The sequence below is a fragment of the Sorghum bicolor genome, chromosome 9 (assembly GCF_000003195.3).
Source record: "Sorghum bicolor cultivar BTx623 chromosome 9, Sorghum_bicolor_NCBIv3, whole genome shotgun sequence".
Classification (NCBI taxonomy): Eukaryota; Viridiplantae; Streptophyta; class Magnoliopsida; order Poales; family Poaceae; genus Sorghum; species Sorghum bicolor.
In genome coordinates, this window is record NC_012878.2 from 52,219,506 (window position 1) to 52,289,420 (window position 69,915).

General features: G+C 47.6%; 6 protein-coding genes across 8 annotated transcripts in view; 2 read left to right on the top strand and 4 right to left on the bottom strand.

Moving 5' to 3' along the window:
* On the bottom strand, positions 7,960–9,288 carry LOC110430474. The gene is made up of 2 exons (XM_021448177.1): positions 8,358–9,288; positions 7,960–8,250 (listed from the first exon to the last, which is right to left on the bottom strand). Exons 1-2 carry the CDS (start codon positions 9,286–9,288, stop codon positions 8,204–8,206), a joined length of 978 nt encoding a protein of 325 aa, XP_021303852.1. The 3' UTR covers positions 7,960–8,203.
* On the bottom strand, positions 10,561–13,703 carry LOC8061782 (protein IQ-DOMAIN 1). Its single transcript, XM_021448283.1, has 6 exons — positions 13,578–13,703; positions 13,212–13,335; positions 12,722–13,117; positions 12,410–12,625; positions 12,035–12,154; positions 10,561–11,934 (listed from the first exon to the last, which is right to left on the bottom strand). The coding sequence occupies exons 2-6, from the start codon at positions 13,299–13,301 to the stop codon at positions 10,801–10,803; spliced, it is 1,956 nt and encodes a 651-aa protein (XP_021303958.1). The 5' UTR covers positions 13,302–13,335; positions 13,578–13,703; the 3' UTR covers positions 10,561–10,800.
* Positions 20,561–26,280, top strand: LOC8061783. The gene is made up of 4 exons (XM_021447237.1): positions 20,561–20,799; positions 20,911–21,370; positions 21,473–23,635; positions 24,265–26,280. Exons 2-4 carry the CDS (start codon positions 20,959–20,961, stop codon positions 25,797–25,799), a joined length of 4,110 nt encoding a protein of 1,369 aa, XP_021302912.1. The 5' UTR covers positions 20,561–20,799; positions 20,911–20,958; the 3' UTR covers positions 25,800–26,280.
* On the bottom strand, positions 34,478–37,812 carry LOC110430024 (nuclear transcription factor Y subunit B). Its single transcript, XM_021446873.1, has 8 exons — positions 37,632–37,812; positions 37,276–37,525; positions 36,989–37,118; positions 36,292–36,297; positions 35,555–35,647; positions 35,431–35,481; positions 34,945–35,013; positions 34,478–34,864 (listed from the first exon to the last, which is right to left on the bottom strand). The coding sequence occupies exons 2-7, from the start codon at positions 37,509–37,511 to the stop codon at positions 34,987–34,989; spliced, it is 543 nt and encodes a 180-aa protein (XP_021302548.1). The 5' UTR covers positions 37,512–37,525; positions 37,632–37,812; the 3' UTR covers positions 34,478–34,864; positions 34,945–34,986.
* LOC8072557 (E3 ubiquitin-protein ligase UPL4) lies at positions 41,914–50,610 on the bottom strand. The gene is made up of 17 exons (XM_021447422.1): positions 49,668–50,610; positions 49,473–49,583; positions 49,277–49,393; positions 49,033–49,191; positions 48,798–48,956; positions 47,800–47,955; positions 47,592–47,713; positions 46,318–47,425; positions 45,376–45,442; positions 44,094–45,289; positions 43,774–44,004; positions 43,584–43,688; positions 43,388–43,468; positions 43,239–43,307; positions 43,017–43,145; positions 42,858–42,941; positions 41,914–42,433 (listed from the first exon to the last, which is right to left on the bottom strand). The coding sequence occupies exons 1-17, from the start codon at positions 50,325–50,327 to the stop codon at positions 42,368–42,370; spliced, it is 4,620 nt and encodes a 1,539-aa protein (XP_021303097.1). The 5' UTR covers positions 50,328–50,610; the 3' UTR covers positions 41,914–42,367.
* Positions 69,136–69,915, top strand: part of LOC8061784 (probable DNA helicase MCM8) — a 9,757-nt gene continuing 8,977 nt past the window's right edge. For 2 of the 3 annotated variants that reach the window (XM_021447614.1, XM_021447616.1), the window contains exon 1: positions 69,137–69,501. In XM_021447614.1, coding sequence (XP_021303289.1) covers positions 69,295–69,501 — 207 coding nt within the window. In that variant the 5' untranslated portion in view covers positions 69,137–69,294. Of the gene's footprint in view, positions 69,502–69,915 lie in introns of all 3 variants that reach the window. The other variant, XM_021447615.1, reaches the window with a different exon arrangement.

Here is a 69,915-nt window from a genome sequence, read left to right on the forward strand (position 1 = left end):
GTTTTTTCGACGCTTGGGGAGGGGTCGTCCCTCTGGTAGCCCCCGAGGGGGTGCGGACCATGATGGGTCATGGTCGGCATCCCCTTTTAACGTCGAGACTATAATTCGTAACTATTTTTGGTACAGAAAGAAACTGCTCGAGGGGGAGACTTTATTTATTCATGCGTTCATTTACAAAGTCTTCGTATAAAAAGTAAGATCGTAAATCTAGGACTTCTAGGGGTAGAATCGACGTAGCTGTTCGATGTTCCATGCGTTGGTGAAGACTGCCCCCTTTTCGTCCGCCAATTTGTACGTTCCTGGCTTAAGGACCTCGGCCACCACATACGGGCCTTCCCAAGGTGGGGTTAGCTTGTGGCGTCCTTGGTTGCTTTGCCGGCGTCGTAGGACAAGGTCGCCTACGTTGAGGTCCCTCTTGCGCACGTGTTTGTCGTGGTAGCGTCGGAGTCTCTGCTGATATCTAGCAGAGTTGAGGAGGGCCATGTCTCGAGCCTCCTCGAGTTGGTCGACCGCGTTTTCTCGAGCTTCTTTGTTCGATTGCTCATTGTAAGCCTTGAGTCGAGGTGACCCATACTCGAGGTCTGTGGGGAGGACAGCCTCAGAGCCGTAGACCATGAAGAACGGGGTGTATTTGGTGGCCCTGCTCGGCGTTGTCCTTAGGCTCCATAGGACCGAGGAAAGCTCCTCGATCCATCTCTTGCCGAATTTCTTCAATCGATTGTAGATCCTTGGCTTGAGTCCTTGCAAAATCATGCCGTTGGCACGCTCGACCTGGCCGTTAGTTCGAGGGTGGGCTACTGCGGACCAGTTCACACGGATGTGATGCTGATCGCAGAAATCCAAGAACTTTCTGCCGGTGAACTGGGTGCCGTTGTCGGTGATGATGACATTGGGGATCCCAAATCGGTGGATGATGTCGGAGAAGAAAAGGACGGCCTGCTCGGAGCGGATGTTAGTGATGGGTCGAGCCTCGATCCATTTGGAGAACTTGTCAATAGCCACCAGCAAATGGGTATACCCTCCTTTCGCCTTTTGTAGAGGTCCTACTAAATCGAGCCCCCACACCGCAAACGGCCAGGTGATGGGGATCATCTGAAGAGCGTGGGCGGGCTGGTGCGTCTGTTTGGCGTAGAATTGGCATCCATGACACGAGCGTACGAGCTCGATGGCATCCGCCACGGCCGTTGGCCAGTAAAAGCCTTGTCGAAAAGCGTTTCCTACAAGGGTCCGTGGGGCGGCGTGGTGGCCACAAGCCCCCGAGTGCAGGTCGTCGAGGAGTTTTCGGCCTTCCTCTATGGTGATGCAACGCTGCAAGATCCCCGTCGGGCTCCGTCGATATAGCTCGTTGTCTTCACCATAGATCACATATGATTTGGCCCGTCGAGCGATACGACGAGCTTCTGTCCTGTCTTCTGGCAATTCACCGCGGATAAGGCAGTCGAGGAACGGTGTGCGCCAATCAAATGGTCGACCCGGTCGTCGTTCTATTTCCATCACCTCTTCCTCCATCAAGAGCGCATCGACAGCATTGGTTGGTTGGGCGATGGCGGTATCGACGCCGGCCCCCGTGCTTAGGTCGACGGATGGCTCGTGTAGATCCTTCGAGAATACATCAGGCGGCACTGTGCCTCTGGTAGATGCAATCTTGGCGAGTTCGTCGGCCGCCTCGTTGTAGCGTCGAGCGACATGGACGAGCTCGAGGCCGTGGAATTTGTCTTCGAGTCGACGTACCTCCTTGCAGTATGCTTCCATTTTTGGGTCATGGCAGCTCGAGGCTTTCATTACTTGGTCGATGACGAGTTGGGAGTCGCCTCGGACGTCGAGGCGTCGGACTCCTAACTCGATAGCGATCTTGAGACCGTTGACGAGAGCCTCATATTCTGCGACATTGTTAGATGCGGCGAAATGAATCCTGATTACGTACCTCATGTGGACGCCCAAGGGTGAGATGAACAGTAGGCCGGCCCCGGCCCCAGTTTTCATGAGTGACCCGTCGAAATACATTGTCCACAGCTCCGCCTGGACCTGAGTCGGGGGAAGCTGGGAGTCCGTCCATTCTGCGACGAAGTCTACCAGGGCTTGTGATTTGATGGCCTTTCGAGGCGCGTAAGTGAGAGTCTCGCTCATGAGCTCGACCGACCACTTCGCTATCCTTCCCGTGGCCTCCTTGCTCTGGATTATTTCGCCCAAAGGGAAAGAAGAGACCACCGTGATAGGATGACCAAGGAAATAATGCTGTAATTTACGGCGGGCAAGGATTACGGCGTAGATCAGCTTCTGGATTTGGGGGTAACGCGCCTTGGTCTCCGAAAGTACCTCGCTGACGAAATAGACCGGCCTTTGGACTGGTAGCGCGTGACCCTCCTCTTGTCTTTCGACCACCACCGCCGCGCTGACGACCTGGGTCGTCGACGCGACGTAGAGGAGCAGCGGTTCCGCCGGTTGAGGCGGAACCAGGACTGGTGCCGAAGTCAGCGTCTTTTTCAGCTTTTCAAGTGCTTCCTCGGCCTCGGGGGTCCAAGAAAAACGCTCGACCTTCTTCAGGAGTCGATATAATGGTAATGCCTTTTCTCCTAGTCTCGAGATGAAACGGCTCAGAGCCGCCAGGCACCCCGTGACTCTCTGGACACCCTTGATGTCTCGGATTGGCCCCATTTTCGTGATGGCCGAGACTTTCTCGGGGTTGGCCTCGATACCGCGCTGTGAAACGATGTATCCTAAGAGCATGCCTCGAGGCACGCCAAAAACGCACTTCTCGGGATTAAGCTTGATCCGGTTGGTGCGTAAGCAGCTGAAAGCAACCTCGAGGTCCTGGATCAGGTCTCCTCGTTGCTTTGACTTGACGACAATGTCGTCGACGTAGGCTTCGACCGTCGAACCTATATGTTCGCCAAATACGTGGAGCATGCAACGTTGATACGTGGCTCCCGCGTTTCGAAGCCCAAATGGCATGGTCACGTAGCAAAACATCCCGAAAGGCGTGATAAAAGAGGTCGCGAGCTGGTCGGACTCTTTCATTTTTATTTGGTGATAACCAGAATAAGCATCAAGGAAAGAAAGGGTTTCACATCCCGCGGTAGAATCGACAATCTGATCGATGCGTGGTAATGGAAAAGGGACTTTCGGACATGCTTTATTCAAACTAGTATAATCAACACACATCCTCATTTTTCCATTCTTTTTCTTAACTAATACAGGGTTTGCTAACCATTCGGGATGATGAACCTCCTTGATGAATCCGGCCGTCAAAAGCTTGTGGACTTCCTCGCCAATGATCTTGCGCTTTTCCTCGTCGAATCGGCGCAACCGCTGCTTCACTGGCTTGGAACCGGCTCGAATCTCCAAGGAGTGCTCGGCGACTTCCCTTGGTATGCCCGGCATATCCGAGGGACTCCATGCGAACATATCAGCATTCGCACGGAGAAAGTCGACGAGCACGGCTTCCTATTTGGGGTCGAGGTCGGTACTGATCGTCAGCACCTTGCCGTCAGAGTTGTTGGGGTCGAGCGGGATCTTCTTAGTTCCTTCCGCCGCCTCGAAGCTACCCGCATGACGTTTAGGTTCTGGAGCCTCAGCGGCCATGGCTTCGAGCTTTGCAACGAGCTCGGTGGAGCTCTCGACCGCCTCCCCGTACTCGACGCACTCGACGTCGCACTCGTACGCGTGCTCGAAGGAGGAGCTGACGGTGATGACGCCTTTGGGACCAGGCATCTTGAGCTTCAAGTATGTGTAGTTGGGTATAGCCATGAATTTGGCGTAGCCCGGGCGCCCGATGATGGCGTGGTACGTGCCTCGGAACCCGACCACCTCAAAGGTGAGGGTTTCTTTCCTGAAGTTGGCCGCCGTGCCGAAGCAGACCGGTAGGTCGATTCGACCTACCGGCAGTGCCTTTTTCCCTGGTACGACGCCATGGAAACCGCCGGCGCTTGGCTGAAGGCGTCCTCTGTCGATGCCGAGGAGGTCGAGGGTTTCGAGGTAGGTGATGTTGAGGCTGCTGCCACCATCCATCAGCACTTTCGAGAGTCGGGTGTTGATGATGATGGGGTCGACGACGAGCGGGTAGACGCCTGGGGCAACCACCTTGTCAGGGTGATCTTCTCGGTCGAAGGTGATGGGAGTGCTTGACCAGCTGAGGTACTGGGGCACCGCCATCCTTGCCGCGAAGACTTCGCGACGCTCCCTCTTGCGCTGCCTCGTGGTCAACTGAGTCGAAGGCCCGCCATAGATCATGTAGCAGTCGTGGACGGCGGGGAAACCGTCGTCCTCTTTGTTGTCCTCCTTGCCGCCTGCCTTCTCCTTCTTGGAGTCATCACGCGCATCTTTTTTGAGCCCCTGACCGTCGAAATGCTTTCTCAGCATGCGACAATCCTTGAGTTTGTGGTTAGCGCCCCCCTTATGGTAAGGGCACGGCTCCTCCAGCATCTTGTCGAAGATGCCTCCTTCCGGAGGGCCTCGCGGCTTCTTCCGATCCACCGTGGCGACGAGGTCGTCCTCCGAATCTCCCTGGTGGAATTGCCGTACTTTCTGCTTCTTTTTATTTTTCTTGAGGCCTCGACCGGAAGTTCTTTCTTCTTCGACGGGCTGCTTGCCTTTTCTTCCTTCTGAGCTGAAGAAAGCGCCGACTGCCTCCTCCCCTGCCGCGTAGTTTGCTACTACGTCCATCAGCTCGTCGACGGTCTGAGGTCGATTGCGGCCTAATTCCCGCACCAAGTCCCGACTGGTGGTACCCGAGACGAACGCCAAGATGACGTCGTGGTCAGGAATGTGAGGCAACTCAGTGCGCTGCTTCGAGAAGCGTCGAGCGTACTCCCGTAGAGTCTCTCCTGACTTCTGCTTGCATTTGCTGAGGTCCCACGAGTTCCCTGGCCGTATATAGGTCCCCTTGAAATTACCCTCGAAGACTCTGACCAGGTCGACCCAGTTGTGAATCTGATTGGCTGGGAGCTCCTCGAGCCATCGACGGGCGGTGTCGGAGAGGAAAAGGGGTAGCTGTCTGATGATGGCTCGATCATCCCCCCGAGCGCCACCCAGCTGACAAGCCAACCTGAAGTCGGCCAGCCAGAGTTCTGGCTTGGTTTCTCCATTGTACTTCGCGATGCTGGTTGGGGGTCGGAACGGACTAGGCAGTGGCGTGCTGCGAATCGCTCTGCTGAACACCCGCGGGCCTGGTGGCTCGGGGGCCACTCTGTCCTCGTCGCTGTCGTACCTCCCACCGCGATGCGCGCTATAACCACGTTCTTCCGCGTCTCCGTGCCGTCGGCGTCTACTTTCTTTGACGTCGTGTCGCGCGTCGTATTGACGTTGATTGTCGGCAGGGAGGATGAGAGCGGTCTTTCTGCCTCGAGGGGGAGGTTGTTGCTGGACAGACACCTCCTCTTCAATTAGAGGCTGTTCGTTGCGTTTCTCTGTGGCAGCCCCTCGTCGTCGAGATGCTGAACTTTCGGCTTGTTGAACCGCTGCCACCTGGAGCAACGTCTGAACTTCGTCTCGAATTCGTCGGGCCTGGGAATTCGATGGTTCTGGCATGTTACGCAGCAGCATCGTCGCTGCCACTACATTCTGGCCTGCTCGAGGGAAACGGCTGACAGGTTGCTCCGCCTCTGCGTCGCCGATGATCTGTCGATGTACCTCTCGAGCGCGTCTGCGGACACTTCCGCCCGGCGGGTAGGGCAGGTCTTGTTCGAGGATTTGCTCGAGCAGGACGAGGCGCTCGCGGTCTTCGTCGAGCTTCATCTTGAGCTCCCGCAGCTGCGCGAGCTGCGCGGTTCTATCTTCCTGAGGAAGAGGATCGAACCTTCCGCCGTTCCCAGGCGTCCTGGGGTCTTCTTGCGCCGCGGGGGCTTGTCCACCCGCAACGACGTCCCGTATCTCGTCAGTGGTTTCTGCTACTCCGTCGAGGTGGTAGCATTCCCTTGTAGGGTCGTAGCTGTCTGTCTCGGAGTCGGAGTCTGGTTCGGCAGTGTGGGAACGTTCGCGTCCTTCCTCCGACCATCGTTGCTCGAGGGAGGTAATCGAGTATCGCCCGGGGCCTAGGCGGCGGAGGCCTCGTACTTGGGAAAGGTCCGGCCGTTCGGATGTCGGCCGCCGCTCTTCGAAACTACGTGGGATGACCATTGGTCTTTCCACGTATGTCTGAGCGTTTGGGCATATCGTCTTGGCGAGCGATGCCGCGGCGTTGTCCAATCCGAACGGCAGTGCCGTCCTTGGAGAGAGCAACCCGCGTGGGGGTAGCCTAGCTGCGGTGGGAGAGGGCGCGTGAGACGCGTCTCCCCCCGTCGTCACGTGGTGCTGAGTCGTCGTGCTTGTTGCTCGGTCACACGGTGTCGCTGCCTTGTGGCCCGCATCCTGCCTTGCGCGAGTTGTTGGTCGCGCTGAAGCAGAGGGGCCGCGGTGGTGCTGCCCGCGCCTCTTCTTAGGCGGGGAGGCGTGGTGGTGAGGGCGTCTTGGAGCCTTCAACCGTGCTGGCGTAACGCGGACTCCTCCTGGTCCTTTGACTGAGAGCAAGATCATGTCGTAGCCGGAGCCCGTAGACATGAACTCGAGACTCCCAAACCAAATCACCGTGGAGTGCGGAAGCGGCGAGGCAGGAGTAGCCATCCGGAAAGTGGTGGGAAATTGGTGAAAAACACGCAGGGCCCCTACCTGGCGCGCCAACTGTCGGTGTTTTTCCCCCGGGGGGTCACACCAACGAGTAAATTTGTATGCGTGCTCCCCTTTCCGGATGGTGATGCAAGAAAACACAGAGATTTATCCTGGTTCGGGCAAGAGAAGGCCCTACGTCCAGCGGGGGGAGAGAGTTTGTATTATCTTGCACCTAAGTGCTTGTACAGGGGCGAATACAAGCGTGGAATGAAATGTGCCGCTCTACTACGTGTGTGTGTGTTTGTGTTGTGATGTTCCCCTCTTCTATTCCTGAGTCCCTCCTTTTATAGCTCCAAGGAGAGTCACAGGGTACACGCATAGATGTTAGAGTAGGGATCGATAGCCGCATGGAGCGCTGACCTACTCGAGGCTTCCGTACGGCATGGCCTCGAGCCGTCCCATCTTGATAGCTCGGTGATGATTGCGCGTGCTCCTGTGTTCTGCCCTGCCAGCCGCCTTGCGTTGGTTCTGTGGTCGCATGCTTGTACGGTATGGTGGCGGATCCGGCGGAGCAGCTGTGGTGTTGTCAGTCGACGCCCGACTTGTCCCTGGGAAGGGACCTTGTTCGGTCGAGGGTCGGGCGCCGCGTAATATGCTGATATCCGGAGCGCTGACTTTGGGTGTCTCGAGGGGGTCCCGATCAGACGTTCCATCCTCGTTTCCTGCGTCCTGACACACCCTGGGTCGTTCGGTGGGAAGGCTGCAAAAAGAACGATGGGACAGAAGCTTGTTCCCTATCACACCTTCCGTGACCCGGGTGTTAGGTGGGAAACGTCAGATGCATTTAATGCTCCCGCCCGCGTGCGCGCGTCAGGCGGCGGACAGTGTCCTGACGCTCGACGTCTCTCGGTTCGCTCGAGCTCGCTTCCGTCTTCGACGGTAATCGTCGCTCGAGCCCTGACCGATTCGCTCGACGCTATTTCCGTCTTCGAGGCTGCGACCGTCGATGGCGGCGCGTACGTAAGATTAAAGCGTCGAATTGAGGGTCCCAACCTTCGTACGGGCAATCTCATAATGCGCATCGCTGAGGGTACCCCTTACTGATACCCTCGACACCATGCTTCGCTTAGCGCCTTTCTTTATGTTCTTTACTAACTTGCCTTTAATGCAATCAACGCATTGCTCTAACTCTGAGAGTTCTAATGGTGGGAGGATTGATTCTTTGACTAAGCGTTCTATTCTCCCCCTCGAAATATGGCCTAAACGACAGTGCCATAATTTCGATGAGGAATCAATTCTCTTTCTTTTCTTGCTAGCATCTGCGGGTGTTGCATTCTCAGCATTATTACATTCAGCATTCACATTCTCAGACAAAGATAATAAATAAAGTTTGTCTTGTCGGAAGGCAAGACCCACACATTTATTATTTAACTGTAGCTTACAATCATTCTTGCTGAAATGGCAATCAAAACCATAGTCTGACAAACATGAAACTGAAATTAAATTTCTAGCTAAAGAGGGAACATAAAGAACATCATGCAACTCAAGGGTGAAACCACTAGCTAAATCTAGAGATAAATTTCCTATAGCTTGAACTTCAGCTTCAACACCAGTGGCCACCTTAATCTGTCTTTCTCCTCTTTGAAGGGTTCTCCCTCCACTGAATCCCTGCAAAGAGTTTGCAACATGAACAGTTGCACCTGAGTCAATCCACCATGTGGATCTAGCATAACTTAGATATAAGGATTCATCAACAAAAGTTATAATGTCCTCACCTTTCACTAGGCAATGTTTCATGAACTTAGGGCAGTCATGCTTCCAATGCCCTGTCTCATTACACCATCTACAGCGATCCGGGTCCTCCTGCCTGTGCTGGTTGTCTTGCTTTGGGTGTGCTTTAGGCTGTGAAGTGCTTCCTCCCTTGTTCTGGGAGGTGGAGGCATCTGGAGCTTTCTTGTTGTAGAATGGCTTCTTGTTCTTTCCTTTCACAAAGTTCACAGAACCACCATTTGCATTCTTGAGCCTTTCTTCCTCTTGCACACACATAGCAATCACCTTCTCTAAATCCCACTCCTCTGGCTGTGTGTTGTAGTTAACAACAAATGTCTCATACTCTTTAGGAAGTGAGTTTAGAGCTAGGTGAATGAGGAAACCATCAGCGAGGGGCATCTTTAGCTTCTCTAACTTGGCTGCCATGGTGCTCATGCTCAGAATGTGCTCTCTCACACTCCCCCCTGTGAACCTCATGTTAGTGAGTTTCTGGATCAGGGTGGAAGCATGAGCTTTGGTTGAACCAGTGAACTGATTCTTCACTTTCTCAAGATATTCTTTTGCTGTGTCACATTCTGGGATTGCACCTCTTAGGCCCTCTGTGATGGTTTTCTTGATGACAATCTTGCACTTGCGGTTTGACTTTTCCCACTTGTACTTCTCAAGATCATACTTTGCTCTGATGGGAGCAAAGTCTCGCTTCCGATTTGCAAAAGCTTCATCGGTCTCATTCTGAGCCCTTTCGGGCTCCTCTGGCTCAGTGGGCTTTGGCTCTTGAAGAGCCAAATCTATCTCAGCAAGTGCTAGAGCAGCATCAAGTTCCTCGCGCCACAGAACATAGTTCTGTCCCGTCAGCTTTGGGATTGCACTGATGAAGTGCATCGCATTGAGTGCTTGGTCGTCGTTGGCGGCGGATGCAGATCCAGTGGGATCCATGACGAGGGCGTTCAGGCGATGACGGAGTAGATCCCGTCGTCCTTCGGGCCTCCACCTGCACTGGCCGACGACGGCGGGGTAGGAGTGGAAGGGTGACGGCGCGGTGGTGCTTCCCGACGCCACTGCGCACTGTCGATCGGCAACCTAGGGTTGTAAGCAGGGTTTGGCGGCGCACGACGAACTTCGTTACGTGTGCCTGTAGCCCCCTACTCCTATTTATATGTGGCGCAGCGCGTCGGGGGCCCACCAACCATAGATCGGTTGGGCGCCCCCGATCAGGGCGCGATCCAGAGGGAGAAGGCCTCAGCCGTTGGGCTGGGCCTGAGATCAACCTAACAGCATGAAGCATTAAATATAGACGAAAACAAAAACTAATTACGCAGTTTACCTGTAAATCGTGAGACGAATCTTTTGATCCTAGTTAGTCTATGATTAGATAATATTTGCCACAAACAAACGAAAATGCTACAGTAGCGAAATCCAAAAAATTTTCCAAACTAAACAAGGCCTGAGACGCCTGCAGCTCGCGATGCGAAGTGAGATACGCGCGCGTAAAGATGCGCGCGCGGAGGGGTGGAATACCAAGTTGTTAAAAATAGCAACCTCATTTAGCAAACTGTTGGAGATAAAATTTTATTGTTTTACCAAATTTTTAAAGATGACAACCTTATTTGACAAACTGTTGGAGATGCTCTAATAAAAATAAGTTTTCATAATCAAAACTATATCAACAACTAAGTGGTAGTAATATTTATATTTATTAACAAAAGATAAGTATATTTATTATTTGTTTTGTAGAAAAGGACATAAAATGGAAAAAACAAAAGACATGGGCAAAAAAAATTGGCCGCATATCTTTTTGTATGCATGCTCATAATACCATTCCCATACATATATGAGCATGTGACAACAATAGCATGCCACGGGGAACACGTTCGTCAAGGAAAGTAGACATGTCAAAATCAAAACTCATTCCTATCTGTAGGCCAAGCCAACCTACGACAACCATCTGCAATATATATATAGTAAATGTATATAGTAAATAAAAGGATAAAGATGAGAGTCTTACTTCAAAAGATGAAAAGAATATCGAAGAAAAACGAAATGAGAGTCGGACAAAAAACTTTCTATGTTTAATATTTAGAGGTAAACTGAGTTGGATATAAAAAAATCTTCAATTTTTGTTTTATCCTTTTCCATTGAGATCTATTGCATATTCAACTTTTAAATAATATTCTGACTTCTAAATAATATTTTTACAAAACATTTGAGGAGCAAATTTTCCTTTTTGCTAAAAAAAGCAGAGTTTATCCATCCACACTCATGATTCCCATGCATGTGACCATAGTAATCTGATTCACACAGCTTTCATTGTCGTCCTAAAACATATACACACACGAAAAAACAACACCTGACTCATAACTAGTCAAAAACACACACAAAACAAAGTGCGGCACGCTTGGTTAATTTGTTCCATCTTTGTTCCATCTCCCTCTTCGACTATAGCTTCACTCAAGATAGCGACATCCTGGGACTGGAAAGCTGCGAGTACCGCCTTACCCTCTCCAGCGCCACCTTGCTCGGCGACGAGGCACTTGGCTTGTCCGCGAACACCTGAGGCAAACGCTTCTTGGCCGAAGACGGCGAGGGAGGCACTTGTAGAGGCGCTGGACCGCTCTCGGGAGCGTCAAACATGTCAGAAGTGGCCATTGCCGCCGACGGGCTCGGGCATCTGACCTTCTTGGCCCTCACGGACTTTGTTGGATGCATGTAGCTTGGGGTCACCGGCGAGCCCTCGTCGTCTCCCATGGTCGACGCTGCCGCGATGGTGCTTCCCAGGCTCAACCTTCCCGGAAGCTCCGCCCGCAGGCTCGTCGTGCGCCGCAGCGGGGCGTCCTTGTTGGCGCCCAGGCGCGGGCTGCTGCTCATCCCGCGGTCCTGGCTGCTCCGCGGGCGGCGCTCGAGTTGCATGGTCGCCACGCCACTTGAAGGGTGGAGCGGGTTGCTGCCTCCGCTGGCGGCCCTAGGGCTCGTCGGCACGGCGCGGCGTGGGCTGTTCACCGAGAGTTCCTGGCTGCTCCGCGGGCGACGCTCGAATTGCATGGTCGTCGCGCCACTTGACGTGTGGAGCGGGCTGCTGCCTCCGCTGGCGGCCCTGGGGCTCGCCGGCACGGCGCGACGCGGGCTGTTTACCGAGAGTTCCTGGCTGCTTCGTGGCCGGCGATCTGGCTGCAGACTCTTGGTGTGCTGGAGGCCGCTCGTAGCATGGAGTGGGCCGCTCCTCGGGCTCGCGAGCTTGGACGGCCTCCCTGAGATCAACGGCGACGACCGTGGCGGGGGCGTCGACGGGGACGATAGCAACAACGACGATGACCAGTTCGGTGGGCGCAAGGACTTGCCCTTTGGCGTAGTAGTGGTCATGGCCGGTATCTGGACCGAGACGGCCACTCGAGGCAGCCGACTGCTGGCACTCTTTGATGCGACACGACCAGTGTCTGACAATGTTGTTGTCTGGTTCTCCCATGGCCTCGCAGCCGCCATCCAGCGCTCCGTCCAGCTCCAGCCCCAGTTTGGATTGCCAGGGTCCATGAACATCGGAGCAGGCGCATGCACAGCTCGCGCAGAAGAGGTATTTCTGTTCCTCCACTTCACGGAGATCAAAGCAGAGACGAACTTTGAGAGATAGAACAAGAAACACAACAACGAACGGAAAAACACTTGCTATCGTGTGATCATTGATCAGTACCTGTTGAGAAAATGCGTATGACAAGGCCCTTTGCCGCCTTGTAGCGGCTTCCTGCTTCATCTTCAGCACTGCTTCCATCTGCTCCTTGGACTGCAGGCTATGGTCCCAGCCGTCACCAGTCTGTCAACAAATTTAGATTCAAAAATCAAAAGATTGCTAGATACATATTGCATGTCTTTATAAGTTAATTACTATATAACAGACTTCTGCAATCCAAAGTTTTCTTTTTTATCTTACTTCTTAGTGCTAGATCACTAGCAATTTGTGAAAAATAATGTAACATGGACGTCAAAGTTCACAATTTCGTTGTAAAAAACATTAAAACAATGAACTTGAATGATTGCACCAAATCATGAATGCATTGTTGCACCTCACCTTTGTTTTGTCCGGGCTCTGTTTAACCTTGGGCTGACTCTTGAGAGCCTTCTTGTCCTCCTCAGTCTTCAGCCTCCTTGAGTATATCTGAGTCTGAATCCTTGTCATCATCTGCATGCAGTATAATGCTTCCTGGGTTTGGCGCTTAACAGCGAACCCCTTGTCAACCAACGACATCAACCTAGCCATTGCTCTTTCTTGGGGTGGTTTCCTTGCCTGTAAGCAAACGTGTTTTAGGTTAATTACTGTCGGTCCACCAGATGATAGTTACAGACAATAAATAATGGGAAGAGAAACAAATGATAGATATACCAAATGGCCCCTACAAGCAGCCTGAATTCTGGTGGCGGCAATGTCCTCCTTTGAACGGGCACACCACTTCGTTGGTGATATGACGGTGGGGCAGGCGATCGCTACGACTGCCATGGTCGTGGAGGTGGAGTGGACCTTTGAAGCTGGTGACACCACCTCCGTCTGGTGCATGATGCACTCGCCTTCTTCCTCACATCTTGAGTCCATGAATTGCACCTCCGTCGTGGTCTCCTCGAAATGTTGCTTATTATTAGGCGCCGGGGACTGTGGCAATTGATGAGGCTGATGAGCCTCCACATCTAGCGCCGGCGCCGCAGAGGTGGAAGCACCAGACGGGTTTGATTTGCCGAATTGCCATATCTTCTTGAAGCTCGGTTTGTCTCTCAGCTTCGCAGCCTTCGTTCTCATGTTGAAATTCTAGTTCTTGAGATTGTTGGGCCCAATAAATTTTGACGGAGAGAAGGGGAAAAACAATGCATATTGTTGTTACCTTGGCATCTGTGTGCGTCTCCACAGGATCAGGTTCAGAAATGCTCAAGATTCTCTGCACGGTGTCAAACCACCTTGCTTTTCTCCCCATTTCTATAGTTCTTAGTTGTTAGTTAGCACCGCCACTTCGTAATGAAACATGAAGAGAAAAGGACGGAGGTTCACCATGAATTAATAAGTGTCAAAATAGAATGCACTTGCGACGACAGAGTTGCAAAAACGTTAGAAACATTGTAGCATTCACATGACACGGATGGAGCCAAAGGTGCATGCATGTTGGTATGGGATCAAACATTTCTCTTGCGCATCGATGAATAGAGGAACTGAAATTCCATAGCTATTCATTCAAAGCGCTCTACTTACTCACCTATTCTGTCTTGTCGTCGTAATGGGCACGGCCGATGCTCTCCACGACGGCCGCTTCCCGCCTGTTGCCTGTTGGGGCCTTGCTACCAACCACCTGGTTGGTGCCGATAGTCGTCCCTACATTTGCCCCAATACGCCATGATAATTGTGTATATTCTTTTTTTAGAGACAAAGCTAGGAGTTTTTTAACCATATATAGAAGAAACGAGACTGTGAAACACGAGGGATTGAGAAGCCAAATATAGCGGCCTTTGTTTAATAAGAGAATATCATCCAAACTTAGCTAAATCATGAGCATCTACATACACCTCCCATCTTTCATGCTGTATCTCTAGTTTTTTCAAATTGGTATCTCCATTCCTCTGTTTCGCTGATCACCATTGAGAAACTGAATGCACTGCATTCTTTCAAACTCTTCACAACTTCCAAGCACTTGGAGGTCGTTGACAACTAATTTGGGTAAGTTTGGAGAAACCGGCTCTGACTCTGCCTAAGGTTTGCCAAATCGGTTAAGCCAATTTTGGTAGAATCCGAAAGGAAATTAGGATTGTTGCAGATTTTGTATTTTGTAAATGTTTTATAACCAGATAATACTACTCGACCCTTATAATGTGGAGAGGGACGATTGATTTGAGGTATTACCCGTCGATCAAAAATCAATACATCTACCTTTTATGCAACTCAAATTCTAATTCTTTCAATCCCCATATCCTACTATTCTGTGCTTTTCTCAACGAGATTCGTGGACATTCTAGGTACCCTTGTTGATCCTAGAACAACCCTAGTTGCATCTTCCTAGGAGGCAGTGGTGGAGCTTGACAGGAAAACAAGAGGGGACCATTATCACTAATTTCTTACTTAATATGCATATCTATTAATTTTAATCACCAAATTAATAGCTACTTAATTGAGTTTTCAATTAGCAAGGAGGGGCCATGCCCCCCTTTGGACTGTACGTAGCTTCGCCAGTGCTAAGAGGTGTCTAGGTTTTCGGGGGCATCTCTCTAGCTGTTTTCTAGAACCAATCATGCAAACTTTCGTAGGTCCATTGTCAGTACTGTATTTTGTGATCCGAGCTCTCAAGCTCTTTTGGTGTGGTACCTTTATTGCGTCTAGAGAATAAATCAAGCAAACCATCTTTTGCAATGTCTTAGTCAAAGGATGATGTGATTAATCCGTTAGTTCAAAGAATACCATCAAGCCCACGATGAATGAGTAGCTCATTACGAATTTCCTCACTAAGATCGAGAAGAAGAGGAAGATTAGAGATCTTGCATGCTAGTTGTAAAGCTTGCATGCTACATGATTTATCATCATGGAGTTATGTTGAAGCTCAGGGATTTTGACTTCGTCTATGCTTCCAATGTATTTACATCCAAGGTAAGAAAAACAATGTAAGCTCTTCTAATCCTGCTATAATAGATTGATATGCATAGATGTTCATTGATTATAGAAAAAAATCTATGGAAGTCAAAAAGTTTGGTGGCAATTGCTAGTCAACCCATTCAATTATTATAAGGGCTAATAGGGATATGCATCAACAAGGTAGCTCAAATTGTCTAATTCAGTTGTCGAAGCCAAAACGACTAATTTAGGGTTAGTCACTTCCACACTATATATTGTCACCGTTCTACCTCTTTTGGTTTCTCCAAGCCAAATCAATGAATTAGATAATTTTATACCATCATTCACTACTATGGCATATGGTTCTGGAGTGCGGTCCTACAACCGATAAACAATTCAATCATTACTTAAAATTTTCTTCAAACAATACAATGGCTACTCCTCCTAAACCTCTACAAAGTATAGTGCCAAAAATAACACAGTCTAGTACTTCTTACAACAGACTAGTAATTGGTCAAGTGGGACGAATACTTTCCTAAGTATATGGAAGATATGACTAAGTACGTCTAGGATAGTCTAGGTGTAGAGATCAATCCGGGGAAATATTCTTACCAACAACTATACCCACTTTGCCTTAAAAAACAACCATACCCACTTTACTTTGATACAATTGCATGATAGAGAGTTTCAAATTTTGTCAAATTTAATAGGGTGATAATAAGGCTACCATGGAACATATTAGTGTACTCCCTCTGTCTTGTAATATAGAGTATTGTAAAATTTTTAACACAAATTAAAATAGAGCATCAAAGATATATGTATCCCCATTTTATTTCTAATCAGACGCTATCATCTATATTATTAATAGTGATTGGTCGATAAATAAAAAATATTTAATGTAAAAGTAAGTTTTTCTCCAAAATGTATTATATTTAAAGACAATTTTTGAATGATAGAATGCACTATTTAGATGGAGGGAGTATATCTTACGCGGTTGGGGAAAGCTAGTTCTATAAAGCATTCAAAGTGCACTTATTTTTTTATCTCTCTTTACATGAATGGAAACAGGGTTGACCTCGTGTAGTAATCAAAATAGAAAAATTCTACATAACCTCCCAAAGTTTCTAGAGTGGACTACTTCATCCTCCGAACTATAAAACCAGTTATTCTACCCCTTGAACATTCAAAACCAGTTAAATAACCTCCTCTAGTGGTTTTGGAGGGTAGTTTTATCTTTATCTTTTTTATTTATTTCCACTGATTTTTTAAAAAATCATAATAAATCAAAAAAAATGATAAAATGAAAATTCAATTTTGTTGGACTTCTGATGAGTAGATCTACACAGTGAATATATAGTATGGTATACTTTATTACAAAGTTTTCGTTGTAGCTTTACATCTATGTTTTTGTAATTAATTCGAATAATTCATATATGTAGTTCCTATGGTTCATTTATGGTAAATTTTTATGGTGGGTCCATTATTGTATGCTTGAACTATGGTAAAAGTTTTGTATTCATTGGATCACGTATAACTTAGTTATAGATTGTTCAACTCCACGTATGTAGATCTATGCAGTAAACAAAAAATATTATAAATTTTAGTATTTTTTGCTGGAGATGCTTGCCTATGCTTTTTAGTGTAAAATTGATCGGTTGAAAATTGATAAATGCGTAGTAATTCATAGAAAAATCTAAAAAGTACAAAATAAATTTTGTTCAGCTCCACATATGTAGATCCATCCAGTAAACAAAAAATATCACAAATTTTAGTACATTTTTTGCTGGAGATGCTTACCTATGTTTTTAGTGTAAAGTTGAAATTGTAGTTATCTTACTCTAATTATTATGAAAATTTTATGGTAGCCTATTTAATGTGATGCTTGATTTTTGTGGTAAATGTTTTAGCACCATTCCTGCATATATTATTGATTTACTAATTTATCAACTTTATGCTTGAAGATGCTTCCACTACCTTTTGCACGATGTGTTGTTATGTCATATGAACACTTCATAAGTCCATGTGTCATAATCTACATACATTTAACTGATATATATCATATTTTATAGGAATACTAATCTAAATAAAAAAAATTAAAACTAGCAACAAACTTCTCATGTTTTAATATAATACTAAGGTATAGTAAGAGATAATATTAGAGTAAGATAAGGTTTGACTAATTTATTTTTATTATTAAATAAATATATCTCCGAGCTACATATTATTGTAAATATTAACTATTTAACCATAGATGTCATGGTTATAAAATAAATTATGGGCTTTAAATTTTATAAAAAGGATATATATAAATAGATATGTAACATTATGCCATTACTTTCTATGACCATTTGATGTTTTTCTCCCGTTGCAACGCACAGGTATATTAGCTAGTTATTATTTAACCATGAACTAACTAAGTTCAAAAGATTCGTCTTATAAATTATAGATAAATTATGAAATTAGCTACTTTTTATCTATATTTAATGCTCCATGCATGTTCCGCAAGATTTAATGTGATGAAAAATTGTAACATCCCAAAAATTCACATTCAAAAAAAATCACTCGCATTAAAAAAATTATTTTCAAAATATATTTCAAAAACTATAAATCATTTGAGCTCTATAGTATCTCCATCTAATTTCTTTTCCATCCATTCTAATTATCCATCTTTAAATATAACCTGCACCGCATGGCATGAGCATCATATGTCCGCTACTTATCCCTCTTGCTCGCTCGCTCTGCCCGATACCCGGCAACGGCGCGTGCGCCGACCCCACCACCATCAGCGCCGCAGCGCACTCACGCCCGGCCCCCTCGCCGAGCGCACTCGCTCGCGCGCGCACCGCGGCATGCAGGCCCCACCTCTTGCCTTTTCCCGCGTCTCTTTTGCTGTACAAAAAGATAGCAAGTCGTAACGTACAACTAGGCACCATTTATATTTTTCGCGCACAAATAATAGCAAGTACCAGCAAGCTTACATGCGAGAAAACATAGCAGTGCACCTACACGAATATATATCTCATGCATGCATGCAGGACATGCCACCGACCATTTGCATGCACCTGCATGCAAGGACACAGTGATTAGGCACCGTCCATTTGCATGCAACGTGCATGCAAATGGGACATCGTCCTTTGCATGAAATTAGGCACCGACCATGCGCTACAGTAGCATTTTTAATGGCACGCAGCTGAGCGCTTTGGCCTATAAAAAGCCAGCCTCGGGTGCTCACTCTCACCACCCGAGAAACACGTTCACTCACTCGCTCACTCGCTCTCACTTCGCGTATACCGACGGCCATACGCACAAGCCGAGCTCGACTGTCGTCGCAAGACGAGGTGAGCAGCTCATGAGCATCTCCTTGCTCTTCTCTATCTTTCTGTAGTATTTTTCTGTATTTTTCCTTGTATTTGTCTGTACCGATTCACTGCCAAAAACTCCACGAATAGAACCATGACATACAGAAGAGCTCTAAGGACCCCTGCTAATTTCTCTCTAACCATGCATGTGTAGGCCATAAGCATTAACTCCAAGTAGTACATGCATGCATGCAACATGCACTACCAGCCAAAATTCATCTCGTGAAGCATGTATTTCTTAATTATCGTTAGCCTTTTTCGCATGATTAAAGTCCGGCCATTTTACAAATGCCACATGCTAACTCTGATTTCAATAATTCTTTTTCCTAAATTTATCTAAAATCATGATCTACCTCCCATATTAATTTCATGATTTTTGGAGCTCATTTGAATTTATATGATTATTTATCTGTGCCTGTTGTCTGTGTCGTTCGTCGCGTATTTTAGTTGACGGAGTGAACGAACCGGAGAACGAGAACGTTGGAGACGAGTACCGCGAGTTTGACGCCGAGGACCCGGACTGTCAGCAGGAGTTTGCCGAGGACGCCGACGGAGGCAAGTCCAACCGATCCCCTTTGATGCATATTGATCCTATTTTTAAACACAATCCATAGAAGCCGTTTTAAATATTGCATGTACGATATATGTACGAAGTATTTTCGCTGCTTAGTTAAAACCTGTTGAATAGCCATCCTTGAATTGATATTACCCGATAATTGTCTTGTTCGAACTTAGGAACAAATAATATGCTATGACAGAAATATTATTATTTAGTATGCTTAGGACTTGTTACTCATCCTGGATACTCATCGCTATATTTTTTTCAAATATAATGATTTTAAAGGTAAAAGGTGTGAGTGGTGAAAATAAATTGTGGGTATTATGAAAGGGTTAATGAACAAGTTATAGATGTGATTACTATAGAGATGGGGCGGATGGGATCTCTTTTGGGGATGCCCTGGTGTTGTGGCTTATACCTTGCGGGGTTAAGCGTGAAGATATCCGCCTTGTCTCGATTAAGGACTGACTTGATGATTCATCTTGCCTAACTCATTTATCGTACAACCACTCGCCTTGCATGGGAAAGGCTTAGTCTAAATCCCTCTAGTTAGTATGGCAATCACCTGGAGGCAGGTGTGCAACGGGACACTACGTGATGTATGTGAAATTGTGAAAATGTATGAAAAGAGCTTTGTGAATTATTGTGGTATCATGAGATGTGGCCTTAGTGTTCTCGTGGTGAGCGCCATTACTTAGCTATGGAGGGTATTGACTTTGATGGATCTGTGCTTGCACGACGGTGTAAGTTATGGTATCCTACTTGTGGAAAAAGTGTACAACCTCTGCAGAGTGTAAATCTATCTGGATAGCCGTGTCCGCGGTCTCGGACGGGTTATGGTTTGGTTTCAACAACTAGATGGGTTGGGATGAGTGAAAATATGAGAGTGAGTGTGATTTTGGAAATAAATGGTTGACTGCCATTATGTTGTGGGAACAAGGGTTCAACAACACTTAAAATTGTGACCAAACCCTCATTTTTAGAAATACTATCATATGTGGAAAAAGAGTTCTTTTACAACAGTATTTGTGAAATGAAACCTTGCATGTGTAAAAAGATAGCTTTATGCAAATAAAACTAAGCATCATCCTTGATTTATCCATATGCATATATACTGTTATTCCCTTCCGTAGGGTAAGGTTGGATTTGCTGAGTACTTTGTACTCACCCTTGCTTTATTAAACAGAAGAATATCCGAACTTCGATCCGGAAGTGGCGTTCGAGTAAGGTCGTGTCTGCACCCAACTAAGCCTGTGGCATTGGGACTCGTCAGATGTTCGATGGCGATATCGTTTGTTTCTGGGTCCTTTGGACCTGTGTTGTATTTTGGTGTCTTATTATTATAGCGTGCCTTCCTTGCCCACGCTTTCCAAGACTACTGCGCTGAAACTTATCTGATGTAATAAATGTGTTACTAGCCTCCTGGAACTAGTATTGTATCACATTTGAGTTCCTAGTTTACCAGGGGCGCTTCAAAAATTTTGAATTTTTTTTGGATTTCATGTGTAACTAAACAAGACCTAATTATAGCGATAAAGTACTTCTCTACATACCTGCCGATTTATTACGAGACGAAGAAAATATGCACAATGAAGCATTACGGAAAACGATGGTGACGACTCACGAGCGTCAAAACAAGGCAATCTCTCTACAGTGAGGATGGGAAAATAACAGAAAGTTCAGATCAGATCACAGCTCCCAAACACGTACTCCTACTCTTACCCGCTTCCGAGCTCGGACCTAGGAGCGCCGATACACGACACGGAAGCCGAGCACGCACCAGTATACTCTTCCCCTTCCTGACCTCCTCCCAGCTCGGCCCCGGCTCCGCATCTCTCTCTCTCTCGCCCTGCCGTGTGCCGTCTCCGGAGCTGCTCTCACCTCCCCACGCGCGCGCCCTCGACCCCGACTCCGACTCCGTCCCCGCCTCCGCCCCCCCACCCGCTCGGCGCTTTGCGCAGGTAAATTCCGTGCTCCCCCGCGCTGATCCGCTCCTAGGGTTTCGGCGCCACGCCGGATCGAGGAGAATTCCGAGGTCCTCCTTCGCTGACTTCTTGCCCCCGCTGTTCCAGTCCTTCCAGATCCCCTTGTCCGGGGAGTGGCGCTGAGGCCTCGCACCGATGAGCTCGGGGGCCGTCGCGGCCTCGGATCCTGGGGGTGGCGAGGCGAAGCTGGTGGCGGGCGCTGACGTCACGATGTCGGAAGCTGAGGGCGAGGTGCCTGCTTTCGCCGCCGATGTGAAAGTGGAGGGGAAGGCTCCGTTGGCGATGGATGTGGCTCATGAAGGGGGAGATGTGGCGGTGACCGACCCGCTCTACGCGACCGAGTCGGCTGGTATGGTTGGTGCCGAAGGGCCCGCAGAGGAGCACATGGAGGGCGTGGAGGCGGTGAACGGAGAGGACAATGGCGAGGAGGGGACGCTAGAAGCGGGAGCTGGTGGTCTGCTGACTGAGACAGAGAGGAAGCCTGTTCTGGAGGTAGATGTGGCTGCTGCTGCTGCTGATTCTGCCACTCCTGAACATAATGAAGCCGGTAAGGAGACTGCTCAGAGCCCTGTGCTTGTAGGTGTGCTCCCTATTGATGACACTGATTTAACTAAACATCTTGAATTGTATTCGCCTAATTCCATTTCAGAATCCAGCGAGCTTGAAGAAAATCATGTAAATGCGGAGCCTGTGAGAAAGAATAATGAAAGCGATAATGGCTTAGCACATTCTGATACGGAAATACAGAACAATGTGCCTGGTGACATAGAGGGAAGCTCCAAGGAACATGAAGGTGATGGAGCACCTGCAGTTGACCAGCCGGATAATGCATCTGAAATGCTGCCACAAACAACAGAGCAGCTTCCTGAAAGTGGAAATGGACCGGACAGCAACTTAGAGGCTGCTAACCTGGGGAATGTTCATCAGGGTGCTAGATACTGCTTGCCTCCTCTTGATAAAGGCGGGTTTCAAGTTACTGATCTTGTCTGGGGTAAAGTGAAAAGTCATCCTTGGTGGCCTGGTGAAATTTTTGATCCATCAGATGCATCTGAGTTGGCGCTGAAGCATCAGAAAAAGGGCAGCCACTTGGTAGCTTATTTTGGTGACAATACTTTTGCATGGTGCGATGAATCCCAGTTGAAGCCTTTCGTAACAAACTATTCACAGATGGAGAAACAGAGCACTTCAGATGCCTTTGTTGGGTCAGTTAATAATGCACTTGAAGAACTCTCGAGGCGGATATTGTCAGGTATGAGCTGCTCTTGTTTGCCAGAAGAGCTTGCTGATAATGGCATGTCCTACACTGTTGATAATGCTGGGCTCAAGGATGGAGTTACTTGCTCTGCAGTTAATCGGCCCGAGATCTTAAACTGTTTCAGTCCACAAAACCTTCTTCATTATATTAAGGAGTTAGCTCTATTTCCTGGCCAAGGAGGTGATCTGTTGGAGTTAGTGATAGCGTGTTCTCAACTTACTTCTTTCTATCGATCTAAGGGATGTCCTGAACTTGCATCATTTCAAACTGGCGATGCGTGGGTTGAGGATGGTGATGGTCTGGATGGTACAGACACTTTATCCACCCAGAATGTAATGGTCGAGGAGCCTGTGGTTAATGAAGTGCGTCCTACTCAAGAGAAGCCTAAAAGGGGCAGGGGGAGACCTCGGAAACAAAAACCTGGTGATGGACAGGTGGTGATGGAGAAAAGAAGCACATCTAATCAGGTCAATGTTACTAGCTACGTTGAGAAACAAGTGGGTCTGGAGTTTGATGACTATGACACCTTACAGAACAAGAAGAAAAGAAACTTCGACTCATTTGAAGATTCAGAGAAGTCATCAGCTCCGACTGGTGGTAGTTCTTTCAAGATTGGTGAGTGTATTCGGCGAGCCGCAAGCCAGCTGACAGGATCTTCATCCATTATGAAGGCTCAGAATGAACCATCAGCCTATAAGTATGCTGCTGAAGGAGAGAATGGGGAATTTGATATCTCTAGTGATGACGCTGGTGATGAACTTACTGTGGAGAAACGAGCGAAAAGGAGACGCATGCACAGAAATCACACTGCAGATCCCAAGGAATTACTATCACAGCTATGCATGGTTGCAACAGAGCCAATGAATGGTTATAGTTTCTCACCTATGATAATCAGTTACTTCAATGATTACAGAAACTATATTGTTTCTACAACTACTGAAGCTAACATTGTTGATAAAGGTACATCTAGGAGAGGGAGGAAGAGAAAAGAAGTTTTAGCTTCTCCTGAGGTAGAGACAACGGACCATATGCAGGACTCGTACTGGTCCGGATTGAGCTTGCATAATCACCCAATTAATGACCTCAGAAAAGAGAGTCCCAATACAAGGCCAAGACGTAGGCGGAGATCCTCAAGACATGCATATGAACCTTTGTCGGAGCTTGGGGATCCGGTTCCTAAAAAACAGATACAAGTTATGGAAAGATCTATCATCCATGTTGATGAGAAGATGGTTGATGAGTTGAAGCCCACTGCACTTGTTTTGAGCTTTGGCAGATCAGCTGCTCTTCCTTCAGAGCTGGATCTTGTTAAGATGTTTAGTCGCTATGGGCCACTGAAAGAAGGGGAGACAGAAGTACACAAGGAAACAAAAACTGTTAAAGTTGTCTTCAAAAAACGTGCCGATGCTGAAAGGGCTTTTAGTGTTGCTGGCAAGTATGGCACTTTTGGACCTTCGCTTCGAAGTTACCGTCTTGTCAATATGCCATTTTCTCTAGAGACACCATCAGGAAATAATCCTGTGAAACACCCTGAAGACTGTGGCATGGAGATTCCAGGTAAACATTCTTTCAATTTACATGCCTATACATAGTACTTCTTCTGTTTCAAAACATGAGTCATTATATTAGTTGTTTATTAGGATTTTAAAAGTCAAACATCATAATTTCTTTACCAATGTTACTCAAATTATATGCATGTTAGGACATAAAAGTTGTATCAACGGATTCACATTCCATATGGTTCAACACAAGTTGGTTTGCAGCAATTGATGGTATATAATAAGAGTACTTGATAGTGAAAGACTAAAAGTATACTTCTAGTTGTTTTTTTAATCCTAATACGCCTTAGAAAAAGAAACGGGGACAGTATTTGACAAAGGCCTTGTTCAGTTGGCAATTTTTTTTGGTTTCGGGTACTGTAGCATTTTCGTTTGTATTTGATAAATATTGTCCAATCATGAACTAACTAGGCTTAAAAGATTTATCTCACAAATTACAGGCAAAATGTGTAATTAGTTTTTGTTTTTGTCTATATTTAATGCTTCATGCATGTGCCCGATTTGATGTGACGGGGAATCTTGAAAAATTTTGGGTACTTTTTGGAAAGTAAACAAGGCCAAAGTTACTCTGCAGCTTCCATAAAATTAAATGCTTAATTCTGCCATGTGATCATGCCTTTTCTCTAGGTTCGACTAAGTCCGAAGTTCGTAAGGATTCCATGGAAGTTGACCTGGTGCAGAAAACAGATAAAGTAGAAGTTGCAGGAGAGCTGTCGTCTGAAGAAGTTGAGACTGTGAGGCAAACATCTCAAGTGGAAGCTGCAGACAGTGCATTTGTCAGTCAAGTTGACAGTCTTGAGAAAGCTGGAAATATTGACGCTGAGCTAATTGACCATGCTAATCAAATTGGGAAAGGTACAGAAGCTGCATCTGTGCCTGAAGTGTCATCTCAGCAAGTTGGTAATGTTGAGGAAGCTTACACTCAAAAGGAAGTGTCAATCAGTGATCTACCCACAGAGACAGAAACCTTACATTCTGATGCTATAATAAAAGAGTTGCCTCAGAATGATGCTCCAGATAATATGCAAACAGATGCAGTCGAAGCTCCAAAACAGAGTCACATTTCAGGAGACAATACCGTATTTGAGGCAGACACTGAAGCACCAAGTACTGCACAAGATCATACTGAGGATGATACTGGGAATGAAGTTCTAGAAGAGCACATGGTATCTCCAGAGTTATTACAAAGTCAAACCTCTGGTGAGAAACTAGTGGGAAAGACAGCAACTGAACAAAAAGTGGGACCTGAGGACCCAGAGTCACAATCTGAAAATTTTGCTGCTGAACCTGAACCTTTCGTACAAGGTGCAGTTGAGCAAGTAGAAGTGGAAGTGGAATCCAAAACTACTGTTGAAGTATCAGGCGAACAAGGCTGTAGTATTGAGCAGACTGTTCAAGTGGAAGCTGTAATTGAAGCATCAGGTGGACAACTTGAGGTGGAAAGACAAATTTCAGAAGATGAATCTATGGCTGATGCAACTACTGAGCACTCTACGGTCATGGTTGATGAAACTGTGGAGGCAGAAGTAGTACCAGTCCAGGAGCATACAGAGAATGCTGCTGCTGCTGCTGTAGGAGTAGTTGAGGAGACTGCTGAAGGCGAAACTAAGGAGGAAGCGCCAGAAGAGAAGGGGAAAATAGAGAATGAAGATTATGCTGACAAATTAGCTGAGGCGACCAGGGCAGGCGAAGTTACAGTTGAGACACCAGATGAGAAAACAGAAAATAAAGCAGATGTTGACACACTAGCTGGGGAGACCAAAGAAGTTGAAATTACAGTAGGGGCACCAGATGAGAAAATAGAAAATGAAGCTATTGGGGAGACAATCGAAGGTCAAACTACAGCTGGAGCACCAGTTGAAGAAGCCATAACAGCTGAGGAAATGGTAGAGGATGTTAAGGTGCTAGATGATAAACCTGCAGCAGCTGAGAAACCTGTAGAGGATGTTAAGGTGCTAGATGATAAACCTGCAGCAGCTGAGAAACCTGTAGAGAATGCCACAGTTGTGACACATGAGAATTCAACAGTTGAGAAGACTCTGCAGGATGCCATTGCGCCAGCAGATACAAATACCACACTAGGGGAGGCCCCAACGGTGGAGAAGACTATAGAGGATACCTCGGTCGAGGCACCAGATGCACAAGCAGGTGCAAGTGAGTAAACCAGCTTAACAAACCTTGCGTTCCTGTCAGTTTCTGTTGATATCGACATAGTCTGGTCAACTGATTCTCTTGTCTAGATGATGCAGTCTGTATAGAAAAACGGAAATCACTTTAGCATCATAAGGTTATTAGGTATTAGTAACCAGGGCATCTACATCTCTATCCCTTTTTTCCTATATAAACTTCATCTAGTTGTATTGGACGCGCACGTGATGGTTTGTCATAAACACAATTTCCTCCTACGTCAGTTCAGTGCTCAGGCGATCAGTGACTGAGTGAAGGCCTTAAATATATCAGATAGAGGGAAAGCATGTTCATTCCTACGTTTAACGGTTAGGCTTGGGAGTCTTTGGGCTACGTACTGGGGTCAGATGATTCTTGTACCATTTGTCATTTGTAACGTGTTCTGGAATCCTTTATAATATCACGTAGAATATTTTAGACAGTTCTTTTTGCTCACTGATCTTCGAAGTTTGATAACTATTTATTAGCAGTATTTTTGGGGTGTATGCATGTTTCATTCGATCATTCTTGGAGGCAATGGGATTTAGTACTCTTCTAAACAATTTTATCCCAAAGAGACTAGTACTCTTCTAAACAATTTTGTGCTCTGGTATTCACGGTACATGCAATTTTTAAACTGTAGATTCTTCTTTCTCGATGTTTTCTTGCCCGCTGGTCGCTGGCTGCTGCGTAGTGTGTGCTCTGGATGTAAATGTAATGGAACTGTAATGCTACTAGTATATGTTTTCTTGCTCGCTGGCTGCTTCACTTGAGAATCTGTCGCTGTCCAATCTGTCAGCTATTTTTTTTTTTCTCGAACAACGCAGGAGAGCTACGTGTCATTTCTGTTAGGAAACAATAACCCTAACATAATTGTGGGCTCATACCAAATATACCCCTGAAGGGTTAAGACTATATAAAGGAACCTGTACCTATCTATAATGAAGAAGAGATACGAGTTCCACAATATTTGCTCTCCTTTGTGTTCGTCTGGTGTGCTATTGGGAAGGGATACGGGAGATCATCTACAACTTCCTCACGTCTCATCTGCTGCTGGAGGGAAGGGAATCGGATCAGGGATCCAGAATAGCGTCGTTACTTAACACGTTATCAGCACGCTCTACTGCTACTCATCAACGACGCTGCCGCCACCACGTGAGCGCTGCTATGCTAGTTCAATAGATTTTTTTTTCTCTTCCTGTGTGGCAGATTCAATCTTAGATTAAGTCTTTTTCTGTTCGGATACTAGCTTTCTAGAACCCTGATAGATTGGTTTGTTTATTGCTAGTTTCTGTATTAGAATAAACTAGATCTTGTTTTTCCGATGATTTTTTTTCTTTTATCATCGGTCTGCTGGCATCAGACGTTGATCGGCCAACCCACATGCTATGCATGCACGCCGGCGCATCCACCTGTTTCCCAATCTAGTATTGAATTTTGTTTGCATCGCCGGCTAACCCAACGTGTTTAAAATACGTATGCTGGATTTTATGCGTTGTGCTGCCTGAAGTTACGTATTAGCTTACCATCTCATATACCTGCATGCATATATCGTGGCCCTGCTGGTTACTGAATTTATGACACATCATGGCCCCGATGGTCATCTTGCGATGCTAGTGGTTGTTGTCTACCGTTGTACTGCATGAATATATTTTTTTATGTCAGTTTTTTTTTCTTTTGCGTTAATAATTCATTTAAGGCTATACATAATACTTCATGCTTATTTACCGGAAGTTAATTTGCATGGATTAATAGGCAATGGCTTCGATCAACAAGACAGAGTTCAAGGTTCTTGCGCTGAACGGCAATAACTATCAAACCTGGGCAGTTGATTGCGAGTTCCATCTGCAGGCGATGCAGCTGACTGCCACGGTCGCTAGACCTGCTGCCGGTGTTATCAGCACGCTCTACTGCTACTCATCAACGACGAACAAGAGTCGTACATTCTATGGAGGCTGGAGAAGAATTTTGCCTGGTTGATAGCGCTGCCACAAATACAATACTTCGAGAGACAAAATATTTTCAGACATTGTAGAAAAAAACTGAAAATATTACCACGATTGTTGGTCGCAACGGCCATATTGTAGGCTCCGGTCGAGCCGTGGTCGTACTCCCTAATAATACTAGCATCTTCATAGAAGAAGCATTTTTGTACCCGGGAGCTGTACGTACTCTCCTCACATTCAAAGATATACGCCGTAGTGGCTATCATATTACAACTGCTAGCGAAAATGATGCTGAATATCTTTATATCACGGCAGCAGACGAATGTGGGACAAAAGTGGTAGAGAAAGCGCTGGGCACCTCCTCTGGAATTTACTACACAAAAATTAAACCACCTCGAGAATATGTTGCGATGTCTACTATATTTAAGAATCCTGAGTCTTTTACGATCTGGCATGAAAGACTCGGACACCCTGGGTTAAGAATGATGCGGAACATCATAAAAGGATCTGCTGGTCATGGCATTAAAACCACACAAATTCCTAAAGAATTTCTATGTGTGTCTTGTGCTAAAGGAAAATTAATAACTAAGCCCTCTTACCTGAAGTTAAGTGTCGAGTCCCTAGGATTTCTAGAGAGAATCCAAGGTGACATATGTGGTCCGATTCACCCCTTGTCGGGTCCCTTTAGATACTTTATGGTGCTTATAGATGCTTCTACTCGGTGGAGCCACGTATGCCTGTTGTCTACGCGGAACCATGCTTCTGCAAAACTTATTGCCCAAATCATCCGATTGCGTGCTAGCTTCCCGGAGAACCGCATAAAATCAATCAGGATGGATAATGCTGGAGAGTTCACCTCAAAAGCATTTAATGATTATTGTCTTGCTTTGGGCATAAACGTAGAGCATTCTGTGCCCCATGTGCATACACAAAACGGGCTTGCTGAATCTTTAATAAAAAGAATAAAATTAATTGCCAGACCACTTCTACAAGATAGCAGACTTCCCACCAGTTGTTGGGGACACGCAGTGCTGCACGCTGCTGCCTTAATCCTGTATAGACCATCTGCATCTCACTCTGCTTCTCCCCATCAATTAGCGCGTGGTCAACAACCAATGATTTCTCATCTGCGAAAATTCGGCTGTGCTGTATATGTGCCGATATCACCACCCCAGCGTACGACTATGGGACCTCACCGGAAGTTGGGGATATATGTAGGTTATGACTCTCCGTCCATAATCAAGTATTTAGAGCCTAAAACTGGAGATTTATTTACGGCTCGGTACGCTGATAGCATCTTCGATGAAGAGCATTTCCCGGCATTAGGGGGAGGATTATACCTTAATAATAAAGAATGCCGAGAAATAGATTGGACGGCCAGCAGCATTCAATCACTTGATCCACGCACTAAAGATACTGAACTTGAAGTTCAAAGAATAATAAACCTGCAACAATTAGCGAATAATCTACCAGATGCATTTACTGATATAAGAGGAGTGTCAAAATCGTATATTCCAGCGGCTAATGCACCGGAGAGAGTGGAGATACCCCTAGAGGGCATGAACTCTACCCAAATCCCCAATCCTAGGAAAAGGGGGAGAGATCCGGATGACTCAGCACGAGGCAAGCGGGGACGCCCGCAAAGGCAAGTTGCTAGAGAGAATGCATTACACTCCCTCTCAGTCGTCCCAGCAGCGACACATCCTGAAGATGAAAGTCCAAGTGCAAATGTGCGCATAAATAAAAATAATAGCACGAGGACAACGGAACAAATAAGCTCGAGTAATTTGGGAAATCATGACGAGCTAGATGATTCAATTGAAGAAATTGCCATAAATTATGTTGAATCTGGAGAATTATATAACAGAAAGAATACAGATGTCGACATTAATTTCGTCTCTAAGATCGCAGAAGTGATTAATGAGGATCCTGAACCAAAGTCCATGGCAGAGTGCCGGAAGCGCTCAGATTGGGTCAAATGGAAAGAAGCAATAGAGACGGAATTGCGCTCGCTTTCTAAGAGGCAAGTATTCGGGCCTGTCGCCCGCACGCCCCCCAAAGTATTCCCCGTAGGATACAAATGGGTGTTTGTTCGAAAGAGAGATGAGAACAATGTGGTGGTGAGATATAAAGCGAGGCTTGTAGCACAAGGGTTCACGCAGAGACCCGGCATAGATTATGATGAAACATATTCTCCAGTTATGAGTGGCATAACGTTCCGATATTTAATATCTATGGTAGCAGGCTTAAACTTGAAAATGCAGATGATGGACGTGGTGACTGCATATCTGTATGGGTCACTAGATTCGGATATATATATGAAAGTCCCAGATGGATTGAAAATTCTGGATTCTAAAACAAATCGCAACATGTACAGTGTTAAGTTGCAGAGGGCACTGTATGGACTTAAACAGTCTGGCCGGATGTGGTACAATCGGCTAAGTGATTTCCTCCTGAAGAAGGGATATGTTAATGACACCGATTCTCCCTGTGTCTTTATTAGAAAATCTCAGAAGGGTTTTTGTATTATCTCAGTCTATGTTGATGACTTAAATATCATAGGCTATAAAGATGATATCGAGGAGGCAAGCGCCTACCTCAAGGCGGAGTTTGAAATGAAAGACTTAGGTAGAACTAAGTTTTGCTTGGGCCTGCAGATCCAGCATCTCCCTGGAGGAATTTTTGTACACCAATCTACCTACGCGAAAAAGGTTTTAGAAAGATTTAATATGTCAAAGGCTCATCCTGTAAACACCCCGATGGTTGTCAGATCACTTGAGGTGGACAAAGACCCATTTAGACCGAGAAGTGATGATGAGAAACCTTTAGGACCTGAAGTTCCCTATTTAAGTGCTGTTGGAGCACTGATGTACCTCGCGAATTGCACTAGGCCTGATATTGCATTCACAGTGAATTTGCTAGCTCGCCACAGTGCAAACCCAACCAGAAGACATTGGGTAGGCGTTAAGACAATACTTAGATACTTGAATGGCACCCAAGATCTTGGCCTATATTTCCCGAAGAATAATGACCTAAGATTGGTTGGCTATGCAGATGCTGGATATCTGTCTGATCCGCATAATGCAAGATCTCAAACTGGTTTCGTGTTTCTCTGTGGTGGTACGGCTATATCCTGGACGTCTTGCAAACAAACCTTGGTAGCAACGTCTACAAACCACTCAGAGATTATTGCGCTATATGAAGCCGCACGTGAATGTGCTTGGCTACGACGTATGACTAACCATATCCAGAAGTCATGTGGTCTTAGTAACATTGATACCCCCACTATTATCTATGAGGATAATGCAGCATGTGTTGCACAAATTGAAACGGGCTATATTAAGAATAATATGACTAAGCATATATCTCCAAAATTTTTCTATACTCACGAACTCCAGAAGCAGGGTGAGGTGAATATCTTGAAAGTCCAGTCATGTGACAATCTAGCAGATTTGTTTACTAAGTCTTTACCATCTACTACGTTCAGAAAATGTATCCATGATATTGGTCTAAGACGACTGAGAGACCTACAGTGTTCAGGGGGAGATCGCCCTTAAATTGCCCTTATTTACTGGGTCTAGAAGATCCTGAAATTTATAATCTCGAAGATTATAAAATGTCCTGAAGACAACTGTTGTACTCTTTTTTCCATCAATGAGTTTTCCAGATGTTTTCTCATAATGGTTTTTAATGAGGCAACAAGTGTAATACATCTAGCGGCACAATGTACTCTTTCTCCGTATTTTTCCCACTGGGTTTTTAGGAGTTTTAATGAGACATGAGTTGATCGCGGTATTCGCCCAAGGGGGAGTGTTAGGAAACAATAACCCTAACATAATTGTGGGCTCATACCAAATATACCCCTGAAGGGTTAAGACTATATAAAGGAACCTGTACCTATCTATAATGAAGAAGAGATACGAGTTCCACAATATTTGCTCTCCTTTGTGTTCGTCTGGTGTGCTATTGGGAAGGGATACGAGAGATCATCTACAACTTCCTCACGTCTCATCTGCTGCGGGAGGGAAGGGAATCGGATCAGGGATCCAGAATAGCGTCGTTACTTAACAATTTCATTAAGAAGACGGAAAAAACCGGTAGGCACCGGTCAAAGTAAAAAAAACTCCACTCACACACACACACACACTTCTAACAGGAGACAAGGCAACAACTAAAACCCCTGGTCAATCTAGACACCACCTAAGCGTCTAGGGACAGCGACCGAGCAAGAAGCTCTTGGAGCTTAGAAGCTCCAGCCAGCCCCCAAAAACTGCAGCCATCAGCTATCACCCGGAGCAGGTCTGGAATGCTAGGCCTAGCATGCTCGAAAATACAAGAGTTTCTGTGTTTCCAAGTTTCCCAAGCTACTAGGATAACTAAAGAATTGACCCCCTTTTGCAATTTCTTTGGAACGAGCCGAAGACTTTTCCTCCACCAGCTAGAGAATTTGGTGTCCGAAGTTGAGGGCACAAGAGCAGGTAAGTGAAGGGCTTGAAGAATTGAAAACCATATTTGCCTGGTGAAAACACACCCCACAAGGATGTGTTGTATGGTTTCTTCCTCTTGATCACAGAAAGGACAAACCTCGGAATGGGGCAAGCCTCTTTTAGCAAGTCGGTCTGCCGTCCAACATCGATTGTTGATAGCTAACCAAATAAAGAACTTGCACCGTAGTGGAGCCCAACTCTTCCAAATCTTTTTCCATGGTGCAAATTTGATGGTCCCAACAAAGAAAGCCGCATAAGCCGATTTGCTGGAGTAAGCACCTGACTGAGTTAATTTCCATCTAAACTGATCAGGTACATCCTGCGGCAAGGTCAAGCCCTCTACTAGATCCCAAATATGGAAATATTCTTCAAAGACTTGGACGGTGCGTGCCCCCTTGATATCAGCCACCCACCTCTGATTAGTTAGAGCCTCAGCAACTGTCCTTCTGTTGAGAGATCTCTTGGGAATAGCTTTGACCAAATTTGGGGCAAGATCGCTAATGGTACTTCCATTCAGCCACCTGTCCTTCCAGAATAAAATTGATTCTCCATTACCTACAATACAGTCAACTGCTAGGTGAAACATTGCTTCTGCACACTGAGGAATTTGAACATGAAAACCAGCCCAAGGTCTTGAGGGATCTGTTTTTTGGGCCCAGAGCCACCGGATCCTTAGGGCCCAGCCAAGCTTTTCTAAATTATGGATACCCAATCCACCGTACTCAAGCGGGCGTTGAACCCTTTCCCATGAAACTAAACAGTTGCCTCCATTTGCCTGTTCCTGCCCTTTCCATAAAAAACCTCTCCTCCTTTTATCCACTGCCTTGATTACCCATTTAGAGCAACTCCAACCATTATGCAAATAGACTTGGCATTTATCAAAATGCATAAAACTCTAAAAAAAACTCCTCCAATCGTTATGCATTTGGACTTTGCATTTTACATAGCTATGCATTTGGAGGGGGAAACTTGGCATATATGCCAAAGGAGTCCGGCTATGCAAATAGAGATCACGGGATTCTCGGTTCCACCTCGCGGGCTTTTTTCTTCCCTTCGCGCGGTTTCCCTTCACGCCGCCACCACTTCGCGCGATAGGAGAAGCATCGCGAGTCCTCCTTCGCCAGCTTCGCGCGCGCGTTTGGACGAAGCAGCGCACAATAGGACGACGCAGCGCGCGATAGGACGAATCTACGACACAACGGCTTGACTGATGGCGGCGACCTGCCTTGACGACGAACTGATGTCTGATGGCGGTGACCGGAAACTGATGGGGAACAGGACCTGATGGAGATCGAGCCAAGGGGCGAACCTGTACGACGACGAACTGATGGCCAACAGACGACGAACTGGTACGGTGAACGGGAACTAACAGAACGGGAGATCGGTACTGCGAACGAGAACGACGAACTGCGCAGCTCACGATCGGTACTGTGCGGCTGTTTGGCGCGGGAATTGGTGAACGGGAGACGACGGCGGGCTGTTTGGCGCGGGACGATTAGCCGCGCAGGAAGGAGTGCCGCGAAACAAAATTTCCTGGAAAAAAAGATGATGGACTTGGCATTTTGCATAACGGTTGGAGATCACCCGATTTTAGCCTTGCCATTTTCATTTGGGGGTTTGCAATTTGCATAAAATGCATAACTTCAAATGCATAATGGTTGGAGATGCTCTTAGGGAGATCAAAGGCAATCATTAGATAAATGGGGGTGGCTGTCATGACCACCCGCACCATAATCAAGCGACCAGCCCTATTCATTAGCTGTGCCTTCCATCCTGGGAGAAGATCAGCCACAATCAATCTGTCAGCTATTTAGCAGTATTTTTTTCTCATAACAAATCAGCGAACAGTACTTTCAGCCATGACATAGAAACATGAGCTTGTCTGAATAGGGTGATAATATGACTGCTGCGTCTCTATACGACTATACCTGTATGGCCATACAATATAATCAGAACAATTGAGTCTATTTGCTTGTCCGAATAGGGTGATAATGACTGTTGAGTGGACGAACGAAGCCACCGCCTGCTAAATAGCTAGTAGATTCAATAGATAAATTCAACTGAATAGGGCGATAATATGACTGTCGAGTGGACGAACGAAGCCACCGCCTTGGGTGAGATAGAATGGCTCACGAGGTTTTTGTTGGGTTGCGAAGTACGTTCCTTCAGGATCTCAACTAGTGGTACGGTAAAATGGAATGATGGGACCACGAAAATACGGCAATACGCGTAATTATCACGGCCTACAGTAAATATGTTGTGCACGCCCACGATCTTTCTTTTTCCTATTACACGGGCATCCAAAGATGGTTACAACTAAAGCAGCTCTTCTCATAGTTCAATACCTAGTCTTAACACAAATTACACAAATTTTATGCCTCCCAATACAAATACAGGTATCTGAATGACAGTCAAAAGACCAATCATAAAGTTATTCTTAATAATATACATACAACAACGGCGCTAGCTCACAACCGAAACTATTCCCAGGGAAGCAATTTACACCTAGCAAAGCTGCCTCATCAGTTCTTGGACCTTCATCAGTTCTTGGACCTACCGGGGGTGACTGGTTACTCTTTAATGGTCACCGCAAGGTGTCTCAGTAAATAACTATGACCAAATATGCACCTGTGTCGAAAATGTAGCAACACCTGAGATACTGCAATCATAGCAACATATAGCAATTGGATGAAAGCATGAGCTTGTACCTCAGGGAAGAGCAGCTGTCGCAGAAAAGGTCCAGATCTTCATTAGTTTGAGATATCCCCATTATGGTACTGGAGAAGGGAAAGAGGACTATCAGCGATCATATGGCTGCAAACCGCAGCATGACCAAAGAAAAAACATTGATAGACGAAAAGAAAAAAACATAACATATGGAGATATCATTATGTGTGGAACAAATACTGAAAATTGTTAGTGGGGGCGCCTCAGTAGTCTTTACAGATAAGCAGATGGAGCAATTTGTTGTGGGGGCACCTTGTTAGTCATTACTCATTAAGCCAGGCAAATGGAACACGTGAACTGATTTTGCAGGTCTGCGATAAATTAAGGATATAATCTGCCAATCCAACATGTTCAAGTTTCCATCCCAATAAATAAACAACTACAGCACGGACCCAGCTATACATTGTGCTTATAAACACAAATACAGACCAAAATAGCAACTGTCAAGAAAATTTAATGTCAATCACCTGAGGTTGCATATAACCCATTCCTTGGTTGTATGCTCCTTGTTGGCCCATCTAAAAAGAGCAGAAACAGTTAGCTTCGCAGTGTGATCAAAAGAATGACAATGAAAAGGCCCAGAAAACTAACCCCTTGTGCAGCTGAGCTACTTCCTCCCACATGACCAAGGGCATCCTTTTTAATTGAGCCATCACCGGTTTTTGCAGTTAACTTACTATCACCCTGTTGGTTGTCAAAGAATCAAGAGCAGAGTAATGTTCATTATATTATATCTCAGATTCTATAAGCTTGGTAGCTAAATCATGGATAATAAGAAAAACTACTCCTATACCCTCTAGAAAGAAAAAAAATCAGATCCCTGTAACAAGCATGGTACAGGAGTGGAAACTTGCTAAACAGTCAGTGAAGCCAAATTCATATCTCTATCAGAATCAGGTGAAGGTCAAATCTATTAGGCAACCATACAGTAGTTTGTATGGTGAAGACCTGGGATTCTGATCACATTTATACCCCTTGTACTTTTTCTAATAAAAAGCACGCATGTGAATCATTGTTTCATTTAATTTTTATTGACCTGCCAAGTAGGGAATCAATACATGAACTAGCCGAACTAGATTCGTTTACAAGAAGATATCTTCAGTACTCCATGACATTCAGAACCAATTCAACTGTGCACATGTGCTTCAAGTCAGGGTGAAAACAGGATCAGCTAGCTCAAATTACCAAGACCAATTCTAACAACAAAATTCCACGTTATAAAACATTTGCAGACCAATGTCTTAAAATATGAAAAATGATATAGAGTAGTTCACCATCAGACAAAATTGTATTATGAAATACAACTCAAAGTGCTTAATACCACATACCTCCATCTGCAATCCGCGATGCAATCCACCAGACAGAAGGCCAAAAGAGAAACCTCATTAGACAGATGATTCAACCAATAAAATAGGGCATATAAAAAAAATAAACTACATAAAACTCTGGACTGTAAGCAAGATCGTATATGATCTCGAGTGGAATAGTTTCAGGTATCTTTAGCGTAAAAGTATGTTTTTCAAGTAACTAAAAGCTTGCACTACAGGATGTTCTAATTACACTATTACAGGATCTCTTATGAGTTCCATTTGCATTACATCTAAACTTTTCATCATAGAACAGTCACAGAGGGTTGTGAATAGATATAATATCTTCCCAGTACGTGTGTTAACTGAGACCTATGTAAGAACAGTAAAGACAGGTTCGATCACTGTTCAGTGTTAAACCTAAGACAAAACTAGTTGGGGGAAAGAAAAGAAGCTCTTTCTGAATATGTTTACTAGCAGTATTTAATAGTACATAGGAACAGGGGTCAGTTTATATTCCTCAACTAAAGCAGTACAAACATGTACCAGAAACATCAGGAGGGAAGTAGGTAGCTCATTTATCATTTATCGTGCTCATGCCCAACAAGATTATTTAAGTTCAATCAGAGGTACAGTAGAGGTGACAGATTGGTGATTACACAACATGACCCCCAAATTAACACAAAAGTCCCAACACCTTCATAAGTACAGTACGCACCTCTCTGTACTTCTGCAGGTACACCTTGAGTGGTTCAATGTAGTCCTCAAACCCCAATGTGGCCATGGCCCACAGCAGGTCGTCGCCGTTGATGGTCTTCCGCTTCTCCCTCTGGCACTTGTCACTCGCTCTGCAAAGAGCAGACCAAAAACGTGGACGTGGACAAGTCAAAACACAAAACCCCCAAGTCCCCAACCCAAGCTAAAGCCCGAAACGCCACTCCAAATTCCCAACAAGCCAAGCAAACAGAGGATGAGTCAAGAGTCAGCCGCGGCTGAGGCACTTACTCGCTAGTGATGAAGGAGATGAACTCTGAGACGCACTCCTGCACGGTCTCCTTGGCGTCCTTGGCGATCTTCCCGTTAGCCGGGATGGCCTTCTTCATGATGCGACTGATGTTGGCGATGGGCAGGAACCTGTCCTGCTCCCTGACGCTGCCACCGCCTCCACCTCCGCCGCCCCTGGGGCTCCCGCTCTCGTGGCTCCCGCCGCCGCCCCCAGGGCTCGCCGGAGCGTCCGCCATGAGCTCCTCCTGCACTGCAGGACCACCACCGCAACCGAAACCCTAGATCCATCAGCTCCGTCGCAGCGCGCCGGACCCTAGGGCCCTCGCGGAGGGGTTTCGAGAGGGGAAGAGGCGTACCTTATATAAGCGCGGGCACGGGCGACGTGGAGGGAGGGGAGAGCGAGGTGGCGAGCGCGCGCGCAGGGGAGAGGGCGGAGGGGGGGCGAAGCGACCGAGCAGAGAGAGCTGCGGTGAGGGAGGCGAGTGGGAGATCGGACGCTGGAGAAGAGAAGGCGGCCCGCGAGGGTGCGATGCGAGGGAGGAGGTATCCGGGCCGTTCGTGGAGTATTTATAGCACGCCGTGGGGGCTGCCGCGTGGGTGCGAGCGGGAGAACCCGGTGCACCCTGGACCCGGCGCAGGGTAGTTGGTGTTCAGCGAGGAGAGAGAGAGTCTTCTGGCCTTTTTGGCATGTGCTTTTAGGTGGTTTGTCCTGTTCGCCAATAGGACCGGAGAAGGCTTACCATTCCCCTGATCTTTAGGCCTCGTTTAGTTCTCAAAATTTTTTACTCCGTCATATCAAATCTTGTAGCACATATATGGAGCATTAAATATAGATAAAAAAGATAACTAATTATATAGTTTATCTGTAATTTACGAGACGAATCTTTTGAGTCTAGTTAGTCTATGATTAGATAATATTTATTAAATAAAAACGAAAGTGCTACAGTAGTAAAACCTAAAAAATTCACAAGGCCTTAATTGCCGATGCGTGAGTCTAAAAATGGGAAGAAAAAAGTGCTGGCCATGTCATCACATCAAACTGATTTTTTTTAAGAGTAAAATACACTAGCGGCCCTTTAAGTTGTCGCCCTGTGTCACTTTGGTCCATGAACTTGCAAACGCGAAAAAGAGACCCCTAAACTTGTCAGCATGTGCCACTTTGGCCCATGAACTTGCAAACGCGAAAAAGTGTCCACTGAACTTGTTGATCCGTGCCACTTTGATCCATGAACATGCAAATACGAAAATAACACCGGCTGCATGGCACTGTTCTGCCACGTGGCCGCCTCTGGTAGGCCATGCATGGCACCGTTTATGGTGATGATGTCAGCACATCTTTTTAAATTTACGAAATTGATATATTTTTATTCGTAGCGACAAATATATCAAATAATATATCAATTTCAATCGCCTCGTCGAGCTCTTTCTAATGGTTTACTCCGTTTTGTTGTCTGAGATAGTTTTATTTAAACATTTTGTACAGGTTGATATCATCATAAAACATCTATCAATCAATATTCATAATTTTTCAATATTTAATATTTATTTTGGCCTACAAAAAATTATATTGCGCGATACTGTAGAATTATATGTGACACTGTAGAATTATATTTAACATCTATAATATTGAAAAGTTATGAAAATTGATTTATAGATGTTTTATGATGATATCAATCTATACAAAATGTTTAAATAAAACTATTTCAAACAACAAAACGGAGTAAACCATTAGAAATAGCTTGACGAGGCGATTAAATTTGATATATTATTTGATATATTTGGCGCTACAAATAAAAATATATCAATTTCGTAAATTTAAAAAGAAGTGCTGACATCATCATCATAAACGGTGTCATGCATGGCTTACCAGAGGCGGCCACGTGACAGAACAGTGCCATGCAGCCGGTGTTATTTTCGTATTTGCATGTTCATGGATCAAAGTGGCACGGATCAACAAGTTCAGGGGGCACTTTTTCGTGTTTGCAAGTTCATGGGCCAAGGTGGCACATGCTGACAAGTTTAGGGGTCTCTTTTTCGCGTTTGCAAGTTCATGGACCAAAGTGGCACAGGGCGACAAGTTAAAGGGCCGCCAGTGTATTTTACTCTTTTTTAATATAAAGAAGTATTTCATTGAGATGATACGTGAGACACATAACTAACAAAAAAGGCTAAATCATGACATAATCTAATGATAAAAATAGACAGATTGAGGACAAGGCAAGAATTGAAATTTGTCATTCTGAATCTGATTTGTTCTTCTTTAGTTGTGTAAGGTAAATTCGTGCCATGTATGTTCTCGAAAAATATATACATATGTTCTTCTTTAGGATAAGATGAATAATCCTTGTAAGACGGTGTACTAGGACAATAGCGACATTGGTTATCCCTCATGAGGTCTGCATTTGAGAGATAGGCAAATTTATGAGCAAGTATGTCTTCAACGGATGTGAGCAATTGCGTCCGGAGGTAGTGTGATGTGTAAATCCCCTCACCAACACCATCTCACTTCTTTATGGAGGACCAGAATCTTTCTCCTCATCCTTATCTCCTATAGCGTGAAAACAATTTTCCGTATCACCTCACTTCCTTACGTCTTATTTTCGTCCTGATTCTCTCCCACGCCACTGCCCTATTCCACTCCCTCATTGTGGTCACCTCGGTGCGGAGAAGCCCTTCGGCCAAGCATTTTGCCACCTTCCCTCCCCTTGGTGAGGCCCATTCAATGCGTCTTATTCGCACTTGACGAGGCACTCATCCCTGTAGCGACCCTTCAATGTCGTTTTCGATGCTCCTCGTTCCCCTCTCATGCCCCATAACTCAGTCGGTTAGAACGATGGGGTGGATATGACCAAATGACGAGTGTGTCTCGTATGCTAGTGTCCACATCTCCTATAGCTTACTCCATTGGAATGATGGTGGATATGGTCGAATGATGAGTAAGTCTCATCTACCATTGTCTATTAGAATAGATTTAAAAAGCCCTGATTTAAGGACTCGTGTTCGAATGGCTGTCTTAGATTGGACATTTTTCTCGATATCTTTAGCAATACTAACACATGTCTTATGCCTCATGAACAAATTCGAGTGCCGCATTCTTGTCACGTCAGAGAATGAAACATCTATGACATGCCAAATGATACATTTAGCAATACTAACACTTGCTTTACGCCTTGTTAGCAAATTGAACCGTCATGGTACATACAATACTTTTTATGGAATATAATCATTATTATTACTTGTATAAGCGTGTGTATGTTTCTGCATTACCTATCGTTTCCTAAGTTCATCTTATATCTGCCTTTATCACAACTTAAATAAAAATTACTCATATAGCATGATATAGTTGTAATGTCCACCTCTTTGAGGCCGGGTCCGCTTATATCTGGCAGCTTTTTTAGACATAGACTTTCCTCATAGACCAATACCAGTCTTTTCTCACTTTGTCCTCACTCGTGCACACCCGAAAAGAACTTCCCAGTCACTAACCTCAGAGCTCTTTAGAAATAGATTTTCGAAAAAAAAGTTACAACTTATTAGTATAAATATCCTATTAATCTAATTAAACCCTAAGCCACGATGTTACAATAATACTCCTTTACACACAACCCGGCGCCCGAAGTCCGCATTTCCACCGTATCACAAATTCATACCTAATACATGTAAAAACATCGAACAGTGACCCACACAAAAAAGATCGATGTACACAGTTGACACTGTACAGTTGTTCACTTTTCCTATTTGCTAGTGACGCGTCGCTAGCTCTTCCATTAATCACAAGGTACGACGACAACAGCCTATGAACTCCAAAGCTGTTCTACTAGACATTTTTCTTGGGAAGCTTTTAGACAACCAATGAACGGGTTTTACTTACCCAAAAGATCAAGTCATAAAGCGGAGAAAGGGCTATAAAAAATCACACCAAGCAATGATTTCTGATAAGATATCAATCAAAGACGCTTTTGAAGGCAAGGAGTTGCGACATCTGCAAACAAGCGTATTATCCTCGGACAGAGTACAATTAAACTATAGCTTCTTTTGTTCCTAAGATCAGAGACTCTATTCCTAACTCCTTTTGTTTAAAAGTGAGGGTCGGTTTAGATCTATTTTTTATGTAGACATTATAGCACTTTTGTTTATACTTGATAAATATTGTCCAACCATAATCTAATTAGGTTCAAAAAAATCATCTCGCAGATAACAAACAAACTATACAATTAGTTATTTTTTCTATCTATATTTAATATTCCATACATATAGCACAAGATTCGATGCGACGGAAACCTTGTAACCTTTTGGAATTTTGAAATCATCTAAACACGGTTTGATTGTGGCCAGAGCCATTTATTTGCATGCAAAAGCTTCTGGCCGAAGCAACAGCGTATATTAAACCATATCGCCTTTAGGGGCACACTCGACCAGCATCTATTCGTATGATTGCCAACTGCTACAGTACCGGCACGGACGCAGGGTTTGGCTGCATCTGGAAGCGACCCGACTCACCCGTTCTCTGGTGTCTTCGGGTGCCACCTCTCGCATCCACAGGAAACTTTTTAGAACCAAAGATAGCAACAGGAACAGAGCAAAATGCCAGCAAAACATGTCCGATATTATGATCGACAAGGGACAGACCACTATACGAACCGAAGCAGAAGGCAGTGTCCTATTCACATGGCATAAATTCCTCACGCTCGGATCAGGTACTGTTCATACAAAATCCACCAATAATTCACATATATTTTGCCACATGTCACACAACGACGCTTCAGAAGGTAAACACCAACGAACAACGTTGTTTTCATAGAAAGATAGCATTGGCACTTTCTATCAGGCAGGCACGCATATGTACAAGAAGTTTCGATAAAAGCGTAGCGAACTAGGCACACTAGTGGTCTGCTTGACCACACCTAAAACCTAGTATGTACAAAGAAGGGTAGCGGTTTTTTTTTCCTCCTCCTAAAATCAGCTCCACCAGATCGTGCTGTCAGCTAAAGAAGCAGTGAACCACCCACATTTACACCGTGCTTTCCTTTCCTACGAGATACTTACAAAGTGAAACTCCTATTGCAAGTGGCATATCATTATCGCTTATCGGTTAAGATAGGTGGAAGGACCCCTGGCCCTCTGTAATTGCATAGAGGAGTTTCTCCCTCATCTTCTCCTGCAGGAAAAAAACACGGAAACTTTCATGGATCGAAACAAAGCATAGCTATAAAATCAAATGCACGGAAAATTGTTGTGTGAGTGCTCACAACACAATTTTTTTTTACTATCAATTAACAAAAAAAAGAACCTTGACTTGCTTAATGTTTTAGCTTTTTTGGTAGTTATGTTGGCTACTTAATGTTTTTTGTTATGTTGGCTGTGGGGACCTTGACCTTGAGGAGACAACCTCGGAACATGGTCGCTTAATTTCAATCTATTTCGCTTGATTTGTTAGAATTTCAATGTCCCAAATGATATAACTTCAATCTCAATCTATGTCACTCGATTTGTTATAAGTTCAATCTCTCAAATGAATAAGAGTACTGAAAATAATTAACCTAGTAAACTTCACTAAATTAGGATATGCAGAAAGGTCAAACCTTTGAAGAATACGGAGGTAACTTAAGATAGTTCGCACAAGTCATCACGCTAGGCAGGTCATCGTCAGCGTCATTGCTGTTATGCTGTTTATTATTACATCACACTGTTAGCAAAAGATGGATCAAGCAAACTGAAACAGAAAGGAGACAAAAACAAACCTTTCGGACAACTGTGAACTTCGGATTTAGTGCAGCCAACCCGCCTGGTGGAAGCCGAGGTGAACCCGTTATAAATTGCAAGAAAGCTCTGCGCTCAAGGGATCCAAACTCTTGTATGATTTCCAACAACTGCAATACATTTTGGATTCAAATAACAGACCTCCATTAATGGTTCACAACATATGTTGCCAATTCAAAATATCTTGGCTAGAGAAAACTTACATTGATGACAGGAGGGCTGCTGGAAGTGTAACCATGATCAAATTTGATATGATCCACAAGTTTCGCAAACTGTTCAAACAAAGAAATCAGCAACCAGAATAAAATAATAACAAAACATGAACAGATGCCAACAGAAGATAGATGCATACATCCCATGTATCTTGTTCACCACAGAGTAATCTCTCTAGCTCATCCTCTGAGAAAACCTGGAGTTTTTTTAGTGGAAATACCTGCAGTAGACAGTGTCAGCATGTCAAAGCAATATTCTAGGTGAAAAAATTACCATGGAAGTGTTCTCATGGTTCCATGTACGGTATCCTAACTGCAGAAACGTAGAGCAAATACCTCATTAAATCCTGACTTAAAAGCCTCCATCTGTCTTGCAATTCCACTTTTAACCGTTGCGTCAACAACATGACGAACATATTCTTCCAAATTCTCAGCATTCAACTGAAAAATAGAAGTAGCAATCAATTTGGTGTGGGTGGTGTGTGTGTGTTGGGGGGGGGGGGGGGGGGTTATTTGGTCTGCTTACACTGTCAGAGCAACTTCCCAGTGAGAGCACATATTCTGGATACCCTGGGAGAGCAAACTCAATAGCAAGATCCTCAATTCTACAACCTCGATAAGTCAAATCTGATATAATCTGGCAGTCCCTTGTCAAATTTGACTCTGCATATTTTCTCCGACAAGCAAGAGCTTGAAACTCCACAAGGGATGTGGCCAGTTCAGAATCCAATGACTGGATATCATATATATTAAGCTCCTATAATGAGGAAAAAGATTAGATTTAGATAGACACACAAGTAAGAATAGCAACTGTCATTAATATTGAAGGATGCGAGTCAAAGATACCTGCCCAAGGATAAGCTTGTAGAATGCTTTAGAAAATGGAATGTCAAGAATTCTGTTGTCTTTAATTGCTTTTGCAACAACCAGACCAAGCAAGTGGAATCTCTTGCTCACTTCTTGAAAGGAAGCAGAATCTGCAGAAGCAGACCAAGGTCTAGGGAAAAGTCCATTAGGGGCAACCACGAATTCAGAAACATGACCATTATCGGTAACAGATTCACAAGGAAGCTCCCCTCTCCACATGCCTAGACCAGACTTCTGAAATTCATGACTTATCAATGTATAGAATTCCATTGTAGGACCTAAACCAGTGCCCACTTCCTCTTTATATTCTACTTCGAGTAGAGCATTGCTCTTAGCATGCGATTTCATCATTTTTGCAGCTGAAACCAGTATATCATCGCGATCAACTTTGAACTTTTTCCGTGAGTGGTTAGACGCCCTTTCTGCGACACTGTTAACACTTGCATCTATCATATGGCCATGATGATTTTTCAAAGAACCAAATGCTGTCAGCTGGAAATACTTCCATCTCGCCTCAAATGAAAATAAGAAAGGGCAGGCAGACATCAGTTCGGTGCACCATAAAGGCAGGCAGAAAGATTTTGAAACTAATGGATCATGCATTTGTTGCTCCAATTTATCTGTCAATTTGGCACTGACAAACTCTTGCTGAGGAATCGAGAAAACTTCAGCTTTCAGATCATTGAGGTTAGTTATCCTTCCATGGGCAAAAGAACGGTTTCTCTCATCAGACACGAGGTGAAAAGAATACCTGTTTAATCCCTCTAAAATGTGTAACATAAACAATATGTCATACGAAGGACCTGATCTGTCGAGTTTGCAAGGAAGTTTACCAAGCAACATACTAGGAAAGAAAGGGAGCATCTGCCATGTAAACCCAGTTATGTTCTCATTTATTGATGACATTGCAGTAGAGGAATGTCTAGGAGAATCATTTGCTTCTGGGTTAACAGCTGTTATATTTGCTTCTGGGTTAGCAGCTCTGAAAGTTATGTCATGAACACTGCGCCAAAACTGCATGTCCAGAATTATGTCAGACCCTACGTTGATCTGATCCTGCAGTATTGACTGATACAGAGTAACAGACCGGTCAAGCTCTTTACCATTTAAGCTAAATACCAATTTCTGTTGTATGGTGCAATCACTCAAGATTGTTGTGTTTCTTTCTGCTTGACCTGCAGTTGCACATTTATAAGAGTTTTCAGGTTGCTGAGATGAAAAGATAGACTGCAAACAGACACTTTAGGCTACACATGCTCACCAGAAGATGAAGTTCCTTGCTTTGGACTTGTTTCTACAGGCGGATTCTGATTTTCACAAGCCAGGCCCTGAAAAGAGTCGATTTAATTTAAAGACAGCTAAAATTGCTATCGAAAATACTTTGAAGAACATGCTTTGTAAGAAATATACATTGCGAACAATTTCTCTTGATATGCATTTCTAAGTGGTTATAAATTCCCAATTAGCTGTGAATCCATTCCATGGAACAACCAACACACTACAAAACCATTTCCAGCACAAGGAACCTTGTATTCTCTCTGTTTAATTTCAAAATTAAAACCTATACAAGAGCTGACTGAGACAATGAACTTATCCATTCCATTTAACTACCAGCATACAAACCACCTGCAGAACAAAGGTTCCTTCTATCCTCTCTGTTTAATTAGCATATAGGAGAGATGGGAAATGCACAGTGAAGTTCAAGAATATATAACATTCTTTGAGATTGGGATAGAGACCTAATAAAGCATCTAAATTCATGAAAATGACCATGTAGTTCCAAGAATATATAGAAGAGCAGTTCCAGAAACACACACTGGTTGCTTGGGAGATGAAGCATCGAAAACCATGTGTGTTGGGTGTAAGCCCAAATGTGCAGGTCTACAGGAGGTGAGTACTGAGAGCAGGATTTGATGCTGTACGGGAGCTTCGGCTCTCCAGGAGTTGCTCCTTCGGTTGCTCCCCCAGATTAGGTTTGAGTTTGTAGGTCGCGGTCGTTTGTATTTTTTTTGGGACAAGTCTGCAACCGGTGTGTGTTTCTGGGAGTAGGTTCTATGCTCTCTACCTTGTTGTTTTTTCCTCCTATCTTAATGAAGACACAGCTCTCCCGCATCGTTCAAGAAAAAGAAAATAATCATATCATAATAAAAAATACCAATTAGTCACACTTCATAAAGTATTAATAGCATGGGCAGAATAACACCTCTGATGGTGAATCAGCCTTCTGACTAGGTGTGGAATCTCGTTCCTGAGAGTCATCATCAGCATATTTGCTTTCCAAAGCAGTACCACTAGGTGGTGATTCAGCCTTCTGACTATTGACATCTATACTAACTTTGGGCCACAAAAATTCTTCGATGGTATGCAACGATGACGATATTTCCACATTCACAGCACTATCATAGCTTGACAAGTTAGTTTCATCTTCGTCTTTCTTGAATCTTACTCGGATACATGGAGTAATTGTTGAGTGCCTCGTAGGGATATCAGAAATACTGCTCCTTGGCTTGAAGTTGTGGCTCATTATAAGTGGAAAGTTGTCAACAGAAGTAAGAGCATTCTGCAGCTTGCTTACTAAAAGTGTCAAAAGCATGTCACCCCAACCTTGGCCCATTCTTGAGAAAGACATCCGAGCAAATGACTGAAATCTTTTCACGACAGCCAAAAAATGGTCAGAACTGCAATTCATATTGTTCTCCACCTGGAGGTACTTGCCATTTGAGAGATAATTTGATAAAGATTTGACCAATCCACTCTCAAGGAATTCAAAGGTTGTCATTGTTTCTCCCCCATGAAGCTCCATCATCACCTCATTTAAAATGGTAGATAAGTATTCTTCACTCTGATGAAGATTGCATTGGTCTGATGACTTGTCTGTGGTCTCATTCAAAACTGCACAGCAAGTTTTGAGCTTCTGCAAAATCTCAGTTAACCCCATCTCAGAACTCACTACATCCTTAGTAAAGTAGGTTGTTTTCACATGCCTGGCAAAAGTAAAAAGACTGTCCTTCCCAATCCTACAAGTCCTTTTTTCAGCAGCTTCAGATCTACGGGCATCAAATGCATAGCAGAAACATGTAGTCTTATTTCTTATGACAGGTTGAGTCTCTGGTTGTTGCATGTCATCAGGCAGATGAGTGGATTTTGAGCAATCCTCTTGATTAAGAAGCGCCTCAACTGCATTGACAACACCTTCCTTGATAAAGAAGCCAAGGTATGCATCAGGAAGCTTTTGCATGAGAATCTCAATTATCTTTAGTGATGAGGTCAGCACATGATGATCCTTTCTAGACAATAAACCAGCCAAGAAGCTGCCACGGGCAATAACAGAAACACATGTCCATTCAGAATAAACAGTTTTCGAATTATTTAAATGCAAGATTTATCTTTCCAATGACTGCATTCAAGAAATGTAATAACACAATTTATCCAAAAAAGAAATGTAATAATGCAATCCTTTCACATGTTATTTTATACCCCGGTATGTTCGTTTCCTTGAGCAACTCTTGAAGTATTTCTGGTTCACTGAAGTAACAAATATTGTTAACGATTGAAGCACAGCCATAGCAAATGTATGAATTGGCACCAGAGTTCACCGCCTGCACAACTTTTTCAGTAAGCTCACTTCCATATTTCATAACAAAAACATGTTATGAGCTGTTAGTTTGTAGTGCTATTAAGATACCTTGATCAAGACAGGAAGAATATCCCTAGAGAATTGAGACAAGAACCTTGGTTCATCTGTAATTATTTTTTCTTTTGCTAGTATGATCTGGGTGTCTTCAACGTCCCTTGCTGCTGAAGGAATCAACTGGTTTGCTAGTTTCAGAGCTTCATTGACCTAATAATTACAACATTAGATTATCAAATCTTGGTATAACATATCAGAGTCCACACTTTAAGTATGATAATTGCACTTTAAGTATGATAATTGCACAGAAAGCGTAATCCAAGGATGCAGTAGGTGAAAAAGCCAAACAACCTGTAGTTATTTACAATGACATGATGCCACAATCAGCTCAATCAGTAAAGATACTATTCCATCAGTTTGAGTAGGGAGAGGCAGAATTTCAAAGTTTCATGGCCCAAAACTGCCAGCAGGGATGTTCCAACAAAACAGCAAGTTTCTAGGATTTCTATATACCCATTTCTTCTTTTCTATTATTTTTGTCTAAAATTTATTATAAAAGTGCTGTGCAATGGAAACGATCTTGTATACCTGGGATGTACCTACTATCAAGCAGAAAACCAGAGTACTAGGAAAAAAGTGTGCATTTTCAAATAAATTGCTAACGGACTAAAAAAAGAGTAAATTAATAAGAGAAGCAATACATTTGGTGAAATTGTAAGAAGCTGTAAATGTAGTTTGCGCTCGAAATATGGCATGCCAAATACACAGTGTTGGCATACGCTCTGGCATAACCACTAGGGAAAATTTCTGACATTATCTTCATTTCAGCAAACTTCATCAGTTCATAAAAAAATACTAGTAAATCAATGTCACATGCAAAAGAAAAACTATTGAATGCACATGAGTCAAGGGAAGAGCACACACATAGTCTTTTGCTTAAAAGGAGAAGTATACATCATGATAGCTATAAAAAAATTTATTGTCAGCAGCGAGCAACAGAACACATCTGCTAAGTACTACTTGGCTGAAAGTAAGGATGTGAAAAGGTCAACCTGATTATTTTGTTTTTCCAGAGGCAAGTATGGCATGCCATGGGAGATGTCTGAAGTGATCAAAATCCCCTTTATTGTGCTACTAACACCCAGCTCAAATAGAGACTTCACTGCCACAAGTGAAGTACAGGCTAGCTTAGCAAGAAGCCCAATCAGGTTCTGCAACCACGAGACACAATAGTCAACTCCCTCAACACATATCGAGCACATGCAAGAAGTTGTAGAGCAAACATACACTGCATGTCGATGGGCTAAGGGCCGTGAGTCCACCAGTGTGTATCAAAGGTAGGACCTTCTCTATAACACCCTGGTGACAGAGCTGGTCCACAAGATCAACTGAAGTGCTAAAAGAGTCCACGATGCTTATCAAGCAAGCTGCAACCTTCTCCACTATCTGGGAACTGACATAACTTAGAAACAAAAGCAGAACACTCTTTACATGCCAAAATGATCTCAGTTAGATGGGGGAACAACAGTACCATTTTGTCCTCAGATTGCAGAAGATTACATAGAGCTGGGACCGAATCCAGAACAAAGTGGGAGCAATCTGTCGGGACCTTTTTGCAGGCATTTGCGACAGCTGACACTGCAACCCTCTGAACCATGGAAGTGGGCATCAAATTAGCAAATTTACTCAATTCTCAGTTTCAGAGGTGATTTCTTTAAGATTCTAACCTGGATGCTTGCAGCGAAGAAGTCAATGTATGCCAGCACAGCGTTGATCATGCCCGCCTGCAAGCACTGGGTAGGCTGCCTCCGTGATATCTTCTCAAAAGCTTGCAAGCACTGCATACGCAACAGAATGGTCGGATAAAGCGCCTCAAAGATAAATGTGATCGCCCGATCAGACCGTAAGAGCTTTTGGGTTACCTGCTCAGCTACATCGAGGTACTCGATGGCTAGCAGCCGGGAGCAGAGCACGGGGAGGAGGCCGTGGCGGACGACGGCGTCCCCGGCGCGCGGCATGGCGTCGCAGAGGTACGTGATGGCGCGCACGGACAGCAGAATCACGTCCGGGGTAGCCCCCGTGCCATCGCCGCCGGCCCGCCGCACCAGCGCCCGCGCGGCTGCCTCCGTGGGGAAGTACCCGCCGGCGTCCTCCGCGCAGAACGACAGCGCCTCGCAGAGCTCCATGAGAGCCGCCACCACCGCGTCCTGCCCGGCGCCCTCGTCTGCAACCGCGTCCACCATCCGCTGGAACCTCCCGCCCCCGCTGCCACGCGGCCTCGGGCTCCCGTCCCCATCCGACTCGCAGGACGAGCCCCCATCTCCATCCCCATCCCCATCCCCATCGCCATCGCCATCACCGTCCCCGTCATCCGCGTCGACATCAGCATCGCCGGGGTGGCCGGACGACGAGGTGTCCATATCCGAGCCGCCCTGCTCAGCCTGGCGCGCGCCGGGCGGAGGAGCGGCGGCGGCCGCGGCGGAAGTCGAGGGTTCCGCCGTGCACGGGCGCTTATCGGCGGGGGGCTCGGGCTCGCTGCAGCCCTCGGGGTCTGAGTCGGGCCGCTTCCGGCAGCGATCCATCGGCGCGCTCCCGCTCGCCGTCGCAGCCCCAGAGCCCTCGCCGATGACGGACGCCAGCGCGCTTCCCTTCTCGCTCGCCTGACCGCTTTTTGGCACGGCACGGGGCACCGATCGGGTCGGTCGATCGAGTCCCCAATTGGGGGCGCGTGGATATATACGGGAGGCGTGCGGGGGTTGGTTACTCCCAGTTTGTTTTGGTTTTCTCCGCGATCGGGGCAAAATCGCGAGATTTTCATGCAGATTCCGGAGGGGTTTGGTGCAAAATCCGCGGGTTTCGGCGGTGCCGGGTGATTCGGCTCCACCGCCGCCATACTGTGGGGGGCGGCGCGGCCTGGTGGTTCAGTAGCTCTGAGTGGAGCCGCTGCTTTTACTCGCTTCCATCCGCAGGGGGCTACTTGTGTGCAGTGTGCTCGTGCTGGTTGGTCTGCTTTGTTCGATTGACTGTCTGGGCCACGATTGGGTACTTTAGGAAGGTGATTATCTCCTGATTGGCCTGAACTGCGTTGTTTCATAGGTTAGTTGGAACTTTATGCTTCGGATCAAAACAGTAGTTGATGCCTGGTACTAATGAACCAGTGGAGAACTTAATTAACAATATTACTCTCTCCATTCCAAATTATAAGGCATTCTAAAGTCTTGGAGAGTCAAAGTATATCAAGTTTGACTAAAATTATTGAAAAAATACAAAGTTTGATGACATCAAATAGATATACTACAAAAATATAATTAATAAAAAACTTAGTGATATTTATTTGGTGTCATAAACGTTGTTATCCTATCATATAAATTTAGTATATACTCTAACTCTTCAAAATTATTAGAATAACTTATAGAAAAGGAGGGAGTGGCATTTATGGATGTTGAAATCATCGTTCATTCTTTCGTTTCTGAGCATCTCTAACAGTTTTGCTAATAGGATTTGCATTTTTGTTTTGCAAAAATGTCTTAAAAACTTCTATCCAACGGTTTGGCAAATGGGCTTTACATTTTTGTTTAACTTGGCAAATTCCTGACCAGGTTTAGCATATATGTCAACCGTGTATTGCGTTTGGTATTGTATAGCCCCGCGCGTTTTCCTTCCCGTGCTTGTTTCCCCTGCCGTCGTTGTTTTCTTCCCGTGAAAAGTTGGAGGCCGCGATCTTTCGGTCTTGCACATCGCTGGACATGGCGACGACGCTATAGAGTACAACAACCCCTAGCGGCTAGCTGATTTAGCCTGACCTGGTTGAAGCCGTCTCCGTCACCCTGATCTTCCAGTACGCTAGCTGCATTCCAAGAAGCCCTGGCGGCTGCAAGTAGTCTTCGTCGTCTGATCTATTCTCTTCCTTCAAGTGCACACACGACCCGGAACTGGAAGACGGCGACGCCAGGAATAGCGCACGAATGAAGACGCGCAGCTGAGTCGACGGCGCGAAGAAAATTTTTGTCTGAAAAAATAACCGTTGGGTCCACACTTTAGGTTTTGACAACTCAATTTTGCCAAACCATTGGAGGTAACCTTTTTTTCTCCTCCCTATATTGATTGGAGACTTGGCAAACTTCATGTTTTGCCAAAAATAAAATACAAAACTGTTAGAGATGCTCAATAACTCTTACAGGATAGTTAGAGAGAGATAAAACTAATATACTATTAACCGAATTATGTTAATCCCTAGCTTTCATTTGGAAATAGACTCGATGAGAACTTTTGGCAAGTGGAAACCAACATGGTGTCCTACACGATACGTTTTCAATTCTGATCGTGCCGATGAAACTGTTAGGTAGTAGATCTTAGTTATCCTATGCTAATAAGATAGGTGTACCAACACTTAAATAGTAAAAATGTAAAAGTTTGCAGGTGCAGTGATGACTGAGATGTAAAGGCTCCACAATGATAGGAAAACAGAATAACAGTCTATAAGCGTCGAGCGTTGTACAGGACAAGAAAATAATTCTCTCATATAGATGGGTAGCCTCTCGCCTTCTTGTGAGAAAAATATAAATTTAACACTCGGTACTCACCGAGCGAAGTGCTACGTGATAGTTTTGTGCACTTGCGAAATATTATAATAGTGATTAATGATTAAAAAGTATCAAACCGATGACGTTAATCATGTTTGTCGAAATCCAGCCGGATATCACGTGGGGACTAATACCGGCCTAATCAGGGTTTGTTTGGCACAGTTCAACTTCACTAGTAAAACTGTTTTTTTAGAAAATAGCTTCATGAGCAACTTTCTAGATGAAGCTGAGCTATTTTAGAAAAACTGTTTAGTAAAATACTTTCACCAACTACTTCATGCATAGATAAAAGAGACAAATGAGAGAGAGAGAGAGCTACAATAAGCTACTTTTTTCAACTTCATCCTAACTCATGTATTTGTGAAAGGAGAAGAAAAATAACTCCACCCATGAAGCTGTTTTAGAAATAAGTATTTGCTAAAAAACAGTTCACAACAACTCATGAAGCTATTGTGAACTGTACCAAACAAACCCTCAACTTGTTACCGCTGGCGAGTGTGAATCACTATCGTTGCCATTTAGGTTACACTCCTGAACCAAACAGTTTGTAAGGTCCAGATTGAGCCATTGAAGCACACCGTCACCATATCCTATTGCACAATCATCAACCAAGCAAAGCATCCTGCCATAAAAGTTCTCACTTCTTAGGGCCTGTTTAGATGCAGTCAAAAACCAAAATGTTTTGGAGAAATGTACACTTTTTGAAAAAATAAATCTAAACAGGGGTCTGTAAACTATGGGCCGTAAAGATTTGGAATTTGGAACCCTGAGTCCCAAAACTGTCCAAAAAGTGCCTAGGGACCCGAGTTGGACGGGGTATACCCCCAACAATCATGTGCATGTACTTCAATTAATGAACCAAATCAAGCATTAAATAAGAGCAAATCTGTCTTATGTGTTGCAGACCAAAAAGTTTTTGGAAGCATCTAAACACCTATTTGGATGTAAAGTTTACAGCCAAAACTTTTGGGATGTAAAAATTTGAGATCTAAACAGGCCCTTAGCTGCGTTGTACACAGAGCGTTAGGCCAGTCTTAATGATATTTTATTAGAGTTTCATGTATATTAAATATAATAATAATATAACATTATCATCACACTATAAAAGAGCGAGTTTTTTAGAGAGAGCTCTCCCTCCTTAATAACCGTTCGATCTAAGCGACATGCTATATAAACCCTCCATTATCCAAGATCTTACATATATAAGATATAAGACTCCTCTCGACGTAAGACTCCTCTCAACCTAAAACTTAATCTCACGTCCTCACGTCATCCCGCTTAGGACTCTATCTCACGTACGTCTCATGTAACATATCAACTTTTGATTAGATCTAATTTTAAATATAGATCATAATAAATTGGACAAAAAAACTATATTGTCTCCTCAGCAATGACACGCATACGAACGCTACCAACACCATGACAGAGGCAATACGCACGCTAGATTGCATCGCATAGCACCTCAATCGAGTGCTCGTGCGTCGTAAAAAGCTTCCACGACTTCGTTTATATATTTTGCAAGACCGCAAGTGCAATAATAATCTTTGTTTTATTTTCCATTTAATTATGCTCAATTATTCACACCAAGTTATTTTATATCTATTTTATCTAGACACAATTTTATATTACATCATTAATAAAGTCATATTTCCTCGCACAGTTATATGTGCCTATAATAAAAAACGTTGGATAGCCAAATATAGAAAGAATAACTGCTGCAAAAATATAAGTAGTAACCTCACTTGAAGATGAGTGCTCTCTTTCGAACAACATTAGAGATAGCACAATTGTTCGACAGGTTCTCATCAAATCATAAAAGGATGGGAGTTCTCCAACCATACAAGAAAAATTCGACAAAAGTATAGAAATAGGATAAGATAGGTGTCGAGGGTATCGGTAAGGGGTACCCTCAGCGATGCGCATTATGAGATTGCCCGTACGAAGGTTGGGACCCTCAATTCGACGCTTTAATCTTACGTACGCGCCGCCATCGATGGTCGCAGCCTCGAAGACGGAAATAGCGTCGAGCGAATCGGTCAGGGCTCGAGCGACGATTACCGTCGAAGACGGAAGCGAGCTCGAGCGAACCGAGAGACGTCGAGCGTCAGGACACTGTCCGCCGCCTGACGCGCGCACGCGGGCGGGAGCATTAAATGCATCTGACGTTTCCCACCTAACACACGGGTCACGGAAGGCGTGATAGGGAACAAGCTTCTGTCCCATCGTTCTTTTTGCAGCCTTCCCACCGAACGACCCAGGGTGTGTCAGGACGCAGGAAACGAGGATGGAACGTCTAATCGGGACCCCCTCGAGACACCCAAGGTCAGCGCTCCGGATATCAGCATATTACGCGGCGCCCGACCCTCGACCGAACAAGGTCCCTTCCCAGGGACAAGTCGGGCGTCGACTGACAACACCACAGCTGCTCCGCCGGATCCGCCACCATACCGTACAAGCATGCGACCTCAGAACCAGCACAAGGCGGCTGGCAGGGCAGAACACAGGAGCACGCGCAATCATCACCGAGCTATCAAGATGGGACGGCTCGAGGCCATGCCGTACGGAAGCCTCGAGTAGGTCAGCGCTCCATGCGGCTATCGATCCCTACTCTAACATCTATGCATGTACCCTGTGACTCTCCTTGGAGCTATAAAAGGAGGGACTCAGGAATAGGAGGGAGAGACATCACAACACAAGAGCACACACACGTAGTAGAGCTACACACTTCATACCACGCTTGTATTCGCCCCTGTACAAGCACTTAGGTGCAAGATAATACAAACTCTCTCCCCCCGCTGGACGTAGGGCCTTCTCTTGCCCGAACCAGGATAAATCTCTGTGTCTTCTTGCATCACCATCCGGAAAGAGGAGCACGCATACAAATTTACTCGTTGGTGTGACCCCCCGGGGGAAAAACACTGACAGTTGGCGCGCCAGGTAGGGGTCCTGCGTGTTTTTCACCGATTTCCCACCACTTTCCGGATGCTTACTCCTGCCTCGCCGCTTCCGCGCTCCACGGTGATTTGGTTTGGGAGTCTCGAGTTCATGTCTACGGGCTCCGGCTACGACATGATCTTGCTCTCAGTCAAAGGACCAGGAGAAGTCCGCGTTACGCCAGCACGGTTGAAGGCTCCAAGACGCCCTCACCACCACGCCTCCCCGCCTAAGAAGAGGCGCGGGCACAACCACCGCGGCCCCTCTGCTTCAGCGCGACCAACAACTCGCGCAAGGCAGGATGTGGGCCACAAGGCAGCGACACCGTGTGACCGAGCAACAAGCACGACGACTCAGCACCACGCGACGACGGGGGGAGACGCGTCTCGCGCGCCCTCCCCCACCGCAGCTAGGCTACTTCCACACGGGTTGTTCTCCCCAAGGGCGGCACTGCCGTTCGGGTTGGACAACGCCGCGGCGTCGCTCGCCAAAACGATATGCCCAAACGCTCAGACGTACGCGGAAAGACCAATTGTCATCCCACGTAGCTCTGAGGCGCGGCGGCCGACGTCCGAACTGCCGGACCTTTCCCGAGTACGAGGCCTCCGCCGTCTAGGCCCCGGGCGATACTCGATCACCTCCCTCAGGCAACGATGGCTGGAGGAAGGATGTGGGTGTTTCCACGCTGCCGAACCGGACTCCGACTCCGAGACAGACAGCTACGACCCTACGAGGGAATGCTATCATCTCGACGGGGCGGCAGAAACCGTCAACGAGGCACGGGATGCTGCCGCGGGTGGTCGAGCTCCCGCGGCGCAAGAAGACCCCAGGACGCCTGGGAACGACGGACGGCTCGACCCTCTTCCTCAGGAAGATAAAACTGTGCAGCTCTCGCAGCTGCGGGAGCTCAAGATGAAGCTCGACGAAGATCGCGAGCGCCTCGTCCTGCTCGAGCAAATCCTCGAACAAGACCTGCCCTACCCGCGGGCGGAAGTGTCCGCAGACGCGCTCGAGAGGTACATCGACAGATCGTCGGCGACACCGAAGCGGAGCAACCTGTCAGCCGTTTCCCTCGAGCAGGCCAGAATGTAGTGGCAGCGACGATGCTGCTACGTAACATGGCAGAACCATCAAATTCCCAGGCCCGACGAATTCGAGATGAAGTTCAGACATTGCTCCAGGTAGCAGCAGTTCAACAAGCCGAAAGTTCGGCATCTCGACGACGAGGAGCTGCCACAGAGAAGCGCGACGAACAGCCTCTAATCGAAGAGGAGGTGTCTGTCCAGCAACAACCTCCCCCTCGAGGTAGAAAGACCGCCCTCATCCTCCCTGCCGACAATCAACGTCGACACGACGCGCGACACGACGTCAAAGAAAATAGACGCCGCCGGCACGGGGACGCGGAAGAACGTGGTTATAGCGCGCATCGCGGTGGGAGGTACGACAGTGACGAGGACCGGGTGGCCCCCGAGCCACCGGGCCCGCGGGTGTTCAGCAGGGCGATTCGCAGCACGCCCCTGCCTAGTCCTTTCCGACCCCCAACCAGCATCTCGAAGTACAATGGGGAAACCAAGCCAGAGCTATGGCTGGCCGATTTCAGGCTGGCTTGTCAGCTAGGTGGCGCTCGGGGGGACGATCGAGCCATCATCAGAAAGCTACCCCTTTTCCTCTCCGACACCGCCCGTCGATGGCTCGAGGAACTCCCAGCCAATCAGATTCACAACTGGGTTGACCTGGTCAGAGTCTTCGAGGGTAACTTCAAAGGGACCTACATACGGCCAGGGAACTCGTGGGACCTCAGCAAATGCAAGCAGAAGTCAGGAGAGACTCTTCGGGAGTACGCTCGACGCTTCTCGAAACAACGCACTGAGTTGCCACACATCCCCGACCACGACGTCATCTTGGCGTTTGTCTCGGGCACCACCAGTCGAGACTTGGTGCGGGAATTAGGCCGCAATCGACCTCAGACCGTCGACGAGCTGATGGACGTAGTAGCTAACTACGCGGCAGGGGAGGAGGCAGTCGGCGCTTTCTTCAGCTCAGAAGGAAGAAAAGGCAAGCAGCCCGTCGATGAAGATGGGACTTCCGGTCGAGGCCTCAAGAAAAATAAAAAGAAGCAGAAAGTGCGGCAGTTCCACCAGGGAGATTCGGGTGACGACCTCGTCGCCACGATGGATCGAAAGAAGCCGCGAGGCCCTCCGGAGGGAGGCATCTTCGACAAGATGTTGGAGGAGCCGTGCCCTTACCATAAGGGAGGCGCTAACCACAAACTCAAGGATTGTCGCATGCTGAGAAAGCATTTCGACGGTCAGGGGTTCAAAAAAGACGCGCGTGATGACTCCAAGAAGGAGAAAGCTGGCGGCAAGGAGGACAACAAAGATGACGACAGCTTCCCCGCCGTCCACGACTGCTACATGATCTATGGCGGGCCTTCGACTCAGCTGACCGCGAGGCAGCGCAAGAGGGAGCGTCGCGAAGTCTTTACAGCAAGAATGGCGGTGCCCCAGTACCTTAGCTGGTCGAGCACTCCCATCACTTTTGACCGAGAAGACCACCCTGACAAGGTAGTCGCCCCAGGCGTCTACCCGCTCGTCGTCGACCCCATCATCATCAACACCCGACTCTCGAAAGTGCTGATGGATGGTGGCAGCAGCCTCAACATCATCTACCTCGAGACCCTCGACCTCCTCGGCATCGACAGAGGACGTCTCCAGCCAAGCGCCGGCGGTTTCCATGGCGTCGTACCAGGGAAAAAGGCACTGCCAATAGGTCGAATCGACCTACCGGTCTGCTTCGGCACAGCGGCCAACTTCAGGAAGGAGACCCTCACCTTTGAGGTGGTCGGATTCCGAGGCACGTACCACGCCATCATCGGGCGCCCGGGCTACGCCAAGTTCATGGCTATACCCAACTACACATACTTGAAGCTGAAGATGCCTGGTCCCAAAGGCGTCATCACCGTCAGTTCCTCCTTCGAGCACGCGTACGAGTGCGACGTCGAGTGCGTCGAGTACGGGGAGGCGGTCGAGAGCTCCACCAATCTCGTTGCAAAGCTCGAAGCCATGGCCGCCGAGGCTCCAGAGCCTAAACGTCATGCGGGCAGCTTCGAGGCGGCGGAAGGAACTAAGAAGATCCCGCTCGACCCCAACAACTCCGACGGCAAGGTGCTGACGATCAGCACCGACCTCGACCCCAAATAGGAAGCCGTGCTCGTCGACTTTCTCCGTGCGAATGCTGATATGTTTGCATGGAGTCCCTCGGATATGCCGGGCATACCAAGGGAAGTCGCCGAGCACTCCTTGGAGATTCGAGCCGGTTCCAAGCCGGTGAAGCAGCGGTTGCGCCGATTCGACGAGGAAAAGCGCAAGATCATTGGCGAGGAAGTCCACAAGCTTTTGACGGCCGGATTCATCAAGGAGGTTCATCATCCTGACTGGTTAGCGAACCCTGTATTAGTTAAGAAAAAGAATGGGAAAATGAGGATGTGTGTCGATTATACTAGTTTGAATAAAGCATGTCCGAAAGTTCCCTTTCCATTACCACGCATTGATCAGATTGTCGATTCTACCGCGGGATGTGAAACCCTTTCTTTCCTTGATGCATATTCTGGTTATCACCAAATAAAAATGAAAGAGTCCGACCAGCTCGCGACCTCTTTCATCACGCCTTTCGGGATGTATTGCTACGTGACCATGCCATTTGGGCTTCGAAACGCGGGAGCCATGTATCAACGTTGCATGCTCCACGTATTTGGCGAACATATAGGCTCAACGGTCGAGGCCTACGTCGACGACATTGTCGTCAAGTCAAAGCAACGAGGAGACCTGATCCAGGACCTCGAGGTTGCCTTCAGCTGCTTACGCACCAGCCGGATCAAGCTTAATCCCGAGAAGTGCGTTTTCGGCGTACCTCGAGGCATGCTCTTAGGATACATTGTTTCACAGCGCGGCATCGAGGCCAACCCCGAGAAAGTCTCGGCCATCACGAAAATGGGGCCAATCCGAGACATCAAGGGTGTCCAGAGAGTCACGGGGTGCCTGGCGGCTCTGAGCCGTTTCATCTCGAGACTAGGAGAAAAGGCATTACCATTATATCGACTCCTGAAGAAGGTCGAGCGTTTTTCTTGGACCCCCGAGGCCGAGGAAGCACTCGAAAAACTGAAAAGGACGCTGACTTCGGCACCAGTCCTGGTTCCACCTCAACCTGCGGAACCGCTGCTCCTCCACGTCGCGTCGACGACCCAGGTCGTCAGCGCGGCGGTGGTGGTCGAAAGACAAGAGGAGGGTCACGCGCTGCCAGTCCAAAGGCCAGTCTATTTCGTCAGCGAGGTGCTTTCGGAGACCAAGGCGCGTTACCCCCAAATCCAGAAGCTGATCTACGCCGTAATCCTTGCCCGCCGCAAATTACAGCATTACTTCCTTGGTCATCCTATCACGGTGGTCTCTTCTTTCCCTTTGGGCGAGATAATCCAGAGCAGGGAGGCCACGGGAAGGATAGCAAAGTGGTCGGTCGAGCTCATGAGCGAGACTCTCACTTACGCGCCTCGAAAGGCCATCAAATCGCAAGCCCTGGTAGACTTCGTCGCGGAATGGACGGACTCCCAGCTTCCCCCAACTCAGGTCCAGGCGGAGCTGTGGACAATGTACTTCGACGGGTCACTCATGAAAACTGGGGCCGGGGCCGGCCTACTGTTCATCTCACCCTTGGGCGTCCACATGAGGTACATAATCAGGATTCATTTCGCCGCATCTAACAATGTCGCAGAATATGAGGCCCTCGTCAATGGTCTCAAGATCGCTATTGAGTTAGGAGTCCGACGCCTCGACGTCCGAGGCGACTCCCAACTCGTCATCGACCAGGTAATGAAAGCCTCGAGTTGCCATGACCCAAAAATGGAAGCATACTGCAAGGAGGTGCGTCGACTCGAAGACAAATTCCACGGCCTCGAGCTTGTCCATGTCGCTCGACGCTACAACGAGGCAGCCGACGAACTCGCCAAGATTGCATCTACCAGAGGCACAGTGCCGCCTGATGCATTCTCAAAGGATCTACACGAGCCATCCGTCGACCTAGACACGGGGGCTGGCGTCGACACCACCATCGCCCAACCAACCAATGCTGTCGATGCGCTCTTGATGGAGGAAGAGATGATGGAAATAGAACGACGACCGGGTCGACCATTCGATTGGCGCACACCGTTCCTCGACTGCCTTATCCGCGGTGAGTTGCCAGAAGACAGGACAGAAGCTCGTCGTATCGCTCGACGGGCCAAATCATATGTGATCTATGGTGAAGACAACGAGCTATATCGACGGAGCCCGATGGGGATCTTACAGCGTTGCATCACCATAGAGGAAGGCCGAAAACTCCTCGACGACCTGCACTCGGGGGCTTGTGGCCACCACGCCGCCCCACGGACCCTTGTAGGAAACGCTTTTCGGCAAGGCTTTTACTGGCCAACGGCCGTGGCGGATGCCATCGAGCTCGTACGCTCGTGTCATGGGTGCCAATTCTACGCCAAACAGACGCACCTGCCCGCCCACGCTCTTCAGATGATCCCCATCACCTGGCCGTTTGCGGTGTGGGGGCTCGATTTAGTAGGACCTCTACAAAAGGCGAAAGGAGGGTATACCCATTTGCTGGTGGCTATTGACAAGTTCTCCAAATGGATCGAGGCTCGACCCATCACTAACATCCGCTCCGAGCAGGCCGTCCTTTTCTTCTCCGACATCATCCATCGATTTGGGATCCCCAATGTCATCATCACCGACAACGGCACCCAGTTCACTGGCAGAAAGTTCTTGGATTTCTGCGATCAGCATCACATCCGTGTGAACTGGTCCGCAGTAGCCCACCCTCGAACTAACGGCCAGGTCGAGCGTGCCAACGGCATGATTTTGCAAGGACTCAAGCCAAGGATCTACAATCGATTGAAGAAATTCGGCAAGAGATGGGTCGAGGAGCTTTCCTCGGTCCTATGGAGCCTAAGGACAACGCCGAGCAGGGCCACCAAATACACCCCGTTCTTCATGGTCTACGGCTCTGAGGCTATCCTCCCCACAGACCTCGAGTATGGGTCACCTCGACTCAAGGCTTACAACGAGCAATCGAACAAAGAAGCTCAAGAAAACGCGGTCGACCAACTCGAGGAGGCTCGAGACATGGCCCTCCTCAACTCTGCTAGATATCAGCAGAGACTCCGACGCTACCACGACAAGCACGTGCGCAAGAGGGACCTCAACGTAGGCGACCTTGTCCTACGACGCCGGCAAAGCAACCAAGGACGCCACAAGCTAACCCCACCTTGGGAAGGCCCATATGTGGTGGCCGAGGTCCTTAAGCCAGGAACGTACAAATTGGCGGACGAAAAGGGGGCAGTCTTCACCAACGCATGGAACATCGAACAGCTACGTCGATTCTACCCCTAGAAGTCCTAGATTTACGATCCTACTTTTTGTACGAAGACTCTATAAATGAACGCATGAATAAATAAAGTCTTTCCCTCGAGCAGTTTCTTTCTGTACCAAAAATAGTTACGAGTTATAGTCTCGACGTAAAAAGGGGATGCCGACCATGACCCATCATAGTCCGCACCCCCTCGGGGGCTACCAGAGGGACGACCCCTCCCCAAGCGTCGAAAAAGCCAAAAAGTTTCTCTCTTTCCTACTTAGTAAACCTTGAACGATCGAGTAGTCGAGGCGCCTTGAGCCCCTCGAGGACCGAAGGATAGCGAGCCTGAGAACACCTACGCCCCCGGGCTATGGAAACTCTACTCATTCCCTCACCCTCGAGGCGATCGAAGCTGTGTTTTACGAAAAATCGAACAAGGAACACATGTGTAGGCGCAAAAGAAATAAAAGAACCTCGAGTGGAAAGACAAACAAACATTTAACAACCACAAAAATACTGTATCGCTTAAAAACAGGATTAACAAAGTCTTATACAAGGGGCCCCAGGCACCCCGAGCAGGCTCGCAGGCCTCAGTCCATGGTACGATCCTCACCGCCCTCACCTCCGCCCGAGCTAGCCTCAGGAGGGAGCACCTCAGGCTCGAAGAGCTTGGCCAACCTTTCCCCAGGAGCCTCCGCGTCGTCGATCAAGGCATGGAGCCTCTCCTCGTTCTCCGCGTCGGTCTTGGAGATGTCGGTGACGAAGCCATGGGACACCACCTCCATGTCGTAGGAGAAGCCCGAGCAGACAACCGCCATCGCCCGCTTCACCCCGATGTGGAGGGCATCCCGCACCCGATCTCGCAGCGTTGCGCCTATGTAGCACAACTGGTCGATCAGGGCGTCGCCTCGAGCGTCCTCCCTCGACTCATCCATAGGCTCGACCTCCCAAGAGGTCGAGAGATCGCTTATCGCCGTCCGCACTCGACGGTTCAAAGCGACCTCAGCCTCGAGTTGAGCCTTGGCGTTGCGAGCCTCGGCTTGGGCGGCCAGGAGCTCGTCCTTGAGCCCTACAAATGCCAATACAAAGGAGCTTTAGGAAAAACTCAAGCACACCTCGAAAAGGAAATTCGACAAAGGGAACATACCTTTGATGCTCTCCTCTAGAGCCGTGTTCTCGCCAACCAATCTGGTATTGGCACGCTCGATCTCTCTGTTGGAGCGCGTCAGCTCAGTATTGGCGACGCGGAGATCTTCGATCACCTTGCCAGCCTGAGCGACAGCTCCACTCTTCTCTAGCAGTTCTCCCTTCAGACGCTCGACGTCGTCAGAGAGACTGCGGGATCGAGCTCGCTCCATCTCGAGGTCTTCGAGGGCTTTCTTTTTTGCATCCTCGGTGGCACCCCTGGCGACCTCATTGTCCACGTACGCCACCTTCATCTTCTGGAATGTATCGCGGAGGGAGTCCAGGTCGGTTTGGAGAAGGCCCTTCTCCTTGTCCAGGTCCGCAATGATGCTCTTGTGGGACAGGACCTCCTCCCGGGCTCTGGACGCGGCCTCCTCGACCGTAAGAGCCCGCTCCCGTAGCCGCACCGCCTCCTCCTCCGCCTTCTTCGAGACCTCTCGGGCCTCGGCCAAAGCAGCCTCCCTCACCTTCTTCTCCTCCTCGAGTGCTATAAGATCTTTGTAAGCTTTAAGCAGCTTTTCCTGCGACTCGAGGAGTGGATCCTTGAGGAGGGGAAGCTGCTCCCATCCGCCCCTCGTGGCATGTATGAAGCTAGACTTGATGCGAGAGGTCTCTTTCATATCCTGTGAATCAGGGGTCAGGGGGATTAGAACACGGAGACCCGAAAGCACCACAAAGATTGGAGCTCGAGAAACACTTACAAAATAAGCGGGCCCGAGCCCGTTGTTGATGACGTCCGATAGGAGCCCCACCACGTGTTTCATCCAAAGGCGGAGCTCCTCGACGTGCTCCCACTTCTCGACTTCCTTCTTGTCATCGAGGAAGATATTGGGCTCGGACGGGTCGCTGGAAGCTCGGATACGAATCCGATCGGGGCACCAGTTCTCCATCTCCCGATCGGCCCGCACCTTGACGCCGCGGAGGAAGTTCTCGACGGTCTCGAGGGAACCCCCGTGGCGCAAGAACAGGTCGGCGAGGCAAGGGAACCGGCCGTCGTCGTCCACCGTTTTCCACGTACCGTCCTTGCTCCCAGACGATCCGATCTCGTCTTCCTCAGAGGGAAAACGGTCCTCCCACGCTCGACGCTCCCGGAGGAACCCTGGGGCGATCCCGTCCATGCCGTAGAGTGTCCCCTTGATCTCGGACTCGGGGTCGGTAGGGGTGCGCATCATGCAGGTGAGCGCCACCACTCCGTCCGTTCGCCCCGACTCTGCCCGGATCGCGGCAGGCGCCCCCGGGAGGAGCCACGCTGGGGTGGGAGGCCCGTACACCGGCAAATCTCCCTCTTGATTGCCGGGCTCTTGCGACGCCAGCGGCGCCGGTTCGCAAAATTTGAGGCGGGGGCTCGAGTGGCTCGTTCTCTTGGCCCCCCAGCTGCTGCTGCTGCTCCTCCTGCTGATGCTGCAGTTGCTCCTCCGGCTGGGGTTGCTGCTGCTGCTGCTCCAGTGACGGCTGCGTCGCCTCGCGCTCCCGCCCCTCCTCCTCCACCATCTTCCTTTGCGCCTCGAGGACTCGAAGGCCTGCGGGCCAGGGAGTCCGTCCTGCGACGTTGGGAGTCGACGCTTCTTCCTCCATAGGTCGAGCGCCCCCAGACGCTTCGTTGCCATCAGACGTATCGCTGATGGTGATGGGTTCCCCCTCGACCCCCAATCGAGAGGGCTCGGGGGCTCCCTCTGACGCTCGCGTCTGGGGGGCCGCATCATGAGTCGGTGGCGGCGGAGTAGGCGCGGGACGAGGCAAAGCCCTCTCGACGCCGGCTGAAGGTTGGGTGCTTGACGGGCCTACAAAACAAAGGGTAAGAGTCAGACGTTATGATAACCGACGTAAGAATATCGCGACACCCAGGAATTAACTACGAACCTGGTTCCGTGGAGGCGGCACCCGTTCTGAGCCTCTTGGCCATCGATGGTTGGGCCTGCTCGAGGGTCCGTTTCAGCCTGAGAAAAAGTTGGCATGTGAGGAAGGGTGAAAGAATGGGGGGACAAAGACCGCAACAACAAAAGGGCTTACCCCACGGGCAGAACAGCTCGCCTTCCGCCTACCCGACCAGCGGGCCTCGAGCCACCCCGCGTCGGGGCGCTAGGCCCCTCGGGGGCAGAAACTGGCCTAGGTACGTCGGTCCCCGCCTGGCGGGCGCCGGGACTCGCGCTCCTACGACCAGCGTCCCCTTTCTCAGAGGCCGCAGCGCGACCGCGAGTTAGCGGCCCCGACGCCTGGGACCTAGCCGGACCGCTCTCCCTGGGCGCCAGGGGAGGGCGCGGTGTGTCTTGGCCCGCCTTGAGCGCGGAAGGAGCGTCGGGCCGGGGACGACGAGATCCGCTCGGACCCTCCTCCGGCGCCTCCGTCCGGGGGGCGTCGATGTCACCTCGAGACGGGCCCTCGAGGATCCGATCGAGGCGCGACGCCATCCCCTCGGAGTCGTCGCTACTCTCGTCGTCGTCATCGTCATCGTTGGGGGATTCTTCCTCAGGTTCCCCCCTCTGCCTGGATTTGGCTCGACGCGCCTCTAATGCTTGGCGGTCGAGGTTCTTCTTCTTCTCCCCCTTCTTTGCGGAGTCCTTTGCAGACTTCAGCTTTTCGGCGGATTGGCGCCGTTTGTCGCGATCGACCTCGTCCTCCTTTACCGGAGGCCTCGAGGACCGGACATCAATTCGACCCTGCCAAAACTAAGGTAGACTTAGAAGAAAGAGAGGGAATAAGGGAAACCCAGAATCGAGGATGCACGTAAGAAGAAAGCGTACCAGATCGATCGAGCCTGCGTCAGGCCTCATGGGGAAGCCGTTGACATGCTCCGGCTTAAAATCACCGGCAATTGCGGCCCTGACTCGGGCCGCGACTTCGTCGTCCGCCGGAGGCTCACTGGACATCCGGCATGCCTCGAGGTCCCGAGACGAGACGCCGGGGCCCATCTCGTCCATCCTCAGCGGTCGTGACATCAGAGGGAGAACTCTCCGATGATGGACGGCCGAGAGGACGAGGGCGGCGGTCAAACCTTCCTGGCGAAGCTTCTTCAGGGCGTCGAGGAGAGGGTCGAGCCGAGGCTGATGAGCTTGGACGACGCCGTAAGTCCAGTCCGCTGGGCGCTCCAAGATCAGACGGCCCGAGTAAGAAGGAAGGAGGTTGTCGTCGTTCCGCAGGTAGAACCATTGGGAGTCCCAACCGGCGTGGTTGGTCGACAACCCTACCGGGATGTACTCCCGCGGCCGGTCCGTCTTCCCCGTCTTCTGCACCAGATTGAGGCAACCCGCTCGCACGGGTTTCCTCACGCCTGCGGTTCCGGTGGAGGCGTGAAACAGCTCGCCCCTGTAGAGGTGAAGCCACAGCTCCCAGTGCGGCATCATCCCTAGGAAGCCCTCACACACGGCGGCGAAGACCGCCGCCACGGTGATGGCGTTCGGAGAGAAGTGCTGCAGCTCCACCCCATAATGGAAGCAGAGGGCCCGCATGAAGCGGCTTGGAGGCGCGCCCAGACCGTGGCGGTGAAACTTGGCGAATGACACCACGTAGCCCTCGGGCGGCTGAGGCGCCCTGTGGCTCGCCGGCGGCGCGATCCACTCTGGCGACGACAGCGAGGTGCGGCGGCGCAGCAGTCCCTCCTTCTCAAGCTCCAACAGCCGGCGCTCCGTCATCGACGACGGGCGCCAGTCGTCGGCGGCAACGAGTCTTACAGGCATCTCGGCTAAAGGGACGGCGAGTTCGCTACAGCTCGAGGGGGCGTAGGCGCGTGAGATGGCAAGAAGGCAAAGGCAGCGAAGGAACAAGAGCAAGAAGGCGGAAGAGAGAGGAACGGCGGTGCCGCGACGACGTATTTATAGGCAGCCGTCCGCCAACGGACAGATCCGAGAAGTAAGGTAACCCCCCCCCATAAATGCGCCGCCTGACAGTTCTCTCTCTCTCCTCACAGGCCGGACTCTCCGAATTCCTCGCCGATACGGTGTTGTAACGTCATCCGCCTAAAAAGACGCGCCCAACGGGCAGAAAGGCGAACCGCCACGGCCGTTTCCTTCCCTCGTAAGCCAAGAGACATAACCGCAAAAGTCTCGAGAGGTCGATGGCTGGCCCGCCGAAAGGGTTCGACAGCCGATCTCGAGCGCCAGAGTCAGGGATCCCCAGCGAGCGGTCGAAGATCGAGGCCCGCCTCGAGGACTTGCTGGCGATGTTCAAGGTAGGGTCGAGACAGTCGAGAGGAATCCCCCCGAAGGGAGGCATCGAGCCGCTGGACTCTATCGAATGAGACCGGTATCCCCGACCACGTCGACCCTGCTTTATGAGGACGCCTCCGGGCTACAGCTGACCCCCTCGAAAGGGGCACAGGTTCTCACTTGGACTACCCGCTAGGAACTCAATTTGGGGTGGAAGACGCTCGCTCTATCGAGAGTACGTCAAAACCCCCGGGCAAAAACGAGCTAGTCAGAACCTTCCACCACTGGTGTCGAAAGCGCTTCTGCGAATTAGATAACATAACCCTCGAAGGAGTTAAAAACTCCTCCGAGGGCTCGGGGGCTACCCCGCGGGGTCGCTCGCGCGCCCCCACGAAAATTCAACCGTAAATCAAAAACCTCCATTCGAGCGCTAGCGCTCAAATGGAGGCTCGGGGGCTACTGTCGAGGGTATCGGTAAAGGGTACCCTCAGCGATGCGCATTATGAGATTGCCCGTACGAAGGTTGGGACCCTCAATTCGACGCTTTAATCTTACGTACGCGCCGCCATCGACGGTCGCAGCCTCGAAGACGGAAATAGCGTCGAGCGAATCGGTCAGGGCTCGAGCGACGATTACCGTCGAAGACGGAAGCGAGCTCGAGCGAACCGAGAGACGTCGAGCGTCAGGACACTGTCCGCCGCCTGACGCGCGCACGCGGGCGGGAGCATTAAATGCATCTGACGTTTCCCACCTAACACATGGGTCACGGAAGGCGTGATAGGGAACAAGCTTCTGTCCCATCGTTCTTTTTGCAGCCTTCCCACCGAACGACCCAGGGTGTGTCAGGACGCAGGAAACGAGGATGAAACGTCTAATCGGGACCCCCTCGAGACACCCAAGGTCAGCGCTCCGGATATCAGCATATTACGCGGCGCCCGACCCTCGACCGAACAAGGTCCCTTCCCAGGGACAAGTCGGGCGTCGACTGACAACACCACAGCTGCTCCGCCGGATCCGCCACCATACCGTACAAGCATGCGACCTCAGAACCAGCACAAGGCGGCTGGCAGGGCAGAACACAGGAGCACGCGCAATCATCACCGAGCTATCAAGATGGGACGGCTCGAGGCCATGCCGTACGGAAGCCTCGAGTAGGTCAGCGCTCCATGCGGCTATCGATCCCTACTCTAACATCTATGCATGTACCCTGTGACTCTCCTTGGAGCTATAAAAGGAGGGACTCAGGAATAGGAGGGAGAGACATCACAACACAAGAGCACACACACGTAGTAGAGCTACACACTTCATACCACGCTTGTATTCGCCCCTGTACAAGCACTTAGGTGCAAGATAATACAAACTCTCTCCCCCCGCTGGACGTAGGGCCTTCTCTTGCCCGAACCAGGATAAATCTCTGTGTCTTCTTGCATCACCATCCGGAAAGAGGAGCACGCATACAAATTTACTCGTTGGTGTGACCCCCCGGGGGAAAAACACTGACAATAGGGGCAACACAAGTCATCTAAAATGTGTTGGTCAAAGTGGAGCGATATATGCGACTTGAGGCATTGTGACTAACAAACGATTTGAACCTTGTTTTATATGACCTAATCAAATTGATTAAGTACTTGCCATCTACCTTTATTATATATCGATAATTAAATAAACATTTTTATTATATTTAAAATAATTTTTAAAAACACGTGCGCGTCGCACGTGCATTTTTGCTAGTATTGTTAAAGAGAGATAATAAAAGTTTTATAATAATAAAACTCTTCTATACTAGTTTTAAAATATAATGCCCTGAAAACTAAATCATAAAATCCCGCTGAGGATAACCTTACGGCACAAGTACATCACCCACACGAGAACAAACGTGGGCCAAATCGAAACTACTTTGTCTGGGCTAGATTAAGCCCGCCTTTTGTCTGGGCCAGATTAAACATGTTTTTTGTCTGGAAGGTGGCATCAGTACATCACCCACACGGCATGCTAAAACTGGGCATGGCGGCCCGAATGAGCGGAGCACCGTGGCCCATGTAGGGTTTTGATCGGTCGTGTGGTACAGCCAGATCAGACATGGGGCCCACCTGTCTGGCACTGACATAATAGAGGCGCCGCGGCTAGAACACCTTCTCCCCCTTTCCGGCGTTTTTCCCACGCTCACCGCGCAAAACCCCCGGGGGAAAATTTTGCTCGGCTGCTCGTCCCGCCCGCCCCCTGCCCCTGCCGCCCTCAAGCCTCGCCTCCCCGCCCGCGACGACTCGCCGGAGAGGCGAGGCTCTGGCCTCTGAGATTTCCGGCGAGGCGGTGACATGTACGCCGACACAATGAAGGGTCACCAACCCAAAGGGCGCACTAGGGACTACGGCACCTTCAAAAAGCTCGCGGCTGCCTGGCCGAGATACTTCCCCGAGGAGGCCGACGTCGGGCTATCAGAGTCCGACCACAAAGTCCGCCTCGTCACCGACCTGGCTGAAATCTTCTCTACGCCCGAGGTGGCGGAAGTCCTTCGCTCATCGGTAAGTACGCGTGCTCCATCTCCTGTTTTAGTTTAGCGCCTTCATCTCCTGTTTCATGTGTTGTTCAGTTGGTGGCATTCTGTGTTGGTTACTCGAGTGGTCGAGATTTTATAATTTTGGTTCATATGGACGGTGGTATTTGTTGTGGTATGTGTACTGGTGAAACGAGGAGGATTTTCGCGGTTTGGGGGTTATTTCGCTTTTGGTAATGTTATTAAAGTCGCATTACAAGCATTTGTTCAGAAGTTTGCAGGATTGATGCTTAGTGTTTGTTTACTTTAACTCCCTACTGTAGTATCTTAACCAGAAAGGTAACTAGTGCCAGGTATTTATGGTTATTAATCATAGTTAGGACCATGTGTTAGCAGTTACTCAATCCATCCCAAATTATAAGTCGTTTGACTTTTTTGACAT

Bases quoted from the DNA above. Each gene is read 5' to 3' on its own strand.
- LOC110430474 (XM_021448177.1), bottom strand. From the start codon at position 9,288: ATGGATCCCACTGGATCTGCATCCGCCGCCAACGACGACCAAGCACTC. The intron at 8,251-8,357 runs GTGAGGACATTA...AACTCTTTGCAG, and splicing joins GAAACATTGCCTAGTGAAAG to GGATTCAGTGGAGGGAGAAC.
- LOC8061782 (XM_021448283.1), bottom strand. From the start codon at position 13,301: ATGGGGAGAAAAGCAAGGTGGTTTGACACCGTGCAGAGAATCTTGAGC. The intron at 12,155-12,409 runs GTGAGGTGCAAC...ATTTGTTGACAG, and splicing joins AGAGCCCGGACAAAACAAAG to ACTGGTGACGGCTGGGACCA. The intron at 11,935-12,034 runs GTACTGATCAAT...ATCTCCGTGAAG, and splicing joins CATACGCATTTTCTCAACAG to TGGAGGAACAGAAATACCTC.
- LOC8061783 (XM_021447237.1), top strand. From the start codon at position 20,959: ATGAGCTCGGGGGCCGTCGCGGCCTCGGATCCTGGGGGTGGCGAGGCG. The intron at 21,371-21,472 runs GTAAGGAGACTG...ATTCCATTTCAG, and splicing joins TCCTGAACATAATGAAGCCG to AATCCAGCGAGCTTGAAGAA. The intron at 23,636-24,264 runs GTAAACATTCTT...CCTTTTCTCTAG, and splicing joins CTGTGGCATGGAGATTCCAG to GTTCGACTAAGTCCGAAGTT.
- LOC110430024 (XM_021446873.1), bottom strand. From the start codon at position 37,511: ATGGCGGACGCTCCGGCGAGCCCTGGGGGCGGCGGCGGGAGCCACGAG. The intron at 35,482-35,554 runs GTTAGTTTTCTG...TGCTCTTTTTAG, and splicing joins GTAGCTCAGCTGCACAAGGG to ATGGGCCAACAAGGAGCATA. The intron at 35,014-35,430 runs GTGATTGACATT...TCCCTTCTCCAG, and splicing joins TGGGTTATATGCAACCTCAG to TACCATAATGGGGATATCTC.
- LOC8072557 (XM_021447422.1), bottom strand. From the start codon at position 50,327: ATGGATCGCTGCCGGAAGCGGCCCGACTCAGACCCCGAGGGCTGCAGC. The intron at 44,005-44,093 runs GTATCTTTGACT...TCCTCATTATAG, and splicing joins ACAAGCTTATCCTTGGGCAG to GAGCTTAATATATATGATAT. The intron at 42,942-43,016 runs GTTTGTTTTTGT...AATAATAAACAG, and splicing joins AGTTCACAGTTGTCCGAAAG to CATAACAGCAATGACGCTGA.